Source organism: Sphaerodactylus townsendi, linkage group LG03, assembly GCF_021028975.2.
Source record: "Sphaerodactylus townsendi isolate TG3544 linkage group LG03, MPM_Stown_v2.3, whole genome shotgun sequence".
NCBI lineage: Eukaryota > Metazoa > Chordata > Lepidosauria > Squamata > Sphaerodactylidae > Sphaerodactylus > Sphaerodactylus townsendi.
Window position 1 is genome coordinate 158,364,425 of NC_059427.1, and position 71,921 is coordinate 158,436,345.

At 49.9% G+C, this 71,921-nt stretch overlaps 1 protein-coding gene across 1 annotated transcript; it reads right to left on the reverse strand.

The window, feature by feature from the left end:
• Positions 1-5,858: 5,858 nt before the first annotated feature.
• Positions 5,859-43,067, reverse strand: LOC125428172 (nuclear receptor subfamily 1 group D member 1-like). Its single transcript, XM_048487896.1, has 6 exons — positions 42,511-43,067; positions 14,692-14,982; positions 13,171-13,259; positions 11,608-11,752; positions 8,574-9,091; positions 5,859-6,281 (listed from the first exon to the last, which is right to left on the reverse strand). Exons 1-6 carry the CDS (start codon positions 42,524-42,526, stop codon positions 6,042-6,044), a joined length of 1,299 nt encoding a protein of 432 aa, XP_048343853.1. The 5' UTR covers positions 42,527-43,067; the 3' UTR covers positions 5,859-6,041.
• Between the last annotated feature and the right edge of the window lie 28,854 nt (positions 43,068-71,921).

The following is a 71,921-nucleotide window of genomic DNA, read 5'->3' on the forward strand; positions in this document are numbered from 1 at the left end:
CCCCCCCCCCCCCCACCCCCCCCCCCCCCCACCCCCCCCCCCCCCCACCCCCCCCCCCCCCCACCCCCCCCCCCCCCCACCCCCCCCCCCCCCCACCCCCCCCCCCCCCCACCCCCCCCCCCCCCCACCCCCCCCCCCCCCCACCCCCCCCCCCCCCCACCCCCCCCCCCCCCCACCCCCCCCCCCCCCCACCCCCCCCCCCCCCCACCCCCCCCCCCCCCCACCCCCCCCCCCCCCCACCCCCCCCCCCCCCCACCCCCCCCCCCCCCCACCCCCCCCCCCCCCCACCCCCCCCCCCCCCCACCCCCCCCCCCCCCCACCCCCCCCCCCCCCCACCCCCCCCCCCCCCCACCCCCCCCCCCCCCCACCCCCCCCCCCCCCCACCCCCCCCCCCCCCCACCCCCCCCCCCCCCCACCCCCCCCCCCCCCCACCCCCCCCCCCCCCCACCCCCCCCCCCCCCCACCCCCCCCCCCCCCCACCCCCCCCCCCCCCCACCCCCCCCCCCCCCCACCCCCCCCCCCCCCCACCCCCCCCCCCCCCCACCCCCCCCCCCCCCCACCCCCCCCCCCCCCCACCCCCCCCCCCCCCCACCCCCCCCCCCCCCCACCCCCCCCCCCCCCCACCCCCCCCCCCCCCCACCCCCCCCCCCCCCCACCCCCCCCCCCCCCCACCCCCCCCCCCCCCCACCCCCCCCCCCCCCCACCCCCCCCCCCCCCCACCCCCCCCCCCCCCCACCCCCCCCCCCCCCCACCCCCCCCCCCCCCCACCCCCCCCCCCCCCCACCCCCCCCCCCCCCCACCCCCCCCCCCCCCCACCCCCCCCCCCCCCCACCCCCCCCCCCCCCCACCCCCCCCCCCCCCCACCCCCCCCCCCCCCCACCCCCCCCCCCCCCCACCCCCCCCCCCCCCCACCCCCCCCCCCCCCCACCCCCCCCCCCCCCCACCCCCCCCCCCCCCCACCCCCCCCCCCCCCCACCCCCCCCCCCCCCCACCCCCCCCCCCCCCCACCCCCCCCCCCCCCCACCCCCCCCCCCCCCCACCCCCCCCCCCCCCCACCCCCCCCCCCCCCCACCCCCCCCCCCCCCCACCCCCCCCCCCCCCCACCCCCCCCCCCCCCCACCCCCCCCCCCCCCCACCCCCCCCCCCCCCCACCCCCCCCCCCCCCCACCCCCCCCCCCCCCCACCCCCCCCCCCCCCCACCCCCCCCCCCCCCCACCCCCCCCCCCCCCCACCCCCCCCCCCCCCCACCCCCCCCCCCCCCCACCCCCCCCCCCCCCCACCCCCCCCCCCCCCCACCCCCCCCCCCCCCCACCCCCCCCCCCCCCCACCCCCCCCCCCCCCCACCCCCCCCCCCCCCCACCCCCCCCCCCCCCCACCCCCCCCCCCCCCCACCCCCCCCCCCCCCCACCCCCCCCCCCCCCCACCCCCCCCCCCCCCCACCCCCCCCCCCCCCCACCCCCCCCCCCCCCCACCCCCCCCCCCCCCCACCCCCCCCCCCCCCCACCCCCCCCCCCCCCCACCCCCCCCCCCCCCCACCCCCCCCCCCCCCCACCCCCCCCCCCCCCCACCCCCCCCCCCCCCCACCCCCCCCCCCCCCCACCCCCCCCCCCCCCCACCCCCCCCCCCCCCCACCCCCCCCCCCCCCCACCCCCCCCCCCCCCCACCCCCCCCCCCCCCCACCCCCCCCCCCCCCCACCCCCCCCCCCCCCCACCCCCCCCCCCCCCCACCCCCCCCCCCCCCCACCCCCCCCCCCCCCCACCCCCCCCCCCCCCCACCCCCCCCCCCCCCCACCCCCCCCCCCCCCCACCCCCCCCCCCCCCCACCCCCCCCCCCCCCCACCCCCCCCCCCCCCCACCCCCCCCCCCCCCCACCCCCCCCCCCCCCCACCCCCCCCCCCCCCCACCCCCCCCCCCCCCCACCCCCCCCCCCCCCCACCCCCCCCCCCCCCCACCCCCCCCCCCCCCCACCCCCCCCCCCCCCCACCCCCCCCCCCCCCCACCCCCCCCCCCCCCCACCCCCCCCCCCCCCCACCCCCCCCCCCCCCCACCCCCCCCCCCCCCCACCCCCCCCCCCCCCCACCCCCCCCCCCCCCCACCCCCCCCCCCCCCCACCCCCCCCCCCCCCCACCCCCCCCCCCCCCCACCCCCCCCCCCCCCCACCCCCCCCCCCCCCCACCCCCCCCCCCCCCCACCCCCCCCCCCCCCCACCCCCCCCCCCCCCCACCCCCCCCCCCCCCCACCCCCCCCCCCCCCCACCCCCCCCCCCCCCCACCCCCCCCCCCCCCCACCCCCCCCCCCCCCCACCCCCCCCCCCCCCCACCCCCCCCCCCCCCCACCCCCCCCCCCCCCCACCCCCCCCCCCCCCCACCCCCCCCCCCCCCCACCCCCCCCCCCCCCCACCCCCCCCCCCCCCCACCCCCCCCCCCCCCCACCCCCCCCCCCCCCCACCCCCCCCCCCCCCCACCCCCCCCCCCCCCCACCCCCCCCCCCCCCCACCCCCCCCCCCCCCCACCCCCCCCCCCCCCCACCCCCCCCCCCCCCCACCCCCCCCCCCCCCCACCCCCCCCCCCCCCCACCCCCCCCCCCCCCCACCCCCCCCCCCCCCCACCCCCCCCCCCCCCCACCCCCCCCCCCCCCCACCCCCCCCCCCCCCCACCCCCCCCCCCCCCCACCCCCCCCCCCCCCCACCCCCCCCCCCCCCCACCCCCCCCCCCCCCCACCCCCCCCCCCCCCCACCCCCCCCCCCCCCCACCCCCCCCCCCCCCCACCCCCCCCCCCCCCCACCCCCCCCCCCCCCCACCCCCCCCCCCCCCCACCCCCCCCCCCCCCCACCCCCCCCCCCCCCCACCCCCCCCCCCCCCCACCCCCCCCCCCCCCCACCCCCCCCCCCCCCCACCCCCCCCCCCCCCCACCCCCCCCCCCCCCCACCCCCCCCCCCCCCCACCCCCCCCCCCCCCCACCCCCCCCCCCCCCCACCCCCCCCCCCCCCCACCCCCCCCCCCCCCCACCCCCCCCCCCCCCCACCCCCCCCCCCCCCCACCCCCCCCCCCCCCCACCCCCCCCCCCCCCCACCCCCCCCCCCCCCCACCCCCCCCCCCCCCCACCCCCCCCCCCCCCCACCCCCCCCCCCCCCCACCCCCCCCCCCCCCCACCCCCCCCCCCCCCCACCCCCCCCCCCCCCCACCCCCCCCCCCCCCCACCCCCCCCCCCCCCCACCCCCCCCCCCCCCCACCCCCCCCCCCCCCCACCCCCCCCCCCCCCCACCCCCCCCCCCCCCCACCCCCCCCCCCCCCCACCCCCCCCCCCCCCCACCCCCCCCCCCCCCCACCCCCCCCCCCCCCCACCCCCCCCCCCCCCCACCCCCCCCCCCCCCCACCCCCCCCCCCCCCCACCCCCCCCCCCCCCCACCCCCCCCCCCCCCCACCCCCCCCCCCCCCCACCCCCCCCCCCCCCCACCCCCCCCCCCCCCCACCCCCCCCCCCCCCCACCCCCCCCCCCCCCCACCCCCCCCCCCCCCCACCCCCCCCCCCCCCCACCCCCCCCCCCCCCCACCCCCCCCCCCCCCCACCCCCCCCCCCCCCCACCCCCCCCCCCCCCCACCCCCCCCCCCCCCCACCCCCCCCCCCCCCCACCCCCCCCCCCCCCCACCCCCCCCCCCCCCCACCCCCCCCCCCCCCCACCCCCCCCCCCCCCCACCCCCCCCCCCCCCCACCCCCCCCCCCCCCCACCCCCCCCCCCCCCCACCCCCCCCCCCCCCCACCCCCCCCCCCCCCCACCCCCCCCCCCCCCCACCCCCCCCCCCCCCCACCCCCCCCCCCCCCCACCCCCCCCCCCCCCCACCCCCCCCCCCCCCCACCCCCCCCCCCCCCCACCCCCCCCCCCCCCCACCCCCCCCCCCCCCCACCCCCCCCCCCCCCCACCCCCCCCCCCCCCCACCCCCCCCCCCCCCCACCCCCCCCCCCCCCCACCCCCCCCCCCCCCCACCCCCCCCCCCCCCCACCCCCCCCCCCCCCCACCCCCCCCCCCCCCCACCCCCCCCCCCCCCCACCCCCCCCCCCCCCCACCCCCCCCCCCCCCCACCCCCCCCCCCCCCCACCCCCCCCCCCCCCCACCCCCCCCCCCCCCCACCCCCCCCCCCCCCCACCCCCCCCCCCCCCCACCCCCCCCCCCCCCCACCCCCCCCCCCCCCCACCCCCCCCCCCCCCCACCCCCCCCCCCCCCCACCCCCCCCCCCCCCCACCCCCCCCCCCCCCCACCCCCCCCCCCCCCCACCCCCCCCCCCCCCCACCCCCCCCCCCCCCCACCCCCCCCCCCCCCCACCCCCCCCCCCCCCCACCCCCCCCCCCCCCCACCCCCCCCCCCCCCCACCCCCCCCCCCCCCCACCCCCCCCCCCCCCCACCCCCCCCCCCCCCCACCCCCCCCCCCCCCCACCCCCCCCCCCCCCCACCCCCCCCCCCCCCCACCCCCCCCCCCCCCCACCCCCCCCCCCCCCCACCCCCCCCCCCCCCCACCCCCCCCCCCCCCCACCCCCCCCCCCCCCCACCCCCCCCCCCCCCCACCCCCCCCCCCCCCCACCCCCCCCCCCCCCCACCCCCCCCCCCCCCCACCCCCCCCCCCCCCCACCCCCCCCCCCCCCCACCCCCCCCCCCCCCCACCCCCCCCCCCCCCCACCCCCCCCCCCCCCCACCCCCCCCCCCCCCCACCCCCCCCCCCCCCCACCCCCCCCCCCCCCCACCCCCCCCCCCCCCCACCCCCCCCCCCCCCCACCCCCCCCCCCCCCCACCCCCCCCCCCCCCCACCCCCCCCCCCCCCCACCCCCCCCCCCCCCCACCCCCCCCCCCCCCCACCCCCCCCCCCCCCCACCCCCCCCCCCCCCCACCCCCCCCCCCCCCCACCCCCCCCCCCCCCCACCCCCCCCCCCCCCCACCCCCCCCCCCCCCCACCCCCCCCCCCCCCCACCCCCCCCCCCCCCCACCCCCCCCCCCCCCCACCCCCCCCCCCCCCCACCCCCCCCCCCCCCCACCCCCCCCCCCCCCCACCCCCCCCCCCCCCCACCCCCCCCCCCCCCCACCCCCCCCCCCCCCCACCCCCCCCCCCCCCCACCCCCCCCCCCCCCCACCCCCCCCCCCCCCCACCATGATGGGAACTGTAGTCCATAACATCTGGAGGGCCGTGAGTTTGACACCTGTGCTCTAGATGGTCAATGCTTGAGTTTCATATTAGGGGGCAAGGACACTGGGGCTTCAGTGAAATTGGGAAGGTTTGGCTTGGCCTTTTTCTACGGCATCTTCATGCATGAAGCTGTATTTGTTCAACTTCCCACTGCTGTTGCAAATATAGTCTGTCTCAGAAAAAGATGTTAGTAGGCTTATATATTGCTTCACCACAGAATTCAACATGCCGGACCTTCTTGGTTGTAGAATGCTCTGCTTATCTAGCCCTGCTCCCCTATGTGTTTGAAAGTACTGGTGATAGTCGTTCAATTAACGATAAATGCTCTTGTATCAAAGTACCATGTTCAATAATACACAAAATAATGGCTTTGACAAAAGCAGTAAAAAGGAGTGCTAATTCTCATATTCATTCGGGTCTATATTCTAATGTGGAAGCAGACGGTCTTATCCACTACTGTACCTCAACTGACCAGACAAACATCTTTTTCTGAGACAGAGCAGAAAATCATGATTTGAGACAGGACTTGCCGATTCGTTGTGGGGAAGGTGCCACACTAGTGTTCTCCTGCCTGTAGGAAATGGTTGTACAGTCTGCAATGGCTTAGCAGGCCTATCCTTGACGTTAGTCTCACTCTAACACACATTTGAATTTAAGGGGGGGGGGGTGATGAAGTGTACAGTCATTATGAAGGAAACCTGGTTCTCCAGATCTATATCTTCAGCAATCCTTGTTGGGAACCCCAGCCCCTGCATATCCCCAAAGCTTGTCGTTCAGAAAACTTTAACATTTGACTACAGAAAAAAAAAAACAATATGCACATTAGCTTGATTTCTATAAGTTATGTTCCTTGCAGAAGTGGCATTATTCAGAATGAACTCCACCTTGTCATTAGCACATGCAGTGAGGATGACAGACTCACCTGGAAGGTGCCGGCTTTGAGCAGCATCACTTGGTCCTGCTGGCAGAGCGACTGGAAGCCTGGGATGCTCTTGGCAAACTCCACCACTTCCTTGACTGCTGGTGTGAAGCACTGTGAAAACTCCTCCCACACCTGCTGGCTGCTTTTACCATTGCTGCTGTACGGGATGGCGTTCAAAGGGCACGCCTGCACAAAACATGGAGATGAACAGGAGGGTTGAGTTCTGTGGGAGCATGAGCTAAATCTAGCCAGTGCAGTGGTTCAGAGCAATGGGCTATATGTGGAGAACTAGGTTTGAATCCCCGCTCCTCCTCATGAAACCTGCTGGTTGACCTTGGGCCAATCATAGTTCTCTCAGAACTCTCATTCTACACCAAGGCAGGCAATGGCAAACCACCTCTGAACTTCTCTTGCCTTGAAAACCCTACAAGATTGACTATGACCTGATGGCACATATAGATATAGAATTCCTTGTGTCAATGTTGTATTAGAGTATTAATTGATCATTGAGAATGTTTACAAACATTTAAACTATTTGCCTGACTATGTTCAACAAAAATGGACCTTAAATGCCTCTACTGTTGCTGAAAGACTTATATTACAATGCTGGAAAGATAAATGCCCATCTTCTGGGATCCAATGGATTGAAGACCTTATAGCCTTATCAACATTCGAATGTACAGCATATAGATGACAACTGAGCATGGACTTATTTTTAGATATTTGGAAATGTTTTAAAGAAGCTTATCTGTAGACTTCACACCATTGTTGTTATATTTTTATCTCTTTCTGTTTGGAGTAAAATTAATAAAAAATGTTAAAATCATCCAAATTAAACCTTGCAATTAAATTGCTTTGATTCAGGAGGGTCACTTCTATAAAAACAAAAAACAGAAGTTCCAAGCCATAAATGTCCTGGAAGTCACACCTTTTAACCTGGACATCAAGTTTAAGGGAACAGGCGATTTTTATCCAACATCTGAGAGGTAGACACTTTGCATATGCTCAGAGAAATGCTCCATTATTCCTTGTCAGGCATCTGGCAGACAGCCTGGCATTCAAACAAGTTCCCAGGTCCCAGTTCAAGTTAAACTCCATCATAACTGCAGGAAGGGCTCAATGTTTTGTATGTTTCTTGCATACAACCAGTTATAGTATGATTTCAGACTGACACTATCATTAATCTCATATTATTGAAGCTATGTAATTCAGTGCCCTGTTTATATCACAAGGCAGATTCTGTAGCACACGCTCAACAGTCTGGTTTAAAAGGTAGTTTCCTCTCCTCAGGGAACTGTAGGGGCAGGGGGAGATGGAGAGGGCAACTTAAAAACTCCCACCAAAGAATCCTCAGCAGCTTCCCCAATTCCCAGGATTCCTTGAGGGAAGCCATGACAGTTAAAGAGGTATAAAACCAGAGTAAACATCAGTTGCAGTACAAATGCCCAATTGGAGAGGGTTTCAATAGCAGCCTCCTGCTTAAATTCTCAGCTCCCATGTCTGTTCGTATTGATTAAATGTTTGTAGTTATTAAAATACTTGTCTATCCCGCCTTTCAGAATTAAATCTCTAAGGCAGCTCCGTTATGAACCGTGTGTGGCTCTCATAGAGGCTCCCAGTTTTTCAAGCACACGTTGGGGAGCATGAATCCGTTCTCCAAAGCTCCCGATTCTTTTCAAGCAGGTTTGAATCAGGTTCCATTTTTTCAGTGAGGAATCGACCACTGAATACTGTTTGTCATGGCTGCTGTACCTCCAAGCGACAGCAGGGGGAACTCAAAGCTTTGTGAACATTTCATAGGGAAGATCTGGATCAGAGATGGACCCAGAATGACATCTCAACAGGGGCTCTAATTTTTAAAATGAGACATGCTGTGGCTCAAGCTAGATATCACATCATGTCCCTTTTTAGGCTCCTTATCCTTCACCATCCACATCAATGAAAATTCTCCAGGTATTCATGAACATGGCAAGATGGAGATGGAGAAGAGGAGGAGGAGTTTGGATTTATACCCCACCTTTCTCTTCTGTAAGGAGACTCAAGGTAGCTTACAAACTCCTTTCCCTTCCTCTCCCCACAACAGACTCCTTGTGAGGTAGGTGGGGCTGAGAGAGGTCCAAAGAACTGTGACTAGCCCAAGATCACCCAGCAGGAATGTAGGAGTATGGAAACACATCTGATTCACCAGATAAGCCTTTGCCACTCAGGTGGAGGAGTGGGGAATCAAATCCAGTTCTCCAGATTAGAATCCACCTGCTCTTAACCACTACACCACGCTGGCGTAGAGAGTGTCACCTCCCAGTCAAGGCCCAAGAGGGGTCAGGGACGCTCTTTCTGAACATGGAGCCTCAATCCACTACCCTAGCTTATAGCCATGAAAACCTTTCTAAATCTGGTGGGGGAGGGAGTGGGGAGGGCCAAACTGTAAATTACTATCTCATGTCCCGTACTGACAAATTCCCCTCACTGAGTACTTACGATGCCTCTGCTGGTTGTCCCCCGCCAAGTGCAGCCCCTCTGGGCATTTGTTTCTGGATAGCCATAGTCAAAGGCTGGAAAACGCCCAGCATTGTGCAGATAGCCAGCCTGCTGGGCCTGGAAGATCTCGTTGCCAAAGTTGCGGGAACTATTCTCCACGTAGCTGGGCGATTCCTGAGGGCCGTAGTTGGACAAGCGCAAGCTAGACGACTCGTACTGCCCGTAGCCGTAGGAACCGTTCAGCTGCTGGTCATTATAGTTGCTCAAGGGGCAGGCCTCGACCCCTGGAGTTCCTCCGTGCTTGCAGAGGCGGTCTTGCCCGCTTACAAAGATATCGTGGTATGCTCTCGAGATGGCATTTATTGCTTCCTCCTCCTGTATGTTCGGGCTGGGCGGGGCATCCGCCTCTGGACTCAGGCTGACCTCCATGGGGGCCTCGTTCAAGCTGTTCATGTAGCTCTGCATCTCGTCAAGCAGACGTTGCTTCTCCCGCTTGGGAATGCGCCCAAAGCGAACGGCTGCAGAAGGAAACAAAACAGCATGGGAAATGTGAGTGGCGTGGGGAATGACTTTGGAGAGCAACTGGGGACAGCAAGCCTGCCTTTTCCCACACAACCAAGGACTACGGTGGGAGAAAAGGCACCATTTAAAATTTCCCCGTTCACTATTGCATTGGATTTGGTAAAATGAAAGGTACTGCGCAAGAACTGGCTCATTACTGATCCACAGGGTGATGCTGCATCATTTAGTGGGCAGACTATATTTACAGGGTGGTTTGCCATTGCCTTCCCCAGCTGTCTAAACTTTGCCCCCAGTGAGCTGGGTACTCATCTTACCAACCTGGGAAGGGTGGAAGGCTGAGTCAGCCTTGAACTGGCTACCTAAAACTGACAACAACAACAACAAGAGGGGAGGAGGAGGAGTTTGGATGTATATCTCCCCTTTCTCTCCTGTTAGGAGACTCAAAGGGGCTGACAATCTCCTTTCCCATTCTCTCCCCCCCCCCCCCACCAAGCTGAGAGATCTCCAAAGAACTGTGACTAGCTCAAGGTCACCCAGCTGGCATGTGTTGGGATGCACAAGCTCATCAGATAAGCCTCCACAGCTCAAGTGGCAGAATCAAGCCCAGTTCCCCAGATTAGAGTGCACCAGCTGTTAACCACTACACCACGCTGGCTCTCAAGGGCTGAACAATGGCCTTAGACTGAGGTTTGACTGCAGTGCAGCAGCCGCAGGGTTCCCAGTGGATCTGGCAGCCCTTTGAAAACCTGCTGGGGAGTGAGAAGAGCTGCATGAGCCGTCAGCATCATTTGTGATGATGGAAAGAACACGCCTTGGACTGGTGGTGGTCAGATCAGGTATGCTACTTGTAAGATCCACACCCTGGAATGTGCCATGCTGATGATTCTGCATCTTGGGGTTGGGGTTGGTTGCTTGTCCTGACCTAATTCTGCCCAGAAGAGAGAAGCAGGCGCTGGGAAAGCCAAAATTAGCAACCCACTTCTCAGGCTTCTGGGTAAATCTATCATGTACTCAGGACAGAAGCTGTGGCCATTAATCAGACTGCTGCCTGCTCTCCAATGCGAGTGGCTCCCCTCCCCGCCTTCTCTGTTGCTCTGGAAATCCTGGCTCAGAAGCATAAATCAGCCCAAGGTTCCCATTTATCAGCCAAGGATTTGCTGACATTCTGCCCTCTGAGAGAGCAGCTAGCCAAATGTTTCTGCCTTAAAGGGGTGGCTCGGGCTGCACTGATGGTAGCACACAACAACGCAACAGTCTGGTCTCTTCTCTTGCTCCCCTCACACCCATTCCCCAGTCAGAAAAGGGAGAAGCAACGAGGCTTGCCATTTTTTTTTCAAGGGCATTCTTCACAGCAGATGCGAGTAAAGCAGTTGCACTACCCCATGAAACAAAACAAAAAAACTCATGCAAGCATTGCTCAGTTAATTCCAATGTATTTGAAGGGGTCCACTGGAACCCCTGTGTGAATTTGTAACAGTGAGTTATCCATCCAAGGCATGGTTACAGGCAAGGAACAAAGCATCCCCGGCCACGTTGGTAGTAACAGCAAGTGGTATGGGAAAGGGTTGGAACGGTATACTAAATGCCCTCTTCCTGCATTGCTTGCTCTCTACTGTCCCCACCCCCAATCCTACCAGTTGCAACTGCTCATTTTGCAGAGGAAACCCTTCAGACTGCAAACCCAACCCCACCCCCCACCCCTTAAAACCCTTTAAAGGGCTTCTGGTTCCACAGACATCCCTTTCTTTTTCCAGCCATGCTACAATATTACAATGTTACAGCACATCTGTAATGCTACAGCATACCCTGTTTCCCCGAATATAAGACATCCCCTAAAAATAAGACATAGCATAGGTTTTGCTGAAGTGCGAAATATAAGGCATCCCCTGAAAATAAGACATAGCAAAGTTTTTGTTTGGACGCATGCCCGACGAACAGAACACAGAAAAATAAGACATCCCCTGAAAATAAGACATAGTGCATCTTTGGGAGCAAAAATTAATATAAGACACTGTCTTATATTCGGGGAAACACGGTAGCTTGATGGAGAATTTTTTTTAAAAGCCCTTTAAAGGACTGAAAATGAGAGGAGGCAGAATTTAGCTGTGCTTCCCCTCTACTGGGTCACTTCAGGGAGCATCCATCCAGATCCCCCACCTGCAACCATCTGACAAGGTGACTCCAGGTGGGGTTTTCAAGACAAGAGCATTCCGAGGTGGATGCCATTGCCTACCTTCCTGGTACAACCCTGGAATTCCTCCACAGCTACAACCCAAATCCTTGCCAGGGTCAACCCTGCTTAGCTTCCCTGTAGCTTCCCCTTTAGTTCTGAGACTTTATGGTTGATATTTTCTCTGGAGTAAAGAAGAAAACAAGGAAAATCTGACAAGGTGTATCCATATTGGGCATAATGTCATTCAAATGTTTCCTTTTACAGTGAGAACTTCCTGCTATCTGTGTGTGGGGTGGGGGTGGGGGTGTTTCTCCTATTCTTATAGCATTTATCACTCACCATCTCTTGACATGCCCACTGCCAAGCACTTCTTGAAACGGCAGTGCTGGCAGCGGTTGCGATTCATCCGCATGATCATGCAGTTTTCATTCTTGACACACATCTTGTAGTTGATGTTCTGCTGTATGCTCCGGCGGAAGAACCCCTGGTGAGCAGAAGCAGGAAGGGGTTGATTCAGCGGATGGCAGCCCAGGAAGCTGCAATAATATATTTTAATTTCTGTCTTTAAAACCTGCTGGAGCTTAAGCCCAGGGGAAAGCCACATCCTCCAGCCTGGAAGCCTGGCTCCCTTTCCAGACTAATGAGAGTCGAAACTGTGGATATTCAGTACAATTAAAAAGAAGAAGAGTCTGGATTTCTATCACCCCTTTCTCTCCTGTAAAGAGACTCAGAGGCTTACAATCTCCTCCCCCCCCCCACCCCACAACAAACACCCTGTGAGGTGGGTGGGGCTGAGAGAGCTCCAAAGAACTGTGACTAGCCCAAGGTCACACAGCTGGCATGTGTTGGAGTGCACAAGCTAATCTGGTTCCCCAGATAAGCCTCCACAGCTCCAGTGGCAGAGCAGGGAATCAAACCCAGTTCTCCAGATTAGAGCACACTTGCTCCTAACCACTGCACCACGCTGGCTCTTAACCCTCTCGGTGATAGAAATGAATTGATAATGAAAGTACCATTCTTATCTTTCCTGTCAATTCCCCCCACTGACCCCCTTCCCAAACATTTTCAAGGGGGCAGCATATGGTATAACATCCTGGTATTCAACACAACTAGGCGGAGGCCAAGAATCAAAACATTTCCACAAAGAGTTTTAGATATCAGCTGGTTGATGTGAAGTTCATACTTGACATCTTGATTTCTGACAAGTCAGACTCTTGGCATTGACAGCATTGTATTGGAAGGCCACTACTGTTGATTCTGACTGTAAGCAGCTCTCAGGTCTTTTCCACCATTTACAGCCAAATCCTTTATTGACTGGACAAGGGACCTTCTACGCACAAGGCAGATGCTATACGAGCCATAGCCCCGCCCATCAACAATCAAACTACAGTAATCTCCATGGAGATCCTTGGAAATATATATAAGAGTAAGGGCTAAATGCCTGTAAGATATTTAGTGGGATACATGCAGACCCCATTGTCTATTAATGGAAGGGGTGGGGGATAAGTCCCACTAATTCCTTCTTCCTGCCACAAACTCCCAATTTGCCTCTCACACTGTTCTTGAGGGTTTTCCACCACCCCAGAGCAACATTTTGGAGAGATCAGCACAGTACTGGGTGGGGGAGGGGGAATCAGGAATATTCTGATTCCCTGATAGAGGGGCTTTGGATGAGTGGAAAATTTAGTAAAGGGCCAACCCACAGTTCCTACAATGTCAACTTTGATATCTGTAAAAGGATCCTTTATAATCTTCACTGTTGGGAGTTTTATGGGGGAGGGGGGAGGTGAAAAATGTTTGTTTCACCAAGTACACAGGAAACTCCTTCAGAATATTTATTGATCTCCATTGCTCTTCTCCTTCCCACCACTATCCCTCTCTCTCTCTACCCCTCTTGCTTACCTTGCATCCTTCACAGGCATGGACACCATAATGGAAGCCGGAGGCAATGTCACCGCAGACCTTGCAAAGTAGCACCATCCCTCCAGTTTCTGTGAGGAGAGAGGAATTGTGGGTAATTCTCTACTCTAGACCTATGCAGCTACTCGCTGGGTCCAAAGTGAACTGAGACACTGCAACATCTCGGGAGCTTGGCTTCTCCTAGCTTGTCTGGTCAAGCAAAAGTCTTCTCTCTGTCTAAGAACCTTCATTACCAGCACATTAGCATCTCCATAAGAAGACAATGTAAAAAAATATCACCTACTCCTGGGTTAGATGAATGGCAAAGAAACCAAAATCCAGGTCCCATCACGGGGTGGTATTAGAAAGTGCCGTCAAGTTAGAGCTCAATTATGGTGACCCCGCAAGGTTTTCAAGAGCAGATTCAAAGCAGATTTGCCACTGCCTGCCTCCATGGCCTGACCCTGGTGTTCATTGGGTGCCTCCCACCAAATACTCACCAGGGCCGACCTGCTGCGTTTCTGAGATTTGGTGAGACTGGGCTAGCTCTGACTATGCAAATCAGGGCTCATGACAGCAGGATTTCCGTATTCTCTGGGAGATGGCTTCAGGCGCAACAAATCTCCTTTTCCCCCAACTTTAAAACAGGGAGTAATAACCCACTTGCTCTAACAATAAACTTAAGGAAACGTTTCTAGATGACCTGAGCTTTTGAGAAAAGGCGGCTCTGAGATCTTGGCCTTATTTTCAGTCACAGAGCAGAGCCATAGGGAATTTTCAATCATTAACTGAGCAAATTGGGGGGGGGGGGGGGGTTTGGCATGATGGGAAGCAGGAGCGGGGCAACTGCCTCCAGAAGAATAACAGTCCTTCAGAATCTTCATTAGTTTAATCCAGGGGTGGCATGGCCAGCAGGGACTGATGGGAATTGTAGTCCATGAACATCTGAAGCATCAGAGTTGGACCCCCATAGTTTAATCCATACAGCAGCTCTAGAAGATAGAACAGTGCCACTATGGCTTTATTGTGGACAGGAAATGAGGTCATCTTGGGTAAGGTCATCCTGTGATCTGAACACACATGAAGTTGCCTTAAACTGAATCAGATCATCAGGCAGTCTATCAAAGTCAGAACTGACTATTCAGAACAGCAGTGGCCCTCCAGAGTCTTAGGCTGACGTCTTCCATAACATCTGCTACCTGGTCCTTTTTAATTAGAGACATGGGGATTTGAACTTGGGGCCTTCTGCATGCCAGGCACTCTGAAGCCACTGAGCCGCTGGTCCCTCCCCTCGGGCAAGATCTGAAGCAGGGACTTCCTTGCTTGCAGCTCAAAGTTCTCCAGCGTGACCCCAACCAAACTCCTACACAACAGAGCCCAAGGTTTCTACTGCTTTCACTTTCAAAGCAATAGATGTGAGAATGTCGGTGTCCGTCTTTAGCCCTAACGAAGACATGCCTTGGCTTCTGTTCCCTCCCACCTCACCACCAAAACAACGAAGGTGACAGATTGCGAGTCACTTACTGGTAAAGGTGCCGGTAGCTCCGTTCTGTTTGGCAGCAGGCACTCTGCTCTGCGTTGGAGGTGACGGGCCTTTGTTGGAGTAGCGAACTGCCTCAGGGAACTGGAAGGCGACCTTGGGTGAGGAGGGGGAGCTGGCTGTTTGGGGCTTGATAGCCCCGATTTCGGTAAGGGTCAGCTCTTCCAAGGAGGAGGGCAGAGAGTGTTGGGGCGAAGGCACCAGATATCCACTGGGTGGGCTGCCTGGGGTTGGGCTGGAACCTCCAGTTGAGCCCACGTACAGGATTACGCCACCTGGCGGGGGGGGGGGGGGGAGCAAGGGTAAGAGGATGATTAGCATAGGAATCATGAATTCCACTAGAAACTCTGGACACAGTGTGTAACAGACTTCCCTCTGTGATACACCTCTGAAGATGCCAGCCACAGAGGCAGGCGAAACGTTAGGAATAAGGTCTACCAGACCACGGCCACACAGCCCGGAAAACCCACAACAGTCCACTAGAAACGTTTATTCAAATAAGAGTTTAAAAATAAGTGAGAACAGTGGATCATGTTGAAAAAAATGAGAACAACGGAAATGAGTGAGAAAAATCAGTCATCTTCTGGACAAAACAGACAAACATTGCTGCTCCTCTGGAATTATTACACCAGGCCCTGAAAGCTTGAAGACAAGGAATTGAGTCCAATCCCCGCCTAGTCCAACTTTCCATTGAAAAACACCAAGAAAGGAGATTTCGCACTCTCCCCAAGCAGCATCTGTCTGTCCCTTCCTGTCCTTTTACAAGGCAGCACCCGCCTCCTATTGCAAGCAGTGGTGAAAACATCCATGGATTTTAAATGAGGCTAAACTCTGCCTCTCAGACCAGCCTTCCTTGGTAGATAGGGCAAATAACGTCTCCCCCTTTTCCCAAAAGCCTCGTAAATATTTGTCTCAGTGGTTTGACCTGCCAAAAACTTCAGAAAGCAGAGGAGCAAATGGGAAAAATGGCCTCCGGCGGGGGCACTGTCATCCCAGATCTCCGACTACCCTTCTCAAAGCTCCCTTTTAGGGAGGCATCGATCCACGGCATTGGCTGGGGGCAGCTGCTGAAGGTGTGAAACCGCTGACCGACAGCACATGCAGTGCAGCTAAGGACAGAGCCAGGGAAAACAAACAGCAGAGAGCGTGGCCCAAGAGACACGTGCTGCGGGAAATGTAGGGCAAACGGATGGTATGCATACGCATGCACTGAGCCCAAGCAGCTATTTGAAATCCATCCCAGGAGGCGGAGCGCAAAGGACAGGCAGTGCCAAGACCCCACAAGACGATCCTGCATAAACCAAACTAGAAAACCCTTTGGCTCAACATGGGGCTTCTCAGGAGTGCATAGCAGGCATCCTTTAACAGAACTCTCCTGAATAGTGAGCCAGCATGGTGTTGTTGGTGGTCAGGGTGCTGAGGATCTGGAAGACCCAGGATCTGGAATTCACATTCTGCCATGAAAGTTCACTGGGTGGTCTTAGGCTAGTTATACTCTCTCAGCCTAACCTCCACCATAAGTTTGTTGGGAGGAAAAAATACAAGACAGGAGTACGGTGAAAGTTGCTTTGGACCCACTTGGGGGGAAAGGGCAAGGTATAAGGAAAGAAGAAGAAGAGTTTGGATTTAAACTACCCCTTTCTCTCCTGTAAGGGGAGTCAAAGGGGCTTACAATCTCCTTGCCCTTCCCCCCTCACAACAAACACCCTGTGAGGTGGGTGGGGCTGAGAGAGTTCTGAAAAGCTGTGTCTAGCCCAAGGTCACCCAGCTGGCATGTGTTAGGGTGCACAAGCTAATATGGGTCCCCAGATAAGCGTCCACAGCTCAAGTGGCAGAGCGGGGAATCAAACCTGGTTCTCCAGATTAGAGTGCACATGCTCTTAACCACTACACCACTGCTGCTCCTTCAAGCAAATGAACGACGCTCTTGAAACACCTAAGTTGTACAAGCAGAACTTTAATGAGTCAATATTCTGTTCAGGTTTTCACATTTTTTAGAGTGGGACTCATTCTAAGATTACTTCTTCAGACACATTTGCAAGGTAATGTCATGCTCCTTTTCCCCTTCCCAGAGCAACAACTGCACATCAGTGGGCAATGAACAACATGCACATATATGCAGATCATGGTCATTTCACGCATGATGCAGAGGCAACCCCAAATTTGCCATCAAGCATTCTTTCCCCAGTTCAGCCTGTTCTACTTCTGGATGGCTTTGCAATTCTTTACCTGTTAACAGTCTCAATCTGCTTTCAGGCTCTAACTTACATGTCTGAGAACCACCAACTTCGGGTTGTTGGATTTAGGTAAGGAAACCTGGGTTCAAATCCTTGTATAATCTTGGGCTTGTTACTGTATTTCAGAGAGCCTAAGCACGTGTGGGAGGGAAAGCGGCATAGGGTTACAATTCCCATCAGCCCCTGCCAGCATGGCCAATGGGAATTGTAGTCCATGAACATCTGGAAAGCCACAGGTTGCAGACCCCTGGTGTAGCCCGATCTTGACAGATCTCTGACGTTAAGCAGGGTCAGTACCCCTACCGAGTCACAGATGTGTTTCAGGGAACTACATGCTTTCCAAGCATGCAGGGGTCTCATTTAGATGTGGGACCATAGAACATGGGGGAGACATAGACCTTTCCCTTCCCTCATACTGTTTTCCTGATCTGAAGCATCCCTGAGGAGCCACCGCATCTCACGGCCCACCCCCAACTGGGGCTACAGTGGCTTCCCAGAGTATTTCAGGTTGTATAGAAACAACGCAAAGGAAGCAGGGTTTGAGGGAAACTGCATCGTAATGCACGTTGTCAAAGCAACAACAACCAGTGCAGAGCAAGGGATGGGCTGTATTAGAAAAGAATGGAACTGACCTGCTGGTTCCAATGATCTAATCAAAAACAGACTCCAGAGGTCATAGCCTGACCCGCACACACTGTCAACAAAATTCTACACAGTCAAAAAAAAATCCTGCCAATTCATCATGATTGATCCAAATTATTATCAGTTTAGGAATAACCTAACCTACTTTTACACACAAATGCAAAATGCCCAATTCCTGTGGTATTTTCATGGCCTGGGATACAGGAATGCCCGTGGATCCTGCCACACTGTACCATACGCTGTACACCCCAGTGTGCAGAAGAACAGCATGAGCTGAGCATTTGGTATGTACATTTATCACCCTGGTGGCCACACTCATATTGGTGAGAACACAGTCAATGAAACTTTGAGAAAGACGCTTTGTTTAGGACCATCTTATATGAATGAGAAATCCTATTAATATGTTCTCTGTTTGACATCCAGGCTGTCTGATCTCCCCTTATTATTCCACATTTTTATAGACATAAACCCATTTTAGCCTGGGAAGTATCAGGACTTGGAAGATGCATGCTGAGAAAGAACCCACATACCGTTCTTTCATTATCCTAACCATACCCCCCTTACAGGGGCATACCACCCAGGGTCAAATGGGGTCAAATGTCCCCGGGGTCAATATGGGGTCAAATGTCCCTGGGCTGTGGCCATTTAGTCACGTGGAGGGCAGAAAATCGCCCCCGCACCCCTCCTGTGATGGTGACTTTGAGATGACCTGGTGTTGGGGGAGAGCGGCTGCTCATATTGGGGGGGGGGGGGTGCGGAAAACTCAGGGAGGCTACATTTTCCGTAGTTACGCCTCTGCATCCTCACCATTTTTGGTACTGCTCCCCCCCATTCCCTTGCTACCTTCATTCCCTATTTCCCGCCCCCACCCCTCAAATCAGGGGTGTCCTCAGTGGTATAAAGAGACACAGACACTAGCAGGGCAAGCTAACCCCCTCTTTTTCCTGTGTGCCTGTCTGAACAGAACTCGCACACCACACACGTCAGCATGTGACCTATATCGGGAACAAGAGATGTACTTTCCGAGCAAACATCTCCGCAGTCTTGTTCTCGCCGTCTTTTGGTGACAGAATGAGTTTAATTCACCGCAAGGACCAATCATTGTCACTCAGAAAAAAAACCCTGGCTTCAAAAACATGTGCCAAAAATAAACTGCCTGTCTTATTTTGCCCCCCTTTCATAGGCTTTGTGATGCTTACGAAGCCAAGGATGGCTCATTTGAGCTGCAGACGCTTATGACCAAGTTTGGAACTTGGAAAGGATTTGTATCCAGGGAGAACCCGTTTCAAAGCCCTTTGCTCAGCAAGCCACCAGGCAGAACAGAAATGGTTCTTTGGCCTGCTCCAGTCACACAGGTTGGCCACTGGCCTAGATGAGGAATTCCCAGCGTTTTAGTATGGTGACCTGAAAATCCATTTCCAATCAGTATGGTAACCTACTTAAAAAAGCATGCACAAATCTTTTATTACAGTTGGGCCTGATTTATGGATTCCATCACGGGCCCTGCCTACTCCCTCCCTTTCTTTTAGCCTTAGATCGGGCGCCTGTTTTTAAAAAACTTCTGTTTTATAAAAACCTTGGTTGTCTTATTTTATAGTTCTTTGCTATTTGTAATTGCTGCATAGGTTTTAATGGGTTCAGTGTTTTATGCTGTTGATTTTATGCTGTTGATTGCTGTTCGGTAGAACAGCCGTATTGTGAGCCGCCTCGAGCCCTTCGGGGATGAGGCGGCCTATAAGTTCAATCAATCAATCAATAAATAAAATAAAATGGCAAAAGACAGGGATGTAGAAGAAGAGAAGGGTTTTGACTTATACCATAAGGAGTCTCAAAGCGTCGGCTTACAAACTCCTTCCCTTCTTCTTCCCACAACAAACACCTTGTGAGGCAGATGGGGCTGAGAGAGTTCTGAGAGGACTAGCCCAAGGTCACCCAGCAGGCTCCATGTGGAGGAGCAGGGAAACAAATCCACTTCACCAGATAAGAGTCCGCTGCTCACGTGAAGGAGTGGGGAATCAAATCCTGTTCTCCAGATTGGCATCCACTTCTCTTAACCATACACCATGCTGGTTCTGACAAGTTTCATTACCCACTTTGGGTTGGCGCCCACAGGTCCAAAACACTGGTCTAGATCAGCGGTTCTCAACCTGTGGGTCGCGACCCCTTTGGGGGTCAAACGACCCTTTCACAGGGGTCGCCTAAGACCTTCAGAAAACACATATTTCCAATGGTCTTAGGAACCGAGACACAAATAATTTTATGGTTGGGGGTCATCACAACATGAGGAACTGTATTAAAGGGTCACGGCATTAGGAAGGTTGAGAACCACTGGCCTAGATCTTAAACTTTTACGGCGTGGGCCTCCCCAGGTATAAAAAATAAATACCCGGTCCCTTCAAGCATATGACAGAAAAGTCAACTAGCACCATTAGCAGAGTTGGACAGTCCCCCAAGAGGTTGAAGGACGATCTACCTTTGTATATTTGTACATGTCATGGAATCAGAATCCCATGAGGGCATGCACACTGAGGCCTAGCATCCATTAATTCTTTCTCTATTTAATTCTCTATTTCTCTGCTTCTGACCCCTGTTGTTCACCCCCTTCCCTTGCGCTGAAAAAAATTCTAATTCCCCCTCACAGCCCACTGGGTCATGAACTGCTATATTCTCTGCAGTGAACCTTTCCCCAAACCACACAACGATGCATCTCACACATACCAAACATTTCTTCCCACAGGGCCTTCACCTGTGCAACTCTAAAACAAAGAAAAACCTCCATGAGTTGCAATGTACATTTCATTTCTCCCCTATATTAACAGCATTCATATGTGCCCCCCCCCCCAAAAAAAAACCCCATGAAAGAATTTCAATTGGGCCTTTTAGCATCTGGCACAAAGATGTTCTTAGTGAATGACGGGTGAGTTTCAAATCTGGCCTGAAAGGATGCAGATTCATCCCAGTTCAGCGCTTCCAGGGCGTTCGTCAAAACAAATTCTATTCCAGAGTGCCCTATCTAAGAATCCTCATTCAATGAAGTATCTATTAAGGCTTCTGCTAGGCCTTTCTCAAAAACACAGGATCAACAAGAAGGCATGATCATGAAGGCAGGTCACAACAGCCAGCTAAAGAACAGCTTGCCTATATACTTCAAAACTAATGACACCATTAGAGGGCCTGGAATACATGGGGAGCTCCTCTATCATTATCGAAGATCAATTAAGTACTATTCACTGGGCAGCATATAAAAAGACTTCAAGAAGTTTCTAGTACCGCACCCCTAGAAAGAGGCTGGAAAGAACAGCGTAAGAAAATTCTCTTTTGTGGGTGGTGGAAAGTGGCATCAAGTTGCAGCGAATCTTAGGGTGACCCTGGGTTTTCAAGAGACATTCAGAAGCAGTTTGGCATTGCCTGCCTCTGCCTCACAACTCTGATATTCCTTCGTCATTTCCCATCCACATGGCGTTCTGCCTGGCTTCTGACATCTGGCAGAATCAGACTAGCCTGGGCTATCCAGGTTAGCGTAATTCTCTTCCACAAAGAGGGAATATTGCAATTTAAGGGGGTATTTTTTTCCCCTGGACCTGATTCCTATATGCATTGGGAATGTTTCTCCATAAATTTCACCTCCCAAATCTTGTCCAGATCTTGGGGAAGGGGCTATGGCTGAAAAGTAGAACACACACTTCTCACAAGAAGATTGCTGGACCCACACTCCGCGTCTCCAGTTAGGTCTGTGCGAATACCATTCTCTCTCTGATTCTAAAGAACCACTGTCAGTCAGAATAGCCAGTACTGGGTCAGTGGGGCTGCTGGTTTGACTCAATATGAAGCAGCTCCATAGGTTTGCACACCCAGCCACTGCTGCTTAGCGAGCGAAGGAGTTCCCGTTCTGGTGATGTCGAATTTAGTGGCAAGCACACTGCAACTTCAACAGCTCTATCCCCTGCCCCCCAATCACATGTCTGTTCTGCTTTCTAGATAGAAAGCCCAAACCAGATTGCATTTTTAAAAAACCTGCATGCATATCCTGTGCCCTGAACTGGATGGCCAAGTCTAACCCGATCTTGTCAGATCTCAGAAGCAAAGCAGTGTTGACCCCAGTTGAGCAAGAGACCATCAAGGGTGATTATGCAGAGGCAGGCAATAGCAAACCGCCTCTGTTCAGCTCTGGCCTTGGAAACTCTAGGAGCAGTTTTCAAGGTCAGAGATGCATGGCTGCTCCTAGACTTTCAAGGCCAGAGCTGAACAGAACCGGTTTGCTATTGCCTGCCTCTGCATAATCACCCTTGATAGTCTCATGCTCAACTGGGGTCAACACTGTGCCAGACTAGTATCCAGGGGACCCAGGTTCAAATCCCATGGAACCTTGAAGGGTGACCTTGGGCCAGTCAAATGTTTTCGGGTTAACCTACTTCACAGGGTTGTTGTGAGGATAAAACGGGAGAGGGGGAAATGATGTAAACTGCTGTGGGCCCCTGTTGGGACAAAAGACAGGGGATAAACAAAGCACCTACATTAAATTCTGAGGGCAACTTGTACATTTGAGCACAAACTTGGTATCTACTTTCTTCGCACAAATTCCAGTGGCTGCTGCAGAGCAAATCTCTGGAGCCCATCTTCTAGTACTTTATTCACACATGGGATCGTTACAAAAGACTGTTTTAAAAAAAATTTAAAAAAACCAATCAGACAGCAGGAACATTCCCGTCGTTCTTTCATTCCCTTTAAACAGACATCATCTTCCTCCAAGAGTTTCAGCCCGCCGCCCCCCCCCCCCCCTTCTCAGTTCCTCCGCCTGTTCTCAGCGGGGCAGGCAGGCAGGGGCTTGTCCAGGGCCGAAGGACGCCCCGCTTCTTTGCCCCACTGTTTGCCGCGAATCTGTGCCAAGAGACACACAAGCGCCTGTTATTTTTAGCGCCTGCCAATCGCTAGGCAGAGCAGCAGAGAGCGAGCGAGCGAGGCTGGGGAGGCGGGCAGAGCTCCGGTTCCCAGCCGGGCTTCGCCTCCCCTGCGGAGCGGAGCCTCCAATCGGGTCAGCGCCTCACGTGTCAGCCTCTGGCGGCTGCGAAGCCGGCGTCAAGGAACAAGCAACGTGCTGGAGCCCCGCCAAGCGGCGGTGAGCAGACACCTGACTCGCCGCTCACATGGCCCGCGCGGCACAGATAATTTCACGGCTGCTGCTGCTGCAGCAAGCAAGCGCCGCGGCTCTTGCACGCGAATCGCTGGGGAGGCAGGGGCGCCCAGCGCGCGCTATTGCGCGCCCGCGGGGTGGCGCTGCTGGCTGCTTAGAGCCCTCTCGCCTGCTCGGTCTGCGCGCAGCTCCTCTGCGCTCCTTCTCCCCAAACCCCAAACCGCTGTCTTTAAGGCGTTTTAATAGGGTTAAGCGGGCTGGACTGTTATGTGGGACTCTTCAGATTCGAGGCCCCACTCATGCCATATAGGGGGACTTGGAACAGGTCTACTCACTTGGCTTAGCCTACCTCACAGGACTGTTGGGAGGAGAGGACGGTGGAAGCAGATTTGGGTCCTCGTTGAGGAGAACGACGGGGTACAAGGGAAGAAAACAAAATCAGTTTGCAAAATCTTTGCGACTCCGCCTTTTTCTCCCCAATGGGAACAAAAAGCGACTACTAATAGAGTTGGAAGAGACCACAAGGGCCATCAAGTCCAATCCTCTGCCATATAGTGTGTTCCTGCGTGACAGGAGGTTGGACTTGATGGCCCTTGTGGTCTCTTCCAACTCTATGATTCTACCATTCTACTTCTCCATGTCCTCACAACGACCCTGTGAGGTAGTTGACGATTAGAGTGGGTGAGTAACCCAAGGTCACCCAGGAAGTTTCTGTGGAAGCGTGGGGATTCAAACCTGTGTCTCAGATTGTGGTCAATTCTGTACACTCCATTGTATCAATGTAGTAAATAATAACAATAAAGGAGGCGGGAGAAAGAAAAGTTATCTCTGGCCATACTTATAAAGTATTTTTGTTCCCATCCTGTGAAGGATGCTTTCCTGATCAGTTCTGGAAAACTTAAAAACTTGTAGGTTTTTTGTGTTATTTTACTTGGTTCTAACAAAAAGTATTCATGACATGGCTTTTCATTTGTGATTTCATTAGGGACCAATGTGGCTACCTCCAGCTTCCTCCACTGAGGTAGTAACAGCAGCCCTCCTACACAGCACTGCCCCATAACTGGGGGTGAAGATGTGAAGAGGACCACAGAGCAGTAGAACGTGGCTTTCAGAAGCCTGGATCAGCATGAAAACACTAAGGGGAAAATGACAATTACTGCAGTTCCACTCATGTAGAAAAAGTCACACCCTCTAGCTATTCCATCTCACCTAACAAGTATGAGAAAGTTTGTGGTGGTTACTCAACAGAGGCACTTCCCACTTGGTCAAGAGCTGTGACATTAACTGTGGAACCCGCAATGGCAGATGGCAACTGGGAGGCCATGGATTCAAATGCCCACCTGGCCACCAAGCTCACCAGGTGACCTCTAGCCAGCCTTTCATTAACCTATATTTATATTGTTGTATGGGTAAATTGGAGGGAGACATATATTTACATCCTGTCATGCATGCCTTCCCATGTGATAAATACAAACATGTTCAAGGACTCTGGGCCATTCCACGCAGAAAGGGCAGCCCCCCCCCCCCCACACACACACAGTTAGACACTGAATGTACTCTAAATCTTTGCTCTTTGCTCAGTATCTATCTGCTCATCAACCAGCAGGAAAAAGACTTTAAAAGCTTACTTATTCTTCCTGTGCAGGCCCCAATATCCATCTTTATAGAGCATGTATTACGGGGAAACGTTTGTGTGTGTTAAGAAAACAAGAATCTTAGTTTCTGCAACATATCTGCACTATACATTTACATTCTCCTAGAGCTGGAAAGAGAATTCCGGAAGTCCATGGTCCGTTATCACTTCTAATCTCTAGAGCTACTAGAGCAGTGGTGGCGAACCTATGGCACGGGTGCCAGAGGTGGCACTTAGAGCCCTCTCTGTGGGCACGTGCACACAGAGTTTGTCATGTGGGCCCCCCCTGGAAAATCGACCCCCACACACCCATCTAGGCTGGCCTGGGCCACTGGCCATAACATGTAGGTAACCCTGTTAAGTGCTGTTAAACCCCACTGATTTTCATGGGAAGAACTAAAGTGCAGTCCTTTACCTGGGAGTAACCTTGGTTGCTGGCAATGAGGCTTGCTTTTAAACCTTCCTAGGGTCATGATCCACCCATTTGAAGCGTTGCACGGTTGCTTCAAAGCAAAGCCACCAACAACCACCAAGCTTACTCCCAAGTAACGCACGCCTCGGAGCCAACTGTTTTTTCTAAACTAAAACCTCAGTATTCAGGTTAAATTGCCATGTTGGCACTTTGCGAGAAATAAGTGGGTTTTGGGTTGCAGTTTGGGCACTCGGTCTCGAAAAGGTTCGCCATCATAGAGCGAAGTGGTTACTGTGCCAGACTAGTATCCAAGAGACCCAAGTTCAAATGCTATGGAACTTTAATGGGTGACCTTGGGCCAGTCACATGTTTTCGGGTTGACCTACTTCTCTGGGTTATTGTGAGGATAAAGTGGAAGAGGGGAAATGATGTAAACTGCTCGGGGTCCCTGTTGGGACAGAAGACAGGATAAATGAAGCACCTAAATTAAATTATGAGGGCAACTTGTACATTTGAGCACAAATTTGATATCTGTCCAAATTCCAGTGACTGCTGCAGAGCAAATATCTGGAGCACATCTTCTAAGGTAGGGGTGTCCAACTCTTGTGCTTCAGCCTACTGGCATGGCCAGGAGCTGATGGGAATTGTAGTCCATGAACATCTGAAGCACCAGACACCTCTATTCTAAGGCAACCTCTTCAGGCTCCAAGCCTTTCTTGCTTTGCTAAATGCTATAAGAACACTAGTGGTGAATGCCAAATTATGGTTGCTAAAGGGACATACACTGCGAAACAGTCCTTGTTTAGAATGGACTGGGTGTGGAGGGTCCTATCCTTGACAGGGCTCCAGAATCACTTAAAACCACTGCTGAGTAGGTGAAATGACTCACACAAGGTACACACGGCTGTTCTGTGGCAGAGGAATGGGAACTCACCACCTGGGGACCTGGTGGTGGAAAACGCTATCAAGTCACAGCTGACTTATGGTGACCCTGTAGGATTTTCAAGGCAAGAGACAAACACAGGTGTTTTGCCATTGCCTGCCTCTGTGTACCAACCTTGGTCTTTCTTGGTGGTCTCCCATCCAAGATCTAACACGGCTTAGCTCCCGGGATCTGATGAAATCAGAGTAGGTCACAGTCTTGAGGCCTTAACAATGATCATTTCATCTGAAGATGTCCCCTCCCAACACAGTGCAAGATTTTAAAATCAAAACGTTTGATTTTAAGGCAGGTGTCTGCAGCTGAATTGGCACATAATCTGCAGCAGCAGCAGCAGCAGCAGCTCCCCTCTGAATGCTGCATATCCCTCACCATGGCATTATTAGTGACTGCGTGGTACGCAGCCTCATCCGTCAACAGCTTCCATGCTGCTGACGCTGCAGTTGGTTCCTCTGCAGTTGGTTCCTCTGCAGTAGCAGTGTGTGTGTGTGAGAAGCGATCAGAGCCACACGGGCTATCCGTGAACCTCTCGAGCAAAACAGCGAATGGGTTTCAGCCATGTGCCACTTGACATGTCATGGCAGGAAAAGGAATTGCTGCAATGTGTGTTCCCCTGGTACTACAGAAATCAATCCAGGCCACCCTCCCACCCCATTGTGGAGACAGCTGCTGCAGTTGTTTCTACCTTGTGACCTCAATTCACCCGATAAAGGCCAATTCAGCAACTCTCGCACATGTTTACTGGGTGTTGCATTATCTCTGAAGCTCTTGGCAACCCAGGGCAGCCCTGGTATATTTCAGAATCTAGGCCAGGAATCTGCTGTCTCCTTACCCCCCCCCCCCCCCTTCTTTTTAAAGCAGCGAAACCTGATTTTCGTCCTGCTGCAAGATGCCAGCCAGCAGTAACCCTATTTTGGGCTTCCTTATCAGACTTGCTTTGAAGCCAGCCCTCGCATGAATTCTCTCCAGCTGGCTAGCTCCAACTGAAGTTTGCAGTTAAAGAGGAAAGGGGAAAAAAACTATTCAGCTGGTCGCTAATGGGGAAATTCTCAGTTGCACATTTAAAAGCTAACGTAGGTGATATTTTAGGTTCAGATGTGGACCAGGAGTCTCACAAAGAGGATCAAACATTGTGAACTGATTTATAGTCTAAATGGTTGAGTTTCTTGGGGAAGGTATAGGAGGAGAAGAATCAGTTCTATTCAACTTAAGTCAGCTTTGAAGACAAACAAAGCATCACCAAAACAGATTTGGTGGACCAGATGATTGGACTTCACTCCAGATGTCAAGTCAGCCATGAACTTTGGCCTGTGTTGCTATTTCTGAGCCTCAGTTACTGCCGTCTGTGAAATGGGACTTACTTGGTTTTTCCTCATGGTTATTCCAAGGGCAAATATTAAAGAATAAGGCATGCCGAGAGGCACCAGATAGATTAACCTTCTGACTGCTATAAGTTGAGGTTCTCTCTCTCTCTCTCTCTGCTTTCATTGTATCTTACTAAGAAAGCACATTCAATCTTTGGGTTAAGAAAGAAAGGAATCAACCCCTTTTGTCAAAAGTTTAAATCCATCTATTCTAATCCTCTAGTCCAGTGGTGGTGAACCTTTGGCACTCCAGATGTTATAGACTACAATTCCCATCAGCCCCTGCCAGCATGGCCAATTGGCCATACTGGAAGGGGCTGATGGGAATTGTAGTCCATAACATCTGGAGTGCCAAAGGTTCGCCACCACGGCTCTAGTCAAATGAGTTCCACATTATCTCAGAGAGCTGGCCAGAAAACTGGTTGCTGGGAACCCACAGCCCTAGGTGTGCGTGGTGGTGAGGAATGAGGGGAAGGGGGTCCATGAAATGTTTTCATTCTGACACTAACTAAGGAGATGCCTCTTGGTGCCGAACATAACGCTGCAAATCCAGCCTTGCTATTATTTCCCTATGACGAGATTTCTGTAAACCAATACAAGCAGTCCCCTGTTACACTGACAAGTGGTGCTTGCCAAAAAAACAAGCACCCTTGACCCCTCCTGGGGAGATATTAGTAACTGGACAGAAGCCACTTCACAAAGCACTTGTGTGGAGTCATTGACAGGGCCATTACAAACAGAGTGGAAGCAAGATGGGACCCGCCGTTTAACTGGGGCCAGCATTAAAGGGTTTCTCGGCTAGAGACGCCAACTCTGGGTTGGGAAATTCCTGAAGATTTGGGGGTGGATTTAGGGGATGGGAAGAAGCTCAGCAGGGCTGTCATTTTCTCCAGGCCCTGGAGTCCAGGGAAACAGATTTCTGTCATCTGGAGATCAGTTGTGATGACAGGAGAATCCTAGGCCGCATTTGGAGGCTGGCAAACCTAGTTTCTCTGCCGCAGAGAAACCCCCGGGGAATCAGCCCAGGCATGCAACTTGCACAAGCCAGCGAAGAAGATTAAACCTCAGGACAGAAAACATCCAGCAGGTCCAGTTTGCCATCTTTGGTACCGAGAGCAGTCGGTACCAAAACAGCAGACAAACCAGAAGCAGTCCCGTTTCTCTGCCCAGCCTCCTCTCCAAACAACCAGCCCAGCTGGAACCCAGATGCTGTCTTCCAGAAGGAGAGGTACTTGTTTAACAGGGAGAAGATGCTGATGCTTCCCTGCACAAATAAATGGTGGTGTGTAAATAAATAAGATTGCTCAGTATCTGAACACGAGCCTAGCTCAGGTCTTAGCCGAGCCTGCCAGGAGACACTAGCTACTCGTGCAGGCTTTAATCTGCCTGCACGTTCCTTCATCAGTGGAACGGGAGTGGGAGGTGCAGGCGAGGGAAGAGAGGCTCTGCTTTTTGGTTTTAAGTAGGTTAAACAAATCAGAGTGCATCTGCGGGTTTGCTGGAAGCGCAGGCAGCGGCGGCAACGCTCCCAGAATAGGCAAAAAGAGCAAGATACCACAAGCAGTCTCCAAGCTATTTGTTTGCTTCCCTGGGAGTTGAAGCAAAGACAGGGTGAAAACAGGGCCAGACAACGCTCATCTAGGTTTCCATTTCAAAATGTAGTGTATAAAGTCTGTGAGGTTTGGAGGATTTCAGAAGCGAGTTTCCCACACGGTTCAGTTGTGAAAAAAAAATTCCGTTTGTCGAGATATTTGTATTTTTAAGGCGAAGGTGGGGAAAGGGGGATAATTTAACCTGCTTTAAATTTGTGTCTGGTGAACCTGTCACCTGAGACACTGGGTGGAAATTTTACACCCTGTTCCTCATAGGTTGTCTGACAGACTCAGTTTGCGGTGGACCATCTAGGCAAGCGGTTCACCACATGAATTCTGAAACTGGGTTGACTTTTTCTGTTTCCGTTAACCTGGTTTCCAAACACGTCTTTAAAAAATGGGCCACACGAACCCGTTCTCTATTTTGCACGATTTGGAATGTGGGAGATTACAGTTAAGGTGCCAAATTAAACGTTACAGATTCTCGACAGGGGAGCATTATTGCTGAGGGGGAAACTGCACCAATGCATACAAATGCTTGTGAGAAAACCTTTCTTCTAGGTGACCAAGCTTTGGGAAAAGAAGGCGGTGGAGGTTTGCAGTACAGAAAATGACTTTCCCCATGTTTCTTACTACAACACTTCCCAAGCCGGATCCCTTCTAGGACAAGTTTATGTGTCTGGAAGGAATCCCACAGTGAGATAAAAGCAAGTGATGGGGCAGGGCGGGATGCAGCAGAAGATTAGCAGGTGGGTAAGGATCCAGGATGCCGTCTTCTCTCCTTCAAATTATCTCCTCCCTGGACCATTTGGCCTAGAACAGGGGTAGGGAACCTGCGGCTCTCAAGATGTTCAGGAACTACAATTCCCATCAGCCCCTGCCAACATGGCCAACTGTAGTCCATGAACATCTGGAGAGCCGCAGGTTGCAGACCCCTGCATTAAGGAAATCATGGTGGTGATAGAAAGTGCCACCAATGGTGACCCTGAAGGGTTTTTAAGGCAAGAGGTGTTCAGAGGAAGTTTGCCAGTGTTCTGAGAGAACTGTGACTGGCCCAAGGTCACCCAGCTGGCTTCATGCGGAGGAGTGGGGAATCAAATACAATTCTCCAGAGAGTCCACTGAATCATTACACCACGCTGGATCTCTAAGGTACATATTTCTCGGTCCGGTAGTTTGGCCTCAGCAATGACCTTGTCACTTGAATGAGCAGCTTTGGGCAAAACAGACATCTGTAAACTGTGGGGCACATTCCATAGATCTCAGGGTGTTTCTGATTCAGAAACGTTTAACTTTCTACACAGTATGTTTTGCACATTATCAAATATCCCTTGTTCCAAGAGGGAGAGTTCAGTCCAACACTGTTAAAAAGATCAACATGGTTCCCTCGTGTTCTTCCCCTCTCCCCCACCAGCGAAGCTATTTTTCTGATGCCATAATGCTGGTGGGTAACGAGAAAGGTAAAAGTATTTCCCTGGCTGCTCTTCTGATCAAAGCAGCTCAACAAAACAGCAGGCCCACACCCTGCCAAAACGAGCTTTTGCTCTTAGGCCAGCAAATTCTACTCGCTGCATTACATTTTGAGTTCGATCTCAGCCTCTCTGGCACCTGCAAAACAGCTTGCGACGCCTGCAGACAGCGAAGTAGGTCAAAGTCACCGCCGCAGGAGAAAGGGCAAAAATAGGTAGCACAGTGCTGGGTTGGAAACAGAAAGTTTTTTGGGGAGGGGGTATTTTTGCGGCAACAGCTCAGAACTCAACCACCGATGAAAAAACAACCCAGGCTCAAACTAGAAATTAGAAACCAACGCCAGCTTGTAAAAGAAAAAAAATTGCTCCCCCATGGCAAGCAAGTGCTGACTCCAGGCGACAAGGGAAAGATGGTTTTGTAACCTGGAAGAATTGGTTTATTTAATGATTCATCATATTCATATCTTAGCCTACCTCATTTCTTTTCTCCTTTCTGACTGTCAGTGTGTCACAATTGATGTATGTATCAGCAGGTAGGCTAGTACATTTTATTAGCTTATTTGCAAGGCTGAATTAAAGAATATTTTTAGCTCACACTTAACCTAGTTTAAAAAACATTTCCTCCCTCTCTACGGCAAGGGAATTGTAATTCTGCGACAAGAGCTAAAGCTTTACATGTTCATCGGCGCGCTCATCAAACGACATTGCCCAGTTTTCTCCAGGTCCTGCCGTGCAGGTTAAACTGGAATAAAACTACTGTAAGGTTTTTTTTGTAGATATGCCCACAGATTGTGCAAACATCCAGACCAAGACACCAATAAGATATCTGCTTTGCCCTCCTCTCAGCAGAAAAACAGGCAAACATGCTTCAAATAGCCCCACTTCATTTTACCCATCTCTAAGGTTTCTGCATAAGTTCGAGAACTACAGGGGAGTCAATTCACACTTCATGCAGGCCAGCACACAGGTGCACTGCTGGCCCGCTACATGCATCTCCCAGTGAATGCCACAATTTTGGATTTGGAGGGGCATATCTTCTTGCCCTCACATAGAGACAAGAGGCGAGGAGCAGCCACCAACTGCAGCGCCGTGACCCATTTCTACTGCCTGTTTACAACTCTGGCTATTCCTCCAAACTCTGCAGAGAATTGCAGCAGGAAACGGGGCAAGCAAGCGACAAATGTGCCGGATATGCAACAGCCTAACCAATTGGCCAAATCACGAGAGATCTTGATCTCAGACAAGAACGCTAATGTACTAATCTGCAAACAGCCCAAGCCTTTTGCCTCTTTTTCAAAATCGCAGAGGAAGATTGGAAGATTCCAACTCCAGCACTATCTCATAATAGGTGTGGCACTGAGCAGACCCAATCCTCCTTACCAAAGAGGTTGCGTAGCAATTGCCTTCAATGCTGCTGTACTGGTTGCACCCTCACTCTCCCAATTTAAGGACTGGAACTGGCAAAGGCCAGCTTTGGAGAAGGGAAAATGGAAGTGCCAGAGATTTTGCTCTGGGGCTTATGAGAAGCATCACTTTCATAGGAACCCAGAAGATGGGGAACAAACGTGCAAAGGGAACAGATAGAGATTCTTCCTATAGAATGGGGATTTGGCACAGAGATGATCAAGAAAGAAAATGGATGGACTCTATTTCCCAGCTTTTTCCTGAGAATCTTTTTCTCCCTGTTGTGAATTTACAGCTGGATTAGGCCAACTAGCTGCAACAGAGAGTAGGGATTCAATGCTAGCTGCAATTGTTAAGATTGCCTTAAAAAAATCTATATACACATTCTAATTCTGCAAGGGTAAAGAAAGCTACACTTCCTAAAATTCCCTCTGATATCCGACATGAACGAACCCACTATCATTCTAACCCTCACAGCAACACTTCTACATGCCGATTGCCAAAAGAAAAAGAGATGAAAGTTTCATGAGATCAAGGTCAATCAATGGTTCCGTTTGTAAATGTCCTCTAATTCAGCTTTTCCAACTTGTCGGTCCCAACCCGAAAGTTGGCTGCAAAGCCTGTCCCAGGCTTTCACAGTTGTATTGATTTGTACATGCTTTGGGTTTTTTTTAAGTGGGCCATCATACCAACTGATTTTTTTTTAAGTGGGTCATCATACCAACTAAATTTGGACTGGAGGGTCACCATACCAAAAAGGCTGGGAACTGCTGCTCCGGTTCACATAGAAGCCAAACTCATCAATCATAGGCTGCTCCAGGAAGCATTTCTTGCACCTGCGTTTGTGGCTTTGTTTGCACTGTTTCACCATCCTGCACTACCCGCCTCAAAAACAACATGTTATCATGGGCATTTTTTTTTGGCATCAAATCACAGTTGACGTATGGTGATCCTGCAGGGTTTCCAAAGTAAAAGATGTTCAGAGGTGATTGGTCATCACCTGCCTCCATGTCACAAACCTCATAATCCTGGGAGGTCCCCCATCCAAATACTAGCCAGGGCTGAGCCTGCTTAGGATGAATAAATGTCAGGGGGGGAGGGGTGAAAGAAGCTGAACAGAAGAAGAAGAACAAGGACAAGAAGAACAAGAGTAGTAGTAGTTTTGGATTTATATCCCACCTTTCTCTCCTGTAAGGAGACTCAAGGTGTCTTACAAGCTCCTTTCCCTTCCTCTCGTCACAACAGACGCCTTGTGAGGTGGGTGGGGCTGAGAGAGTTCCAAAGAACTGTGACTAGCCCAAGGTCACCCAGCTGGCATGTAGAAGTGCGGGAACATATCTGGTTCACCAGATAAGCCTCTGCCACTCTGTTGGAGAAGTGGGGGATCAAACCCGGTTCTCCAGATTAGAATCCACCTGCTCTTAACCACAACACCATGCTGGCTCTAGCCAATTTTCATTGCAAGACGAGCCCAATGGACAGAAGTCACTGACAGTTGCCATCTGGATGTGCAGGAGACTAGAATGTGCGGGCGGGGGGGCGGGGGGGCCACAGCAGCAGGCTGCTGGCTGGATGCCCAAAACAACACAGTCTACACGTCAGTTATCCAAACAGTCGTAAAAATGCAGAAACCGGCCTCTCCACTGTAGTATTCAAGAGGGTTCCTCCATGCCTTCCAGTGGAGTTCCATAGGCAAACAACTCTGTCCAAAATAAACAGGGAAGCCCTAACACACGGGCAGGAAGAGTTCTATGAAATATTGCAGAACCCATGATGCTGGCTCAGAGTGACAGGTGCTACCCACTGATTGGTGGAAAGGGAGGTAACTATGCTTTCTGAGCAGCCCCTTTCCGCGCATTTTTGCTCACTTTCCCCACACTACTATCACGAGAAAGGTGACTCCGCACATAACTGACCAGGGAGAAAAATCAAGAGCGCGGGGTAAAGGGAATGCAGGAAATGGATCAACAAAACAACAGTCCTCGTGTCCAAGAGTCTGCAGCAAGGACCTTTTCACTCAGACCAGAAATGTTTTAATTACCGGGCTACTGCACTCCACCTTCCTTCACAGAAAAGCTTAGAATCCGCCTGTTGATGGGAATCAATGAAATGAATTAAAGGGCAGTGTGATGGAACAGTACTGTAAAACTAGCAAAGTCACATATGACTGTGAAAAGCATCTTTGCCTTTTGATCTCCTGGAGGGAGGACAGGAAACTATGCAGAGGTGCTAGGATGAAACTTCAAAGGCCTAAGTTACCTCGTGGCCTGAACAGAGTTTTCCTGGGAAGGGGAAAACAAAGGTTTTTGAATTCCATCTTGAGACGTGGTCAGAGAAACATCTCTGGGCCATGGGTTCCCGGAATGGGGACAAAGAACCAAAAGGGACGTAACTACCTAAGCAATCCCTTAACCGCAATCATGTTTTATTTCTTTGATTTCTGTTTTTCAATAAAAATCGTTGAGACCTCAGCTGGTTGGAGTTATTGGAGAAAAGAACCCAGGTTTTAATGAAACAAGCATTGGCTCTCCCAGGCTTGCTTTCATGATAGGCAGTTTCACCCAGTATGCTTGGTTCCTGCTATGAGTTGTTTGGGAGCAAATCTGCTGGAAGCAACCCGGTGTGCTCTTGAGCTAGCCAGACTCTCTGCCTTAGCTGTAATTTTCCCCAAATGGGCTTTCTCTGTTATCTGTACGTCAATTTATGTTGTTTTTATGAAGACACTGAAAATCTTCATGGCTGTACCTCTCTGAAGGGAACAGGGAGTGCTCAGTTGGCTGGAATTGCTTGCCTGGTTTGGAAAGAGAAATCAAATCATTTAGGAAGCTGTGCTATATTTGTATGCCTGAATAACAACCAAGCCTCTTCTTAAGGGCAGTTTCAGCAGGCTCATACCTTAGTGTGGCAACATTTCACTACTCAATTGCCAAACTATATTATTCAGAGATCATTACATTGGACAGTAGCCAATGTAGATAGATCTTCTTGTATAACTCATATTTCCCATACATACCTTACGTGGTTAAGGTGTGTAATAATCTCTCTCTCTCTCTCTCTCTCTCTCTCTCTCTCTCTCTCTCTCTCTGTGTGTGTGTGTGTGTGTGTGTGTGTGTGTGTGAGAGAGAGAGAGAGAGAGAGAGAGAGAGAGAGAGAGAGAGAGAGAGAGAGAAGCACTATCAACTTGCAGCCAACTTATGATGACCCCTCACAGGGTCTGAACAGAGGTTTTTTTGGCATTGCCTATCTCTGCACAGGGACCCTGCACTTCACTGGGAGGGTTTCATCCAAGTGCTAACCAGAGCTGACCCTGCTTAGCTTCCAAGATCTCATGAGATCAGGCTAGCCTAGGCCAGGGAAAACTCTGACTAGGGAGATCTTATTGCTGCTGGATTATTCATATCACTGTTTCACTATGCATTTTTATCCCATTTTCCTCTGAGAAGTTCCAAGTGCTGAATTCAGTTTTCCTTCCCCTATTTTACCTTTTCTACAACCTTGTGAGGTAGGCTCAGTTCAGAAAATGTCAAGGTTGCCCAGCCAATTTCATAGGGGATTTGAACAGTGGTCTTCTATATATACTAAGATGGTTTTCATGAGCCAGTATGTCATATGAAGCTACTGGCTAGAATACTATATACAAAACCCAAAGAAAGGTTAATAGTAATTTGTGAAATCCCTGTTGAATTAAAAAAAAAACTTTTTCCTCTACCTTGGGAGTGAAATAATAGACAATATTTCAACACTAGTGTTACTTAAAATTGAACAGGACAATAAGGAATGGCCCAAAGTGTTCTGCCGGCTGTGTGGATTTGTCGCAGTGGTTGACTACTCTGGAATTATGCAATACTGAGGCCAGCAACTGGACTCCTATGAAGACCTTGCCTTGTGGACAACGACCAGTTTTGTGGTTTAAAAAATGGCCAAGTTCCTCGTAAGGATTTTAGGGAGAGGAGAAATTTCCACAGATTGCTCACATTTTCTGACATGTTTTTCTCTGTCACCTTACAGGAAAAGCAGCACGCAGATCTGAAACTGTCAGCCTCAGAGATCAACAAGTTGAGAGAAGGTGGCTTTACCCTCTGTCCCTGCGCTCACCCTTTCAAGTACACCTGACATGGCCTCACCCTGAGCCAAGCCAGGTTATCTGTCCAACAAGATTGTTACTGTCTGTTCTGACAAGCAGCGGTTCTCCAGGGCCTCTTAGTCTTTCACATCACCTCCTCCCGGCTCCTTGATCAACTGGAGATGCGAAGGACTGAACGAACGATCTTTTCACATGGAAGGCGGATGCTCCACCACTGAGTCTTGGCTCCACATCCAGTTTCGCTTGGCTTGACCTGTAGATCAATCGAGCTGCTAACTAGGGAACCAAGACTATCCTTTTTTGGCTCCCTGCCATTTTGTTGCGCCTCTCAATCCCAACGGTAAGGGAGAATCCCATTTTACATGGTTGTTTGTTGTCTATTTTCTTTCCCTAGCAGGAAGGTACTTTGTAGTTCAAAAAGAAAAAGAAGAAGAGTTTGGATTTCTATCCCCCCTTTCTCTCCTGCAGAAGACTCAAAGGGGCTTACAAACTCTTTGCCCTTCCCCCCTCACAACAAACACCCTGTGAGGTGGGTGGGACTGAGAGAGCTCCGAGAAGCTGTGACTAGCCCAAGGTCACCCAGCTGGCGTGTGTGGGAGTGTACAGGCTAATCTGAATTCCCCAGATAAGCCTCCACAGCTCAGGCGGCAGAGCTGGGAATCAAATCTGGTTCCTCCAGATTAGATAAACGAACTCTTAACCTCCTATGCCACTGCTGCTCCTAAAAAAGCTACTACAAACCGGGCCAATGGTGTAGTGGCATACGGACAAAAGTGTTCCTGCACATGGATGCCAGTAAGGGCTTCCATAATTTTATGGACTGAAACTCTCTGGTTTTTTTATTTAGTACATTGGTATCCCATCCTTCCTGTAAGGGCTAGGCTGTGGCTCACTGGTAGAACACATGCTTTGGATATGGAAAGGGCCAGGTTCAATCCCTCACATCACCAGTTAAGCATCAGGTCATGGATGTTGTGAAAGACCTTAGCCTGAGACCCTGGACAACCATTGCCCGTCTGAGTAGCCAATACAGAGCTTGATAGACCAATGGTCTGATTCGGTATAAGCCAGCGTCATGTGTTCGTGTGTGTGTTCGTGTGTGTGACTGGCCCAAAGTGACCCAGCAAGTTTTCATGAAAGTGGAGATTTGTACCCCAGCATCCTTAAGTCTAAGCCAGGGGTGGCGAACCTATGGCACTCCAGATGTTCATGGACTCCAATTCCCATCAGACCCTGCCAGCATGGCCAATATAAGAGTATAACAGCTACAGAACATGCTGGAACAAAAAGGTGACACATGCAGATGCAGGAAAAGGAGAAAACATCACCTGTCTGCATTCGGCATTACTGTCCAAGTACAGCCTTTGCTATTAAAAAAAGATTAGGATTGCTGCTTCTTACCCCAGGCATTGAATGTTGCTTTTTAAATATCTACCTGAAGGACAGGATAGGTGGAGATAGCAGTTTCTGCCACATGGTTTCTCCAGCGTCTTAATGGCTGCCCTTCTCCCTCAACAGCTGTGACAAGGCCTTCAACCCAATGGTTTTTTTGGGGGGGCACATAGGGAGGTTGCATCAGCCCTTACAGAATGATTTGGGGATGACGGGACGGGGTTTAAGGCTTTGTTGCTAGCGTACTTGCTAGAGAGAACATGTGCCCTGCCCCTCTGTGCAAGCCCAGCAGAGATGCAAAGAGGGGAACTTGTATGTGTTAAAAGGCTCTTTCCATTAGTGAAAGAAACCCCAAAAGATCATACACTCACAATAAAAATTAAGTGACAAAATGAACCAAAAATACCCATTTTGGTATCTGGGCCCCTTCTGAGCTATAAACTGTGAATGCTGAAAGTCACTAGTGACCACTGGTGACCTGAGTCTGCTATGCATGAACTAATTCCATCCCAACAAACATATGACAGCCAGTGTGACGTGGTGGTTAGAATGTCACACAATAACCTGGGAGGCCCAGGTTGGAATCCCCATTCTGCCATGGAAGCCGGGTGACCTGGGGCCAGTCATCTATGCCCAGGCTAACCTACCTCGCAGGGCTGTTGTGAATACAGAATGTAAGCGGGGAGAATGGTTTGAGCCACTTTGGGTCTCCAAGGGAGAAAATAGCAGGACGTAACGTAAAGAAATAAACCTTTTCCAGTTGCCGACTTGTGTAGAGAGCTTTCACTAAATCACCTCACGCTTGTTTTCTGCTGGAGATGCAAGTTCTCCATCTGCTGTGGAAAAGATCTAGTGAGTCTAAGCAGTACAGCGATATGATGTACATTTAATGCGAAAGATGTGGAAGAGGGGATTGAAGAAGGAGCATCTTTTCTTTCCCTGGAGCAACGCCGTGGCTTAGTAAGTTGCAACGCCAAAAAGCAGCAATGCGGCCACACCCCAAGCCAGCTGGGATGGAACAGAATTCAGGCAATACGCCCTGAACTCCTCGAAACCTGGATGAGATGAATCCAGCCGACTTGAAGGGTGGAATCTTAGCCTTACAAATGGAACCCACCTAAGACTATTTATTTGGCAAGCGGGATACTCCTGACCCACCCTACCAGAGTTCAAAACAGCCAACTTGGCTGCTGCGTGTGCGCACACATCCGAACAGCATCTGAATTAGAAACCACCTTCTTCTCCGAGCGTAACTGACTGGAAGAAACCAGAGAGGCACATGCAGCTGTTCGCGGTTGCAACGCGCAAGAAGAAGAATGCACAGTCAGGTTAGCGCCATGAGAGGAGAGGTCACGTGTGGCCGTCTTTGAGATCATCCAAGCGAGAGACCTTGCTGGATTGTCACTCCCTTCAGACAGCTTAGACAGATGGATGCTGGCACACGGGATCAGCAGAAGGCAGCAGCCAAAGTCTCGCAGGCTACCTTGAATGCCTTCGAGCGAGGATGAGCAACAGGTGACATGCAGGCGTCCAACCACCCCTCCCAGGCAAATTTTAATGCCCCCCCTCCCATTGACTGTACCCAATTTCACCCACAGTCAAGTTGTATGAAACAAGGGAAGCTTTAGTATCCTCTCTCTCGCTTTTTGATTCATATGCAGTGTTCCAGATATGCCCAAATCAACGTGCCCTAGAATTGCCAAGCCTTTAATGCTACATGGTGCAAACTTTATTGTGGAATCTGGTTGCTCAGGAGGAGGGTAATTTGCATGACAAAATATGCTCGCAGAGCCAACCTAGTTCTCCAAGATCTGAAGGGCTCCCATGGATCCAGAAAAGATCCAGCAAAAATGGAAGGGTTTTGTCTCCTGCCAGAGGATCAGAGAGTACAGCTCTGCCATGTATCCTGATAACTGAAAATGCCAAAGTCCCCAAGGGTATCATTGTGAGGCATTGCCCATGCATACCACTGTAGGCACTTAATATTAAATGCTCTGTATTGGCCATAAACGCGAGCAGGCTGTTAATGCAACTCTCCGAGCCCGGTATCAGAATGAAATGTCAATATGCTGCTATGTGTTACCACAGTAACCTCCTTGGGAGGATTTCACGAGGCCACCGGGATACCAGAACACAGCACACCTTCCAACACTGCACTGCCCTACTTGAGAAAGCCCAGCATTTCCTTCTCAAAACAAGAGGCTGACATCCTAGCAAGGTGAAGTTTCCAGCCTTACCTGGAGTGATGACACCGCATGGGCTTGCGCATCATTTCCAAACTCCCAAACACCAGCACCTTCTAAAACCAGTATCCCTTTACAAATGGCCCCCAAACAGTGATAAAGCACCACCCACCCTAATGCCAAAACGTTCCTTGAAACCAAATACATCCTGGCTATTTTTATATAAATACAACAAGTCACAGTTGTTTGTTCCTCTAATGCAGGGGTCTGCAACTTGCGGCTCTCCAGATGTTCATGGACTACAATTCCCATCAGCCCCTGCCACCATGGCCAATTGGCTGCCACCATTGGCCATGGTGGCAGGCAGAGGACCCGATAAGATGATTATAATCCATGAACATCTGAAGAAACACTAAATTGAATCCCTGCTCTAATGTGTTCAGGGTACCATCATGGGTTTATTCTTTAATTCACTTAGATGTTTTGTTTGTTTGTATTATTTACAGTCTGTCTTTCTCACAGGGACTCAAGGCAAGTTACACGGCGTGAGCCAATACAATCAACAGGATGGGACATGCAACAAACAAAGAAATTGGATTGTGGGTTGCTGAACCAACCAGAAATCTAAAAAACAGAATTGAAGCAAAGCATAAGTGTTAACATGACGCATGAAGTGATGCAGAATTCCATAGTCAGGTCCAACTAGACAGCAAACTATACACAGTAGGGTAGGCCACAGACCCTTCATGCCCCACTGTTTCCCCCAAAGGAAAGCCATTAAGACTAATGCCACCATTCTCCCTCTATTTTATCCCCACAACAACCCTGTGAAGTAGGTTAGGCTGAGTGTGTGCACCTGGGCTAACGTCATTCAGCAAGCTTCTATGGCAGAGTGGGAGTTCACACCTGGATCTCCCATACCCTAGTTCCGTGGTGGCGAACCTAAGGCACTTCAGATGTCCATGGACTACAATTCCCATCAGCCCCTGCCAGCACGGCCAATTGGCCATGGTGGCAGGGGCTGATGGGAATTGTAGTCCATGAACATCTGGAGTGCCATAGGTTCACCACCACTGCCCTAGTCTGACATTCTAATCACTATACCACACTGGCTGTTTCATGGCTGATTATTTCATAAGATCTTCATGAGAACCCTGTAAGGTAGGTTAGGCTGAGAGGCAGTGACTAATACAAGGCCACTGTGGGGCTTTCCCCACTTACCATTTGCTGCGCGCTACTCCCAGAAAGGAGGGCAGGGTCCAGCAGCGCTCCCCACTTGCAAGGGCGGCAACCATGCAGCCGCCCTGACGCTGCCGCTCTCCCGCCCCTTCAGCACGCGTCATTTTTGGCGCTGAAGAAACGGCACCTTCTGACTGCCCCGCAGTGGGAAACACAACCCCGCAGCAGAAATCACTCGTGCCGGGAGCGCGCTAGGAGTAGCGCGCCGCAAATGCTAAGTGGGGAAAGCCCCCCAGTTTCATGACAGAACAATATTAGAACCCAAGTCTCTGTGGAAGTTTCACAGTCAGTTCACTGCTCTATGCTAGCTTTTGTGGCCTTTAGTGAGTCTTGGGGGGAGGGTTGGGGGGATATAGGAAATGCTTCTTCTATACTGCATTCCAAAAGGCCCACCAGGGTAGCAGAGCCAAAGAATATTCTTTCACATTCCAGAGAATTGTTCCAGACAGCAGAAATCCAAATCAAAACGCCATAGATACTCTGCATTAATGAGACCTATTTGCATGCATTACCTGCATAAGTCAACCTTCTTATCATCATCAATAGCCAAAGAAATAATGATAATTTATTCACCAAGATAAGGCAACCCAAAAATATTCACCAAGAAAATGTGCAACTTGCATAACAGCAACCACAAGAATTTTGTAACTTACATAAATTATACAAATGGAACAAATTAGCACCCATCTGATTTTGCATAATTGGTTTTGCTTTTGCTTAACCAGACGACTGGGCAAAGGTACCGATGCCTCACCTCCTTAGCTTCTGGATTTCATCATACTATCAACCCCATATTCACTGCACTGAGGACTAGAAACGTATTTGCCACTCCCAGGTACTGAACTCCTGCACTGGTGTGCTGCAGCAGTTCAATAGGGTCAGTTCTAAGGATGACGAAGAAAAGCAAAATATGCAGAAATTCCCCCGCCCCCCGTTCTATCTTTGACATCTTCGGGATCTCAAGCTGCGAAAAAACCTCTAAAGAACCAGTGGTCTCATTTAGTGCAAGGAATACCCCCCAAGTATCAAAATATTGTTGCTGTTTTTTGTTTGGCTCCCAACCTCACCTTTCCTTGAAAGCAACTCTCCCCCTTCCAACAAATCCTGTTTCCATGCCGAATCGAAAATGCAACTTTGTCCTCAATAAATTGGATTCCATCTTCCCTCCAACAAACAGCATTCCTCAAAACCTCACGGGACCTGTTTACCCCACCTCATCTTCCCCTCCCGGAACTGTGCAGTACATTAAAAAGGTCTGCAGTATTTCCCCTCTTCGCTACGCCAAGGATTAAAAGAGAGAGGGGAAGAAACAAACTACAGTTCTCCAAAACCACAAATAAGATTTTTGCTATCTGTTTACTTGGATGTAGGCATCCAGGTTTGCCCAGGTGATTCCAAGCCTGATATTTGTCAAAACTAGTTGCGTGACCCTGTTCCATAATAAAAAGGTGAATGCATGCAATTCCCTCCCCAGCCACCCCTGCTTAGAAAAATCATGCCAGATGTTAGGAGCGAGATTTACAGCCTCCTTTTAACTATATCAGCATATGCCAATAATCTTATCAATGTATAGATTCCAGGTTGGCTGACTCCATTAAAAAAGAAACAGCCCAGCAGCAAATGAAACCAGATTCCTATTCTTTCTTTCTTCGCTTCACTACCACCCTATCACCAAAAGCTTCCTCCTAAACGCATTCATAATCCAAACAGTTCAGCTTCAGGGAACCCCCGATCATTTCCCAATAAAGCAAAGGTGGGTTTTTCCACCACCCCTTCCTTCCTGGAGAAAGGAAATGAATTAAAGGCCAGATTTATGCACGCCTTCCGGGGTCGGGATCTGGAGCAGAAACCTGGGATGAATCGGGGATTGAGCCAGACGGGAGAGAAAAACGCAAAAAGGGCGCGCACGCTGCCAAGAGATCCCCGAGATCCTTGCAAACTCGACCGGGCCCCCTTCCCGCATCTCACACCCAAACTTCCACCCCTCCACCCGCTTGCAAGTGATGGCTCTTAAGAGTAAGGTAGATGCTTCTTTTTGCAGAAACAGAGTTTGCAAAACAACCAGCCCGGCTGACGGCTTACCAGAATTGTTATCCATGGTTCTTCCGGCGGCCCTCTTCCGTGGTCACCTTCACCTGGTTGCAAAACCGAGGCGCCGCGCACCCGGAGTTTGGGTGACTCGACTTCCAAAGGCAGGCAGGCAGTCAAAACAATAACGCGAGCGAGATTTCTGCTGGCCACCAGAGACCGCTCAGGGAAACCTCTGCGGCTTTCCCTCCTGCTCCCCCTCGCAGAAGCGGTGTGTGCGCGCCTGCTTGCTTGCTTGCTTGCTTGGCCGCCGCGGTGCAAATGCTTCGGAGCTCCAGCAAAGCGGCGTTGGGCTGTCGGCTGGGAATCCCACGTGCGACTGCCCGCGCGAGCCCGGCTTGCTAAAAGCTGGCGATGCCCTGCCCCTGGTTGTAGGTATGTGCGTGCATATGTCTGTGTCTGCAGACGTGGGCGAGGGTTGCTGCCTTTTTTGCTTATTCCACTCAGGGCTCAGCCGCTCCTGTTTTCTAGCCAGGAGGGAGCGGGGGAGTTGGGATCTGGCGTGCCTTAGCGGCTGGCTCATGTGTAGCCTGCATGTGACAGAATCAAAGGCATGCCCCACTGACACACATTTCCAGGCAGCCGGAGAGATGACATCAGCTGCAGAGCCGCACATGGACGGGAGGCGGGGCCGGGGGGGAGCGAGGGAGGGGGGAGGCGGGCCCCAGCCTGGCTTCACACTGCAGCACAACGTGGGAGGGGGGAGAAAGCCCCCCCCCAACCCCAGCCCTGGCTGGCACAGTCCCATCTGGGACACGGGCAAGAGGCAAATCCCAAGCCTTTGACGACGCGGAGAAGGGGCCGAAGAAGGGAGCTCGGCCGAAAGCCGATTCGGAAGGGAAGCGGCCTTTGCTCAGCAGGAGGTGGCCTGCTTGTGACGCTCTGCCCATGCTCATAAGCACTCTGTATTCCCTCTGGTTTTTATGCTTGGCTAAGCCACCTTTTGACTGATGTTTTCAGTGTTGTTTTATTCTGTCAGTGTTGCTGTTGTTGCCGCCCTGAGCCCTGCAAAATGGGGAGGGCGGGGTATAAATGAAAGTACAAACGAATAAGGATGCGTGCCTTTGGCTGCACCATATCAGAAGCTACGCAGGTTGGATTGCTCCCTTGTCACTCTTGTAAATAGGAAATACCTAGAGATTTGCGGGGTGGAGTTTGGAGAGGAGAGAGACCTCGGCAGGGTTAATGTCATGAGTCCGCCCTCCAAAGCAGCCAGGGGAACTGATCTTGATTTAGTGGAAATTATAGTGGGAGGTCTCCAGGTATGACCTGGAGATTAGCAACCGTAAAGACAGTCTTTTAACAGCACAGAGTTAAATCAGTGAATTGTAGAACAATGAGTTGCTCAGTGTAGGATTTCATGTCCTGTTCACAAGGCAAAGTGAATGCACATACATCTTTCATGTATATCTGTATATCTGTATATCTGCTTGTGATAAAGAACTGTTTGTGATAAAGTACATGCAGAGGTGGGATCCAACCAGTTCTCACCACTTCTCTGGATTTAGTGGAAATTATAGTGGGAGGTCTCCAGGTATGACTTCTCTGGAAGTGGTTACTAATTTTTTTCTGAGTGCCGAGAAGGGGTTACTAAAGCAACCTCCCTGCCCAATAGGGACTGGAGGTGCGTGTGTGCGGCGGCGCCACTGTTTGAATCCCACTACCATCGGAACCTGTTATTAAATTTTTTGGATCCCACCACTAAGTATATGTGTATATCTGTGATAAAGAACCAAGGTGCATTCACTTACAAATTAAACCAAACACCAGTCCCTGGATATATGTGTGGTTTCAATCATCCCTTCAGATGTACATGCATGGAATATAATGTGGGAATTAATGCATTTGTGAAGAAAAACTGAGTGTGCAATATGTGCAGGAGCTGTGTTCTTCCCTGTACATTTATTCATAAGAAAAAGCCCACATGCATTGTATTGTCGAGGGCTTCCACGGCTGGAATCGCTGGGGTGTTGTGGAGTTTCCGGGCTGTATGGCCAGAAGAAAATGCTACTGGAACACAGCCATACAGCCCAGAAACCCCACAACACCCCTCATACATTCATTTTATGAACAAAACTGGGGACCAATATCAGGATAAATGTGGAGTTCCGCAATTCAACTGTGTGTTGTGTGAAGACTTCCTTCCTTTTTTCTGTTTTGAAACTCTCATCCTTCTTCAGCTGATGACCCCACACATTTTGGTATTCGGACAGCAGGCGAAAAGCTTCCACACCACGCCCTGCATCATTTTATAGAGCTCTATCACATCACCATTTTACCCAGTGTTTTTCTAAATTAAACAGTCCTAAGCATCATAGGGCGGTTGCTCTAGCCCTCTGAACATTTTGGGTACTCTCTTCTGCACCTTCTCAATTTCTGCAAATGTCCTTTTTTTTTAGGTGTGGTGACCAGAACTGTACACAGTATTCCAAGTGTGGTCTCATATTAGATTTGTTTAAGGGCAGTATAATAGCAGTAGTTTTATTCTCTATTCTCTATTCCAGCGTGTTGTCATGGTTAAGAATGGCAGACTCTAATCTGGAAAACCAGGTTTCATTCCTCACTCATCCACATGAGCAGCAGACTCTTATCTAGCGAACTGCATTTGTTTCCCCACTCTTACACATGAAGCCAGCTGGGTGATCTTGGGCTAGTCACAGTACTTCAGATCCCTCTCAGCCCCACCTACTTCACAAGGTGTCTTTTGTGGGGAGAGGAAGGGAAAGGAGTTTGTAAGCTGCCTTAAGATTCCTTACAGGAGAGAAAGGTGGGGTATAAATCCAAACTCTTCTTCTTCTTGTCTAATTATGGCCAGCAGGAATTTGTCTTCACTGCAGCTGCACACTGGGTTGACATTTTCATCGAGCCATCTACTACCATCCCAAGATTTCTTTCTTTTTTAAGGGTCTAATACTGGTTTCTTGGTCTGCTGCTGCTGGCACAGATCCCATTAGTGTATGAGCTAAGTTAGGATTTTTTGCCCCAATATGCATTACTTTACACTTGAATCTGATTTGCAATTTTAATGCCCATTCCTCCAGTTTGGAGAGGTCCTTCTGGAGCTCTTCATAATCCATTTTTGTTTCAGCCAACCAAAATAATTTGATGTCACCTGCAAACTTGGCCACCCCTTGTTAACCCTCAGCTCCAAGTCACCGATGAACAGGTTGAAAAGCACCAGGCCCAACACAAATCTCTGAGGGACCCCATCTCCTCTGTGAGAACTGACCATTGATTCCTACACTCTGCTTCCTATTTTTAGCCAGCACTCAAATCATAAGAGGACTTGTCCCATGATGATGAAGTTTGTTTAATAGTCTTTGTCAAAAGCCTTTTGGAAATCCGGATACACAATGTCCATTAGCTCATTCCTTTACACATGCTTATTGGAACTTTCCAAAAACTCTAAAAGGTTATTGAGACAGGAACTCACTTTGTAGACATCACGCCATGTTGATTTTTGTTCAGCGAGCCTTGCCCTTCTATATGCTTAATAATTCTATCTTTAATAATTCTTTCTATCAGTTTGCCTGGAACAGACATCAGCTAATTGGCCTATAATTTCCCGGGTCGCCCCATCCGCAGAACCCTTTTTATTAATGGGTGTTACATTGGCCATTCCCCAGTCCTCTGGTACAAAGGCTGATCTTAGGGACATGTTAGAAGTTCAGCGATTTCCCATCTCAGTTCTTGAAGAACTCTAAAATGAATATCGATTGGTTCTGGTGACTTGTTAATTTGCAGTTTGTCTAGACGCTCTAGAACAGGGGTAGGGAACCTGCGGCTCGAGAGCCGCATGCGGCTCTTCTGCCCTTGCACTGCGGCTCCATGAGCCGAGCCGCCAGCCCCATCCTTGCCCGCCCTGCAGACAGCAGGGCAGGTGCACCAACTGCCCACAGCCGGCTGGGCTGCGCCGCGGGTTTCCCCTCTCGCCCGCCCCGTTGAAGCGGGGCGGGTGCTTTCCCGGCGGCCGGCATGCCGAGCCGCCAGCTTCATCCTTGCCTGCCCTGCAGGCAGCAGGGCAGGCGCAGCAATTGCCCGTGGCCAGCTGGGCCACGCTGCGGGCTTCCCCTCTTGCCCACCCTGTTGGAGCGGGGCGGGTGCTTTCCCGGCGGCTGGCGAGGCCAAGCTGCTGGCCCCATCCTTGCCCGCCCTGCAGGCAGCAGGGTGGACACATCCATGCGCTTCTCAGAATGAGTGGAGTAAAAGGTAAAAAAACCCAATATATACAGTGTTATCTTTATTTTAAATGTCAAAAATTATTTGCGGCTCCAAGTGTTTCTTTTCCTGTGGAAAACGGGTCCAAATGGCTCTTTGAGTGTTAAAGGTTCCCTACCCCTGCTCTAGAACTTCTTGCCGTGTTACCACTGGACTGGAAACAGGTATTTCTTGGGCCCTGTGATTTTTTACAGGTATAACACCATCCACGTACGTTGTCTGGTTTCTTTCACTGCAGGAGTTATACAGTGGTTGTGTGTGTCTTAAGTGCTGTCAAGCCACTTCGAACTCCTTTATTTATAAATATTTATACCCTGCCTCGTACCAGTGTCTCCAATTAGCTTACAGGTTAACAACAAAACAAAAAAATCCACAATAGAAATTTCACAAATAAAATATAACAATTAAAACAACAATAAAAATAACTTTAAAGCAACCCCAAACTCTCCCACTCCCATCCCCGAGGCCAGCAGCTGTAGAGGGGGTTTCCAGAGGCTAGGCAAATGCCTGGGCAAAGAAGAAGGTCTTCATCACACATGTAAACCCATAAAGGGTAGGTGCATGGTGAGTCTCTAAGAGGAGACTATTCCAGAGCCTGGGGGCAATCACTGAGAAAGCCCTCCCACGTACCCAACCTCCTACACCTTGGTGGGAGGAAGTACCACTAGGAATGTCCCCCGCTGTGAACTCCGTGCCCGGGCAGGTACATATGGGCACAGGTGCTCCTTGGCAACCCTATGAATCAATGTTCTCCAAAACGTCCTATCATTAACAGCCTTGTTCAGATCTAAGGGCTGTGGCTTCCTTTATAGTGTCAATCCATCTCCTCTTTTTCCCCCTCTTTTCCTGCTTTCAACAAGCTTTCAACCTTTCCTAGCATTGTTGTCTTTTCCAGTGACTCTTGCTCTCTCCTTAGTAACTACATAGAGCAGTGGTTCTCAACCTTCCTAATGCCGCGACCCTTTAATACAGTTCCTCATGTTGTGGTGACCCCCCAACCCTAACATTTATCCATTTTACAGATGGAGAACACTGATGCAGAGAGTCTTAGGCGACCCCTGTGAAAAGGTCGTTCGACCTCCAAAGGGGTCCCGACCCCCAGGTTGAGAACCACTGAAATAGAGAGAGACAACTAATGTAATCCTGCTCCTGTCTGTGGGTATAACCAGGAGTAACTCTGTATAGGAATGTATTAGTAAATCAAATCTAGAATTGGCTGTTCTGGAAGAAACCAAGGGAGTTCAGTTTTTATCTTGCTCTTTCCCAAGAGTTTGGGGAGAATAACAGCTATTTAAAAGGGAAAAAAACAATAACAACCAGAACACCCAATTAAAATGTATTTATGCATTCTATGGAATTTTCAAATACCATTTTATTTGCTTAGCACTGGTATGTGCATGTTGGCTCATGCAGGAGAAATCTGAAATACCTCCACAGGGTATACTTTGATTTGAAAGGATGTCTATAAGAGAAAAGAAAACCACAGCCATGGTTGTTTTCTCCCTATTTGTGGAATCAAATTTTAGATTTTTTTCAAGCTGAATATAGATATGGTCGTGGATTGAACTAGGCGGTGCAGTGTTCAAATATCCATTCAGTCATTAATTGCACAAGATAATCTTTTTCAGCACAGCCTACTTCACAGGTTTGCTAAGTGGATAAAACGGAGGAAATTTTGTTAGCTACCACACTGCTTTCTAGAGAATAAAAAATGCAATGAACAAATGCTTAGTGTGGTTAAACTCGCTCTGAAAGAAATACTTCCATAAGAAATAAGAGCCCCAGTGTAGTGTAGTGGTTACCCTGTTATAGTAGGATGTGGGACCCCCAGCTCTGGATCTCCAGTCTGTTGTGGAACCATGGAGGGCGATCTTGGGCCCATCATAGACTTTCAGCTTAACCTACCTTACAGGGTTGTTGTGAGGATAAAATGTAGGAGAGGAGAATGATGTAAAGCCACTTCCTGTCCACAATGGGGAGAAATAAATAATTTTGGTCCCCTAACAATCCTTTCCGACTCTATATTCCCTCCAAGCCAGACTTTCTCATACTAACACCTCAATGCCAAAGTGATGGAGTAGCTAATAGTCGAAGAGGAGGAAGAGGAGAAGTTTGTATTTATACGCGCCTCCTTCTCTCCTGTAAAGGGGCTTACAAACGCCTTTCTCTTCCTCTGCCGACAACAGACACCTTGCGGTGCAGGTGGGACTGGGAGAGTTTTGAACCAAGTGTGTCTAGCTTAAAGTCGCCCAGCAGGCTTCGTGTGAAGGAGCAGGGAAACAAATCTTGTTCACTACATAAGAGTTAGCCACTCAGAGCAGCAGTGGCGTAGTGGTTAAGAGCAGGTGCACTCTAATCTGGAGGAACCGGGTTTGATTCCCAGCTCTGCCGCCTGAGCTGTGGAGGCTTATCTGGGGAATTCAGATAAGCCTGTACACTCCCACACACGCCAGCTGGGTGACCTTGGGCTAGTCACAGCTTTCCGGAGCTCTCTCAGCCTCACCTACCTCACAGGGTGTTTGTTGTGAGGGGAGATTGTAAGCCCCTTTGAGTCTCCTATAGGAGAGAAAGGGGGGATATAAATCAAACTCTTCTTCTCTTCTTCATGCAGAGGAGTGGGGAATCAAACCTGGTTCTCTAGATTAGAGTCAACCTGCTTTTAACCACAACATTGAGTTATGTAATATCAGACCATGATCTGGAAGGCCCAGGTTCAAATCTCCATTCTGACATGGAAACTTGCTGTGCTGGGTGTCCTTGGGCCAGTCACACACACTCCACTTACCTTACAATACTTGTTGAGAGGATAAGATGGAGAAGGGGTACATGCTATAATCCACTTGGGGTCCCCACTGCAGAGAAAACTGGGGCGCAAATGAATAAAGTTTTCGAAAGGAAGTTAAAAACATCAAGGAATCATTAACTTTCCAACAAATTTAGTTTCCAGTGGCTGGAACCGTTACAACTAAAAAATGTGTGATTTTGGAACTACGTACCACAGCCGAGCAAGATCCCGCTAAAAATGAAACTGGGACACAGCCATTAATAGGGAGCTACATTTTTGTTTTAACAAAATGAAAAACTGGGACAGCTTAATGTGCCGCTGACATACTGTCAAGACAAAAAAAAATTAAAGGGAGACAGAAGATAGCATGTGTGAACACCCCAGGTCAGCGGTGGGGTAGAACCTTTCTGATGAATTTATTTGAGATTCTCGTTCTTTGAAGCTGAAGAAAGAAAGGCCAGAATCACGTGCTGGGTCGCTGACTCATGGGAATGTCTGCTTGAGAGGGACATCTAGGACACAACAATTGCTGGCACTGCTGGAGGAAAAGCTTCCCTCCAGGGTCCAGGCGAAATACATAAAGGGCTCAGGCAGGCAGAGGGGGGAATGAAGAGGACCACACATGGCACTATGTAGGCCACTGGGGCAGAGAGGGTTCTACTTTGTTTTGAGGCGAGGCAGATTAAGAACAGCCAATTAGGGGATAGAGAGATGATTTGAAGGACACCATCCGCTTGGACGTTCTCCTGTGCCAGCCTACAAATGTGAACGGGAGTCACGCGGGAATGGGTAACTCACACTCTTGCTTGGTTTTGTTCTTTTAGGAGGGAAAGAGAACATTGTTGCATACGATCTTTGAAGTTACATCCCCGTTCGGAAGCTCATGCAAAACATGTAGGGGTTTTAGACCCCTACAGACAATTGCTTTTTTTTATATAGTTCTTGTTTTCATTTTGGGGTGTACACTGAAAGCGGATGAGCAGCTGACCTCCAACAGATGAGAAGGTCTCCAAACTGCAGATGCACTGAAACAAAAAGGCCTGCTTAATTGAATATGGTGTTGTGATGGAGCGTCTGACTAGGAGAAACCCAAGTTCAAATTCCCACTCAAACCACTAAGCAGGCAGTTCTAAATCATAGAATTAACAATACCTCTGAGCATGGGACAGAGTTTCTTACCAGATTAACCACAACCAATGCATCTCAAACCAGCAAGTGCATCTCCCAGATCAGAGGAACTTGATTCTAGGAAAGTGCCTGCTTATTTATTTTTAGAAATGCACATCCACCTTTGGTCTTGAAGGACATTGTTCTCCCCACTTTTGATGGAGTTAACCTACCTTACAGGGTTGTTGTGACCCTTGCTTACTCAGTTAAAAGCCTTGGGGTTATAATGAACACAGCTTTATTACTGGTGCAGCAAGTTAATGCAGCTGCCAAAAAAAAGCACACATTCTGCCAACTCTGCCTAGCCTGTAAGATGGCCGGTTACCTTGATACGAGTTACCTGACCACCTGGATCCACACTGCAGTGAGACTGAGATTACACTACTGTGATGTACTATACATTGCTGTCCCCTCAAAATCAACTCCAATTCCCACACATCCATAATGCCACACCCTAGCTATTGTTGGGGGCTAGACCGAGCATGCCTATTACTCCCATTCTGCAGAAACTTCATTGGCTGCCAATTTGTTACCAGGCTCAGTTTAAACTATTGGATATCACATAAAAAGCCCTCATGGCCTTGGTTGACCAACCTCTTATTTGCAGGACTTCCTCTCTCCCTATGTTCTACCTCAACAACTTGCTTATCAGCAGGGGCTTCTGTAGGGGCCAACCTGCAAATGAGCAAAATCAACAACTGCCCGTATACATGCTTTTTCCATCATGGCAAGGCCTGAGCAAGACTGTTAACGACAGGAAGTTTTGGAGGTCAGTAATTCACTGGGTCAACATAAATCAGAAGTTACATGACAGTACTTAGCACACACCCACACATGTAGTAATTTCTGATATGTAGTTTCTGTAGCATGGCCTGCCCCATCCAATGTGACGCCACCCTGCCTCCAAGACTTGCCAGAGGCTCAGGGAGCAAGAAAAAGCACCAACCACTCCCCTCCAGAAAACCCCATAGGGCTTATAGGATCCAAAGGACCCAAGGATGGCTTAAGTCCGAGGACTGGGGTGCCACGCTCCCAGCCAAAACCCTGGAAGGAGCTAACTAATGCCCGCTCTGCCCCTGGGGACGGCCCTGCCCTCACCCCCCCCCCCCCACACACACACTGGTGTTCTTCAAGTCCTTTCAGTCTCCCCTTTGGATGGGGCTCTTAATGTGGTATGTGAACACTTATTCTATGCTTCAGTTCTTTCTGGGGGTTCTAAAATCCTAATGCATTGGTTGACTTTACTGACTCACAGTGTGTAATCTGTTTGAGTCCCTGTGGGAAAGGTGGACTATAAATACTGTAAATGAATAAATATTAATGATCCTGTCCCCGATTTCTGCATTTTAATTAGCATGATCAGCCCTTATAAGAGATACTGTTTGCGGCTTTATGCTGCCCTAAACCAGCCCACAGTGTTGCTCTGGTGTAACAGAGGATACAATGATACTGGCCATCGCCACTAGGTGTGTAGCTATCCCACCTTGTACAGGGTGAGATAGTAAACCTCTGGCAGCAGATCTGGAGCTACCTTTAAAGGGCAGAGCAAGATTTGCCTTGATCAGAGAGCAATAAGTAAAGGAACTGCGACTGAAACAGAAAAACTGGCCCAATAAATACAAGCTATCATGCCAGGACAGCTTCCCACATCCATAACAAATATTTCCAAATTGTGCACCATCTGAATTAAAGAAGGAAAGCCATCTATGGCTCCCAACCATGGCCAAGAATCCTGCCTCCTGTATCTCTGTACCCCACTGCTTCCTTCTGGTCATCCTGGGAGCAGCAGTGGCGTAGTGGTTAAGAGCAGGCGCACTCTAATCTGGAGAACCTGGTTTGATTCCCCGCTATGCCACTTATGCTGTGGAGGCTTATCTGGGGAACTAGGTTAGCCTGTGCACTCCAACACACGCTAGTCACAGCTTTTTGGAGCTCTCTCAGCCCCACCCACCTCACAGGGTGTTTGTTGTGAGGGGGGAAGGGAAAGGTGTTTGTAAGTCACTTTGAGTCTCCTTACAGGAGAGAAAGGGGGGGGTATAAATCAAACTCCTCCTGCTGCTGCTGCTGCTTCTTCGCGGGGGGGCGGGGTGCAGCAGAAATTTTGTCCAGTCTTTGGTGCCCACACTGGAGTGCATTCTTTGGAGCATCATCTACCTGACCTTATGGTCATATTGTGTTTCAGTCTTCCTTTCCCCAGATTTAGAACATTCTTCCTCAAATTGTTTTTTCCTCAGATTTTTTGGGGTTCAAGCACTTTGTCACATCATCTGGATGTGAACGCACACATTTTCCAAGGTCGTAAGACATAAGAGCCCTGCTGGATCAGACCAAAGGCCAATTTAGTCTAGCATTCTGTTCACACAGTTGCAAACCAGCTACCTCTAGGAAGCCCATGAGCAGGATGCATTCATTCACTACCTTCGGTAGCCATGGATAGCCTCATCCTCCATGAATTTGCACCCTCTTTTAAAGCCTTTCAAGTTGGTGCCATGACTATATCCTGTGGCAGTGAATTCCACAAATTAACTGTGTGCTGTGTGAAGAAATGCTTCTGTTGGTCTCTCCTGAACCTTCCACCCTTCAATGCCAGTGGATAACCCCAGGGTTCTATATTATGCGAGAGTTTCCCTGTCGCTGTCTCCCAGCAGGCACAATGTCGTAAACCCCTACCAGGTCCCCTGGCCGCATCAGCACCATTTTCTTTCCATCAGCTCCTTGAGGTTGTCATTTTCCCACTGTGCCACTAGAGGGATTTTTTTAAGTGTGAAAGCCAATGTTGTGTAATGGTTAGAGTAGGGGTGGCCAACCTATGGTGCATACAATGATACTGGCCATCGCCACTAGGTGTGTAGCTATCCCACCTCGCACAGAAACACAAGGGTGGCCTTTCTCTCCAGCCAGAGTAATTCTCACTCTTATATAATCAATAGTGTAGGGAAATAAAAATGACACATTCTTTGAATTTTGATTCTGGACGGGAAAAGTATGTCTCAGGTGTTAGTAACTTGCGAAGCACATGGCTATAGGATGTTGGGCTGTCCCAGGGTCTCACCTATGGAATTTGATCTAAGGCCTCACTTGGCTAGCAACCCTACCAGATCTAGGGGTCAACCCCCACTCCCCAGCTTCTAGCAGTCTTCAACATCCTCCTGTTAGACAGCCTGCAGTTCCTCCAAGAAGGAATTGTTGCTACTTGGAAAAACCCAACCTGTAGCTTTGAAAAATCAGGTGAGGGGAGAAAGATTTGCTGTTTTCACAACAGAAACCCACCTGGAGCCAGCTGAGTCCCTGCTGAGCGTTTGCGGCAGTTCACAAAAATAGATGTTGCTGCGCACGTGGCAAAGAAATCGACAGCTCCCTCTCTTCTTCCCACCCTCTCCAGGTGACCCAGATTCCGCGTGGAGCAGTGACATTGTGCCACAATAAACTGAAAGCAAGTCAACCTCTTTTCAGGTATAAACAAAAAGGCCATGTGACGTTTGTTGCATGGCATGAAGGTCTGTTATTTGGGGGGGGGGGGGTTTACTTAAAATCAAAACCACAGCAAGTCTTCCTCACTTGTTCACCCAAATCCATGCTCAGAATAAATACACAAAGACTATTTTCACCTGATGCTAGAGCTTGTCGGGAGGTTGATTTCTGAGCAGAGACGTATCTAGGGAAAATGTACCCCAGTGCTAAATCTGAGTTTTCTGCGCCCCCCTCACCCCGCATGGGCAGCCACACTCCCCCACCATGACCAAACAATAGGTTTTTTGCACCAGGCCATCTCAAAGTCACCATCACATTATAGAACATGCCCCAAATGGGAGGGGTGTGGGGGGGAGGCAATTTTCCACCCCCATGTGACTAAATGGCCACAACCCAGGGACATTTGTCCCCCTGGGCAGTATGCCCCTATTTCTGAGTAAAGAGACACCAAACAATTCAAGATGTACAGTTAAGGTTGCCAACTCCAGCTTGAGAAAATCCTGGAGGTGGAGCCTGGGGGTAGGGAGTTTAGCAGTTGTGTGATGTCATATCTACCCTATAAAGCTGCCATTTCCTCTCTTTAGCTTGGAGATCCAATATAATTTCAGATCTCCAAGCCTAGCTGGAAGCTGGCAACCATATGTACAGGGACAAACCTAAACAAACTTACTAGAGGACAAATGCCACCAAAATTCATTTTGGTGGTTTGCAGTGTTGCAATGCAGCCCTACAGAAAAGAAGAGTTTGATTTATATCCTCCCTTTCTCTCCTGTAAGGAGACTCAAAGGAGCTTACAATCTCCTTTCCCTTCCCTCCTCACAACGAACACCCTGTGAGGTGGGTGGGGCTGAGAGATCTCCAAAGAACTGTGACTAGCCCAGGGTCACTCAGCTGGCATGTGTTGGAGTGCACAAGCTAATCTAGTTCACCAGATAAGCTTCCACAGCTCAAGTGGCAGAGTGGGAATCAAACCTGGTTCTCCAGATCAGAGTGCACCTGCTCTTAACCACTACCACACTGGCTCTAGAGTACAGTATGTTACTCTAATCTGTCCTTTGATTCAAACAGACTTCAAATGGAGTAATTTCACCCAGATCTTCACTGTTTGGCTGTTGTGGCAAAAATTAACAACATTATTCTGGTACCTTAAAAACTAACCAATTGTTATTCCAGTTTAAGATTTTCAGGGATTAGAGCCCAGTTTGTCAGATGCACACAGCGGCTCTGTGCTATTGCCAGCTAATGTTGGCTCAAAATAAAATTCAGAACTCCCAAACGCAATTCCAATGATGCAAAACAGTGGGAAAGCGTTTGAATTCTTCAGGACTTCTCTTTAGACTGCATGTTACAAAAAATAGGAAAAAGCTAAAGCTTCAAGACATGAATTAAAATCCTGGAGCAGTATGACTTGAGCTGTAGATGTTAGCTGAGGAGCTGGTGTGTTCTTCAGAACTCCAAAGGCTGCCCACCGGTGTCATTTGGCTGGTCCTATTAAAAGATGTTATGGGACATGGCTAGGTATTTTTATGTGAGAATTTTTTTTAATGCACAAAGCAGGAAGAGAAGGATAAATATACAATTATATATCATTAATTAGCACCAGAAATAGAGGCCTCCCAGGTTTAACTTCACTTTTGCTTTTTATCTTTGCAAATCATTGGCTATTTTAATAAAACCTGAGCTTCTTTGGCCATTTTAGGTACCCACTTAGTGGAAAGGGGACAGAAATGACTTTTTCTCCCTCTTCCAAAATACCAGAACTTGAGGGCATTCTACGGAGTTCACAAACAATAGATAAAGATCTGACAAAAGGAAATGCCTCTTTACTCAATGAATTATGAAAATGTAGAGTTCGCTGCCCAAGGATGTAGTTATGGCCGCAGGCATAGATGGCTTTAAAAGGGGACTGGATAGATTAATGTACAGATCTATCAGTAGTTACCAACCATGGGAACTAAAGGGAACCTTCACATTCAGAGGCAGTCAATCTTTGAATACCAGTGAATGGGTCAACCTCTATGCCCTCTTGTTAGCCTTCCAGTGCAACTGATTGATCACTGTATGAGACAGGATGATGGACTAGATCAGTGGTGGCGAACCTTTCCAGCATGGCCAATTGACCATGCTGGCAGGGGCTGATGGGAATTGTAGTCCATAACATCTGGAGTGCCAAAGGTTCGCCACCACGGGACTAGAGGGACCACTAAACCGGATTAGCGGCGCTCTTCCTATATTCTGAGCAAAGCTAATGAACTGGACAATCACTGCTAGTGGGAATGGTCTCTGTGCTTTCCTTGATTATATTTTAATTTTACATAACTATATCTCATGCTTTCTCCATGCCATGGTCCTTTTATCCTTCTTTTTAAAAGTAATCCCATGTGTAGATCTCCGCCTAGTGAGGATCCACTACATGCATTCGACAAGTAAACTCTAGTCCTCCAAAATTTATGCTGGAATATAATTTTGTTTGTGTTTAAAATGCCACTAGACTCCTATTTATTTTGAGTGAAATCAATGTGGTTTCCTTCCAATAGATATTGCAGCCCAGACATATCTTTTTTTCTGCTGCCATTTAACCTAAAACCTTAATGTGGCAGAATATACATGTTTTAAAAATGACTCTTGCTTGTTTTCTACTCTAAACATATCACGTTTACACAAAATTATACAAAATAAGTGTACATAAGACATTGTACAACCATTGTACAATACAGGACAACTAGTATTTGGATGGGAGACCACCAAGGAATACAAGGATTGTGACACAGAGGAAGACAATGGCAAACCACCTCTCCCTGGCAGCTAAAATGACTAAACTGAGGCTACTGTACTTTTATCACATTATGAGAAGCCAGGAATCACCAGAAAGGCAATAATGTTAGGAAAACGTGAAGGCACTAGAAAAAGAGGAAGACCCAACATGAGACTGACTTGATCAAGGAAGCCAGGGCCCTCAGCTTGCAAGACTTGAGCAAGACTGTTAACGTCAGGCCCTTTTGAAGGTCATTCATTCACAGGGTCATCATAAATCGCAAGCAACTTGATGACAGTTAACAAACACACATCTGTTTTAATGTTTATTTTATCCAAGTATTTTTATACTGCTGCTGAAGTCCTCAGGAAAGGGGCAGGTACGTAAATAGTTTAAATAAATGAACGAGCTGCATGTGGCAGGGTTCTCCTTCTCATTGTGAAGGATGCTCAAGAGAACTGCACTAGATGGACTGTCTCACAAAATATGAAAACTTATCTCAAACACCATATGCACCTCACTGGTGTGTTTCCTGACAACCGCTATGGTTTCCTTCTCCAAGGTAAAGGTCCAATCTTCCCCTTTGCCTGCTCAATTAGGAAGTGGTTGGGAAGATCCTTAGAACCTTTGCCTCTTTGCTCAGTTGTCTCCATCATAAGGGGAAGCTCAGCATGAAACCTAACACTTTGCAGAACCTCCCAATATTTTGGCATCAGCCCCGCTCTCCCCAGGGCAGCCATTTTGTTATGGAGCTCACTCCCAGAGTTCCTATAGGTTCCACAAGACTGAGGACTTTTGTTGTGCCAGTACTCAATTTTTGTTACTCTTTTGGGATGTTGGCCTTTGTGGCTAGAGCTGCAACAGACAAATGGACTGAGTCCAGGGCCCCTTCCGCACACGCAAAATAATGCGTTTTCAAACCACTTTCACAACTGTTTGCAAGTGGATTTTGCTATTCCACACAGCTTCAAAGATAACTGAAAGCAGTTTGAAAGTGCATTATTCTGCATGTGCAGAATGAGCCCAACAATTTGCAAGAGGAAAAACAACAACAGACTTAGCACAATTCCTGCCCGTGCGAGATCTTCTATGCAACACTCTTTTTTTGCTGCAAGTCACAGCTGACTTATGGCAACCTGTAACATTTTCAAGCTGTTTTGAGGTTCCTTAAAGTAGAAAAAACGGGGTGTAAAAACCAACTCTCCTTTTTCTAAACAAGCCAAATTCCTCCGTTTACCTGACTACCTTTCTAAAACACCGAGTGTCTCTAAGCATGTGAAGATTGGCCTTCACCACTGAGCTACCTCCAGGGCAAGAGCTTTGCCCTGAAACACCTTTTCAAGAGAAAGGCTGACCTTTGGAATGGCTAGGAAATAAGCAGTACTTTTCAGCACTCCCTAAAGTACCAGCAAGGAAGTACTACACATTTGACGATACTGTTACTGTATTTCCAACAATCCTCATGACACTCTATGGTTTCATATGAAAAAAGGTGCTCAAGTAACATACCACTGAGCGTCTCCTTTACTGCCCTTAAGTATCGTTCTTAGAGTGGGAGGCCAAATTTTGGCCTACCTTCTAAGGTGCAAGTCATAACGAGGGTAATAGTTTTCATTAAATGCCTCTCTCTTCCCTCTATCTTAGCTGAGGGCAGCCATGTTACTTGTTGCCACAAAAAAACCAGAAGTGCCATTGGATCCCGGCTTTTATTTTCACACCTTTTCCTGAAGTAGTGTTCAAATTCAAAGTATATGAGGAACAGCTTGTGGTGTTCTGGAGATCAAGCATAGGTAGGATTGCTAACCTCCAAGGGAGGCCCATGATAGCCCAGTATTAAAACTGATCTCCAGGAGCAGCAGTGGCGTAGGAGGTTAAGAGCTCGTGTATCTAATCTGGAGGAACCGGGTTTGATTCCCAGCTCTGCCGCCTGAGCTGTGGAGGCTTATCTGGGGAATTCAGATTAGCCTGTGCACTCCCACACACGCCAGCTGGGTGACCTTGAGCTAGTCACAGCTTCTCGGGGCTCTCTCAGCCCCACCTACCTCACAGGGTGTTTCTTGTGAGGGGGGAAGGGCAAGGAGATTGTAAGACCCTTTGAGTCTCCTGCAGGAGAGAAAGGGGGGATATAAATCCAAACTCTTCTTCTTCTTCCTCCAGAGTACACACTTCAGAAATCCATTCCCCTGGACGAAATGGCTGCCTTGGCGGATGGACATTGTACCCTGAGAAGGTCTCCTCTCTCCCCAAATCCAGAGGTGGGATCCAACCAGTTCTCACCACTTCTTTAGAAGTGGTTACTAATTTTTTCTGAGTGCCGAGAAGGGGTTACTAAAGCAACCTCCCTGCCCAATAAGGACTGGAGGTGCGTGTGTGCGGCGGCACCACTGTTTGAATCCCACTACCATCGGAACCTGTTATTAAAATTTTTGGATCCCACCACTGCCCAAATCCCACCTTTCCCAGGCTCCACCTCCCACCTCCAGGTATTTTCCCAACCCAGAGCAGGCCACCCTGGCTACACAAGCAGTGACCCCTTAACACAAAAACAAACCAGGTGTTCCCCCCCCCTCCCTTTCCCATTTCCTCTCGACCTCGAAGGGGGTAAAGGAGCGATTAAGCACAGAGCTTGAGCTGCCCTCAATCCTCTCCCCTGATCCAGCCCTGACCAAAGGCGGCCAGCGAGCGAGCGAGCGACCTCCCCGGCTCCGATTAGCGGCCGGCGACACGTGGGCCGGGCCGGGGAGTCCCATCTGCAGCTGCACCCGGGGAAGCTCAGGGAGAAAGGACGGCTGGGGCCAGGCCCCGCTCTCCAGCTGTTCTCCCAGCCTACTGGGACATACTGGGACAAGCCCCGGGCTGGCGATTGCACTAATTCCCCCGGGCGCTGCTGGCCCAGATCCGCCCGGGCGACGCAGGATTAGTGTGGCGAAGCCATGTGCCGGAAAGGAGGGGCGCAGCGTGACTTGCGCGCACATGGGCAGGGACAATGTGAGAGCCGGGAAGGAAGAGGAAAGGCGGTCCCTCTCTTTCTCCCGGGCCTTGGCACTGGATGCCGCGCCCTGCAAGGCAGGGAAGGCCACGATCCCTGCCCAGATGCACGCCCAGGGGGCTGACACGTGAGCAGAGAGAAGATGGGTCCGCCGCCGTGTTTGTCTTGGCGCAGAGCCTTTGGACAGCAGGGACGCAACAGGGTTGTTGTTTTTCCGAGCCTCTCCTCCATGGCTGCATTTCTGGGCTACACAAAGCACACCGGTTGGACTTCTGGTTGGCACGCCTCTGTGAATGGCTCGGAAGCTGGTCTCTCCATACTGGGCTGTTTGGCTTTCCCAGTTGCACAGGAGGCAGAAATATAACAGGTGTGGCTTTCCCAGCAATAAATAAATAAATCCTCTGCCGTTGCCAGCCACAGATGCAGAAGAAATGTCAGGAGAAAATGCTGTCAGGAGAAAATGCTGCTGGAACACGGCCATACAACCCGGAAATCCCACAACACCTTAATAAAGAAATAACTGGGGCGACTGCATTGTCACCTACAGTGCCCCTTCTACATTATAAGAGTAATTTCAAAAGACATATCAGTGGATGTTTTCATTCCAGTCTGAATTCATGTTGCTTTGTTAATTTCCTTGTCTAAACCTCTTTCCCCCCCCCCCCCCCCCCGCCCCCACAGAAGCCAAATTTGATGGTTTCTTGATTTGGGAAGACAGTTTCTTCACAATCCCTCCTTCCTCGTTTTTTGGAGAGATTCTGTGGCCATATTAAATAGTTTGTGTACTGTTGTAGTTGCACAGTTTCAAAATGATGGGTAAGGAAGGATTTTGAAGTTTCCAATTTCTGGAGAAGAAAAACCATAAGAACAGGAAAATACATGAACATAAGTTGGTGATGCAAACCAGCGTTCTGTTTCCTGCAGATGCTGCTGGATACACAGAGAGCAAAGTGGCAACTTTGATCTCTTTGTCTCCCAGCAGCTGGCATTTAGTGGTAGACTTCCTCTGTCTATGGAGGGAAGTGTCATGGATGGTGATGGACCTACCCTCTGTGGATCTGGCTGTTTTTAAAAAAGCCATCGAAAATTCTGACCTCCACCACCCCATTTTGTCATGGGGAAGAGCATACAATATATATTCCTAATTACAATAGTGCATAAATACTGGGAAAGTAGGGGATCAAGTGAAATGTAGATAAGCATGCAACTTGGAGAGCATTTACTAAAGAGTTAACTTGACCTGGATAGCCCAGGCTAGCCTGATCTTGTCAGACCTCAGAAACGAAGAAGAAGAAGAGTTTGGATTTATATCCCCCCTTTCTCTCCCCTCGCTAGCATTTGAATGGGAGACCTCCAAGGTCTTTATGCAGAGGCAGGCAACGGCAAACCATCTCTGTTATTCTCTTGCCTTGAAAACCCTACTGGGATGCCATAAGTCAGTTGCCACTTGATGGCATATTACACACACAAGCCTGGTGGAATTCAGCAAGGCTCACTTTCCGGTAGAAATTGTTTGTAGAGCTTTCAGTGCATATAAAAATGTAGCTCTGGTGGTTAATAAAAAGCAGTCTGAACCCATTTCCCTGATCAACAGCAGACCTATGTTGCCCAACTCAAATCCATACGCACAATCCAGATCACAACTATTCACAAGCCAAGAATTAAGTGGACCACATAACTGGGCTCAGAGTTAGAAGAAGAAGAAGAAGAAGAAGAGTCTGGATTTATACCCCATCTTTCTCTCCGGTAAGGAGACTCAAGGTGGCTTATGAGTTTCCTCTTCCCACAATTCTTTTTCTTCCTCTCCCCACAACAGACACCTTGTGAGGTAGGTGGGGCTGAGAGGTGGGGCTTTGCAAAGCGCCTCCTTTTTGCAGCTGGATGGAAGAACTCCCATCAAAATGTATAAACAACATGCCAGATCCACAGCACTGCCCCACTTTAGTTCTCTGAAATTTAACCGTGTTAAGAGACCTACTGGAATATTCCTAGCCCCTGTTTTTCAACAGCAGTCAACCAAACACTTCTAGGGAACCTGCGAGCCATGCTGGATATGCTGCCTCTGAACATAAAGTTTTTGTTTGGCTCCTATGACTAAGAGCCATTGATTGCCCTGTCTTCCTGAATTTAACTGATCCCCTTTAGTCACCCAACCACATGATGTGTGAAGAAGAGTTGGTTTTTATACCCCACTTTTCTCTACCTTTAATGAGTCTAGAAGAAGAAGAAGAGGAGGAGGAGGAGGACGAAGAGGAAGAAGAGGAGGAAGAAGAGGAGGAGGAGGAGGAGTTTGGATTTATATCCTCCCTTTTTCTCCTGTAAGGAGACTCAAAGCGGCTTACAAGCTCCTTCCCCCCCCCCCCCAACAAACATCCTAGGAGGTTGTTACTGCTGGAAAAATGGGGAAAAATATGTTTTCTAAGAATAAACCCCCTTGTACCATAATAAACCCCCATGGAGCCAGAAAACGAAGGATATATGTGCCAGTGACAAAAACCACTCATTGAAAACATTGTTCAAACAATATACATATACATATACATATACATATACATATAAAAGTTAATAAAAGCTAATAAAAGTTTAGGCCTTAAAGCCCCCTATGAAGCAAGACCAAGCCTTTGCCTGGAAGGATACAATTGTGTAAACCTTTAAAGAAGTAGGCTTAGAAATAAGGATATTACTTAAATAACTCCTTCCTTGTCTTTAATTTTTTTGATATATGTACCTTCAGATAAGTTGTAGATTCCTTGATATTGCACTGATATTGCCTTGCTTGCTACCCATTAGTGTATGTAGTGAAAATGTATTACTGGTGTTATCCCATCCCCCCCCCCCTAATATTTAAGCATGTTGTTATAAGATTAAGAGATTCTACAGAGTTACATTAAGTAATAGACAAGAAAAGCAATGAACTGGTATTAGAAATATTCCTTTTACTTTATTATATTTCCATAGGATTATAGTAGTTTTAGTTTAGGTAATATTAAGGTCTCCAGGAAGTAAGTTGGAAGATGCAAAATGAGCCAATACCCTTCAGCAATCAAGAAAACCCATCAACATACACAAAAGGCTTTTGTTCTTACAAGTGATAGAAGGAGCCAGCATCCTATTCTTCTTATTGGACTATTTGAATCTTCACTGAAGAGGATCTCAAGACCCATTGGACTGTTGAATTTTCCACTTCTAGGATCTCAAGATTCATTGGCTTATTTGAATCTTCCTTTGATAGAATCTCAACAACAACAAGAAGAAGAGTTTGGATTTATATCCCCCCTTTCTCTCCTGCAGGAGACTCAAAGGGGCTTACAATCTCCTTCCCCCCCTCACAACAAACACCCTGTGAGGTAGGTGGGGCTGAGAGAGCCCCGAGAAGCTGTGACTAGCCTTGGTCACCCAGCTGGCGTGTGTGTGAGTGTACAGGCTAATCTGAATTCCCCAGATAAGCCTCCACAGCTCAGGCGGCAGAGCTGGGAATCAAACCCGGTTTCTCCAGATTAGAATGCACCTGCTTTTAAACTCCTACGCCACTGCTCAAGGCGCAAGCCTCAGGGAAGTGAAGGTGCAGCCTTTTCTTATGGGACTTAATCCCATCCTCCTCTTTGTTTTAAATTGTTTCTGTATTATGTGAAAGGTTGTTTTGTACTATGGGGACTGCCCCCCCCCCTTTCCCTTCTGATTGGGTGAAAAACTGTATAAAAAGGGCTGCATTTCGCTCTGTGGGGGCATTCTGGCCTGGAAAGAGCTTGAAATCGCAATAAAGAACCTCTACTCTAAAGGCAGCCTGCCTCTGCATTTGCTCATTGCTGCCAAAGCTGAAATCACTCTGAAATTACTATTGCTCATTGCCACCAGAGCTGAAATCACTTGGGATCACCCCTGAAATCACTTTAAGTTACTGGGAGTGACGGTAACAAGGTGGGTGGGGCTGAGAGAGTCCCGAAGAACTGTGACTAGCCCAAGGTCACCCAGCAGGAATGTAGGAGTGCAGAAACACATCTGGTTCACCAGATAAGCCTCTGCTACTCAGGTTCTCCAGATTAAAATCCACCTGCTCTTAACCACTACACCACACGGTCTTGACCCTGCTAATCTCTCCAAGCCTGCAACTACCCACTTCTACTGCTGCACTCTACTGCACTATACTGCTCAGTTGCACCACCTTTCCCGCAGCTGACGGCATTCCATTTGAAGTGTCTGGGAATTAAAAGGGCCATTGCTTGCTGCAGCCTCAGTTGCCAGCCTCCACGGACTTTTACAGCTGCAACCCCATGGTTCCCCTGATTGCCTGTGCCCTCCCAATGTGGGATACAAGGGTGAGGGGTCCACTTATGAACTGGCCCGGGACTTAGGGCGTGGGACTGACTTCCAAAACCTGTCATCTGCTCTGAGGGTCCCTGTTGATAGGGACACAACTATTGTGGATTCAGATAGGATCATAGTACGTTTTTCTTTATTATGCATTGGATTTATTTGAAGTTGCCAATCAGTATTTAACCACTTCATTGATTTATTAAGTGTTTAGATGCAATATAAAGTAATTGTTGATTGTTTTGATGGTCAGTGAAAGCAGCATCTGACTTAATTTCAGTCGGCTTATTTGTTTTTCCTGCCAAAGAATCTGCATGGGATCACTTTCCCACTGCTATCTTTACCCTCTTTCCTATCCCTGCTAGAGTCATCTTGTAAAAGCTCATAGCCAGTTCATCCCTTGGACAACCTCAGTGATTGATTAGTGGTTCAGTATGTGGCATAGTGGTTAAGAGCAGGTGCACTCTATTCTGGAGAACCAGGTTTGATTCCCCGCTCTGGCACTTGAGCTGTGGAGGCTTATCTAGTGAACCAGATTAGCCTGTCGACTCCAACACACACCAGCTGGGTGACCTTGGGCTAGTCACAGCTCTACGGAGTTCTCTCAGCCCCACTCACCTCACAGGGTGTTTGTTGTGAGGGGGGAAGGGTAAGGAGTTTGTAAGCCCCTTTGAGTCTCCTATAGAAGAGAAAGGGGGGTATAAATCCAAACTGTGCTTCTTCATTGGGGTGCGAGGGGAATGTAAGCAGTTCTGCTGAGGGATTCTCCGAGGCCACAGTGGTCAAAGACTGGCACAAGAGCAAGGCACTGCTCCCCACAAAATAGATGCCTGTCAGAGAGTTTTGGATTCCATCTTGTGTGTCAAGCCTGAGCAGGAAGGTGGTTAGCAGCTGAACTTTTCCCTTGACCCAAAGGCATGCCTGGCTGGACAATGAGGTTTGCTAAACCCCAGTGTGTCACCCTAAGGTGATTCAATCAGCACTCCAAGCAGACCATTACTTATCCTGTCTGCACCCATCCCAGAAATCAATTAGTAGTCAGGAGAATAGCTCAGGTATTCTCTTGGTCTTGACAACTCATCAACCCCCTCCTATCTTTTTGTTGTGACCCCAGAAAAGCAATCAACTCTTTGTCTCTGGCTTTATTGCCAGCTTATTTTATACTGCCCCAGGACCTGTTTTGGGGTTATAAATATTGCTCCTTTGGCCAATCATAGAGTGTACGTCTTGAATCTGTGCATGGACTCCTACCTGTGGGTGGGCTCTTTCCTTTGCTCCTCTTGGAAATGCTGGTCCTTTTTCTCTTCAACACCGATTCCCTTGGACATCTCTTCAAGACTGGCAACTATCACCCTTCCCTGAAACCCTGGCCAACTTTCTCCCTTGTCTCCTACTCAGCTGTGTATGCTTGTGTGTGTGTGTTCATTGCTTAAAATATATTTCTTGTTTTACCATTTTTATTATTTAACGAAGCCAATTTTAATTATGCAGCTGCCTGCTCATTTGAGAGTTTTCACCAGACTATCCATGTATACATAGGTTATTGAACCCAGTTACCCACTCTCTCCAGCTAATTCCTCAACCAGTGTGGAGACTGCCTACTTGGGGTAACACAGAAGCGTCCAACTCTGGCGCTTCAGATGTCCATGGACTACAATTCCCATCAGCCCCTGCTGGCATGGCCAATTGCCCATGGTGGTAGGGGCTGATGGGAATTGTAGTCCATGGACATCTGAAGCGCCAGAGTTGCACACCCCTGGGGTAACACATTCACCACAAGCAACTCTGACACTGTGTGTAAACTTACAGTGAGTTTCAATTTATCCAACCCATTACCAACTTTAGTTACTGGAGAATGAGATTGTTACACCTTGTTCAGATGGAAAGGAGAAATATCAGCATCTACTCTAGGCCTCCAATAACCCAGAGAGATTTAGATATTTATAAGCTTGATTTTCTTCCTTAGGACCCAAGGTGGCTAGCAATAGATGAATACACAAAGACACTATCAGCCCCATCCAAGGGACCAGCGCCGCGGCTTCCATAGAGGCTTCCTGGCAGGCTTGAAAAACAAAAAAAGCTTCTCTGTTGCCAAGAAGCCCCTATTGGGCTTAATAGACTTAGGTCGATTCCCCACTGAGGATTAGATGCGTGCTCGTCACACAAAATATCCAGGTTTCCAGCAGAACTCCCCACTTCACCAGCGCTGAACACGCTTTAATTCCCTTTCTGGCGCTCACCCCAGCACGTATTATTTTAGAACCTGCAAGAAAGTAGACCTTTAAAAAAAACGTGTGGGCAATCTGGAGCGGTGGGGAAGTTGTGGGGGTGAATCCGGATTTGTTTTTCCTGTCGCTAGTAGTGACGTGGAGTCTCCCATCCAATGAGAACGCAGTGGGCTGTGCGTGATGCGTGCACAGCCTTTTTTTTTATTTTGCAGACCAGAGAGCCATGTGGATACGAAGCAACATGGGGCCGGTTTTGACTGATTGACTGAGTAGAAGGCAATACAAAGCAGTGCTACACGTCATATCCATGTGGATCCGACTACATGGAGGCATGCGGAAACAGGGCTTCGCTTTAATCGTCCGTTCCTTCGTTTCCACATAGGGTCGTTCTGCACATGCTCACAGAGACGTGGATCCGGAAGTTTGAAAAAAAAATTCCCGCCCCAACACAACGCAACCGCCAATCAGGATAGCCCCTGAGTGGATTGCCTGTTCAATCCACCTCAGTGGGGAATCCTTCGTTGCTGCTGCGTTTCTGGGAACAAGGATCGTTTGTGGGGCAGAAGCTGCAGTGGGGACGCTGAAACCATGCTGAAAAGGTCCCGGTTTTTCCCAGTTTGTATCTACGTTTATTTTTTCGGTGGGGAATCGACCTTACACTACCTTTTCGGTGGCATACATCTGAAGTTGCAGTCACTGACATAACAGGGCTAATGGTCAGGAGGAAGCCGACTAATGTCAGCTCCTCTCCCAGCCCACCACCACTATGCCAGTGGAAGCAACAGGGGCACTGGCACCGCATCTGGGTCTGCATCCCAGTGCTGAGGAGGATGGCAGCGATGGCTGCACACCAGTGGAATCACCCCTCCACCAGGGCAAGTGCCCCAGGATGGACAAATCCACCCATGTCATGCCACAACCAGATTTGTATGGGACTCTATATCCTTGGGGACAATTGGAAGATTCTTAAGTGTTCTTGTGGGGAGCAATCTTCCAGCACTCACTGCTAGAATCCAGTCTGGTAGGATTTCTTTTGTCGACGCAGAAGGACGCTATTATTGGTAGTTGCAAAAGCTATTGAGATCTGGTAGTTTCCATAGGATTATATACTGTCTCCATCTTAACAGATTTCCTAAGTCTTACATCCTGGTGGACAGATTGAAATAGCTCCAGTTTATTAATATCATACAGAAGTACTTAGGATTATTTGGTTACTGTTTGCTCAGTTACCTTGGCTTGAACTAAAGTATTTGATACTGACCTGTAATTTCTCAAAGCTCAAGGATCAACTAAGATCCTCTTGAATGTGGATATTGCCCCTTCCTCTTTCTAGCTAGATACCACTAAATCTTTCATCAGTAAGGCATTAGTAATGTTCAGTAAGTCGCTGATTTTCCCCAGCTTTTCTAAACTAACTACAAAGGGCAGGGGTCACACAAGTACATGGCACACACAGAACCTGAGACAGTGTCTACAGTTTTGAGAATTAACTATAGAAACATCATCAGTAAAATCTGATAAGAAGAACCTTTTCATCATTGATGGCATAAAGGTTAGAGTGGAGAGGGCCAATTTTACCTGCAAATAACATAATGGAATTGCTAAAGTGGCCCAATAAGGGTTCAAAGCCATCCAGTACAGGAGAACCAGATTACAAAACCCTTTAGCCATCTGCAAATGTTCTTCTGGATATGAGTATGTTGACATGAAAGTAACAGAGAAGTCAGATTATTGTTATGGAACAGGCTTCAGATATCAGTATTTTTCAAACCAGACCAGAGTAATAAAATTAGACATGGCAGATTTAGAAGAAGAATTATACAATTGCTTATGGACAAAAAAATCAATGTGGGGAAATATGATACAAAATGGAAGGCATGTAATCAGTGATGGCTTGTTTAAAATTTGACAAGCTACGCAAAAAAGAATCAGCCCAATATCTCCAATGTCACTGATTGAGGCTTAAAACGACAAGAATGTGATGAAAAACACTGACTTTGGAACATATGGAGATATCATATACATTCAAAGAGAGGTGGGCAGCCCAATGCGGGGGGGGGGGGGGGGGGCTGGCAGATTTACCCTCTCTGGGGAATTTACACTGGTGGAGGGGCAAATCTATGCCAATACTCCCATGCGTTGGCATGGTGGGGGGTTCCAGGGTGTTCCGTGGGCGAGGCCGACCTTATCCTCCAGAGTTTGCTCGACCCCATGCACCAGCGGAATCCCTGGCAGAGATACGCCATGATTGTCATGACATATCTCTATTCCAGCCTATGAGGGTTTTGGTGAGTTTGGGGGGGGGGGTTACCTTTCTGGGCTTCCCGCATTGCAGGAAAGCTATGGAGTGGGTACAGCATGCCAAAGCAGCACCGTCCCTTCTCGACTGACAACTCTGGATTTAGCTGTAAGTCTTGGCAAAAAAAAAAAAAGGATAAAAGCAAACAAAAATACAAATGTTTTCAACTGGTTTCAGGACTAAGAAAGGAAATTAATACAGAAAGAGATATAATGGGGGACTGTCAGAATTTGAAAAGGGGATGATCACCCTGCAAAAATAACATTCATTAGGATGAATTTATCAGCTATTATACCAATATATGGAAACAGCTATTATACCAATATATGGAAACAGAACAAAAGAAAACATGTATGGTCAGATGGATGCAAAACTGGAATAATCTTTTTAACAATGGGAAACCTTATGGATGAAAGGTCTAAAACAGGGGTAGGGAACCTGAGGCGCGTACCGAGAGCCGCGATGTCGCATCTTGCCCCTTGCACTGGCCGGCGTCCACGCAGGCGAAGCCGCCCGGCTTCATCGCTTTGCCTGCCCTGCAGGTGGTAGAGAGCGAGCTGCACCAATTCGCTCCGCTAGCGGCCGTCGGCTGGGCAGTGCCACGGGCTTCCCCTCTCGCCCACCCCATTTGAGCGGGGCGACTGCTTTCCCAGCGGCCGGCAAGGCCAAGCCGCTGGCCCCATCCTTGCCCACCCTGCAGGCAGCAGGGCGGGCGCATCCATGCGGTTCTCAGAATGAGTGGAGTAAAAGGTAAAAAAACCCAATATATACAGTGTTATCTTTATTTTAAATGTAAAAAATTATTTGCGGCTCCAAGTGTTTTCTTTTCCCGTGGAAAACGGGTCCAAATGGCTCTTTGAGTGTTAAAGGTTCCCTACCCCTGGTCTAAATGTATTGTCAGGCAAACATCAAAAGAAAATTGATACAAGATGTTCTATCAGTGATACATCATTCCAAATGATACCAAGAAGATGGACAAGAATTACAAAGGGAAATGTGGAAATGCAAAAAGTGGATGGCTGTTTTTATCAAATGTGGTGGACGTGTAGAAAAGTTTTTAAAATTCTGGAAAAAATCATGCAGAAATTCAAAAAAGTTTAAAAATTAAATTTGTTTCATACTAAGACTATGTTATTAAACATACTGCCAAAAATGTTCCAAAAATCTCTGAAGAACTGTTTCAATATTTGACAACGGCAGTTAGAATTGCGCTTGTAACAAAATAGAAGGCAGAACAATGTCCAGGCCAAGTTAAATTGGGAAAAGAAACTAGTGGAATATGCAACAAAGCCCAAATTAACCAACTCTGTGAACAAGCAGCTAATTAAATAGTTTCAAGATAAATGGAAAGAATGAAAAGTAAAGGATATTACTGAAATAACTTTTATATATTACAGATTAGATTGAAAAGGGGTGTAAAGGGAAATAGAAAAATAATTACATTATGAGAAATGATAATATAATACAACTTTTATTTTGTGGAAAAAAGAAAGTTATAATAGAAATAATTTATTGGTTGGAATATTTTGGAACATTAGAATTTATATCAAGAGTAGCAATCACTGGTATTTTTTTAAAAATTACATTATATTATGTGTACAAGTTAGTTTTACCTCTTAGTCTCTAGAACAAACTGTAACTATGACTTGATCCTGGTTTCTTTTTGATGACGCTGTTAGTGTTCTGTTAATTTCTACCTATAAATTCTTTAAAAGTATTTTTCAGACTTTTGGAAACCTGACCCATTTCTAAACTTTCAAATATCACATGCAAAGAACTCTACACTACTTTCCTACTCCCCAGCATAAAACATAGGAATCTTACTTCAGTTAATACTGAATGAATTTGTATCTGTCATATTTAGTATTTGTAAATAGAGATCAAGGAATATGCTAAATTTCATGGTCACTTTACACATTACACAGGGCAACGCTTGGTAAATCCCAGGTGCCAGGTCACCATGGTGCCTATAAATTTCATTGCAGCACCTAGTAATTATTTATAATTAGTAGATAAATAACATAAAAGTGTAACTATTAATTAACAATTCATACAGGACAACACAGTTTATTATATCATTTTAAAGAACTGTTTGTATAAGTATATTATGTATACTACATACGTTGGTTATATATGTGTAAATAAAGAAAAACTATGTATATAACACATGAGGGGTGTCATTTTGTACTTTTGTCCCGATTCAAAATGTTTAGCTCTAGCCTTGCCTGGATGCTGGCATCCCTACTCCCAAAGCCGCTGAGAAGTGCACATGATAGAGGAGGGAAAGAAAGAGTACATGGGAGCCCTTGTGGGAGGCAAATTCCCTAATGGGGAAGGGAATAGTAGGGATTGTAAGAAGACATCGGACTGAGTTGAAGGAAAATTCCATAATGGGGAAGGAAACAGTAAGAAGACATTGGACTGGACATCACACTGGCCCCCACCGTGGGCCTGGCAGCTGCATTTTCCTGCTATTCTACATAAGAAGCATGTGATCTACATAAGAAGCATGTGATCGCTACAGAGGATCTTTTAACCGCACGGGGTGGGATTTATTACAAGGAAGAATGACCTCAGAAATCCAGAATATGCCATTAAGACCAACTGCTGCCTACTCACCCAACCTGGACCACCATCACCTCCCTAACCCCAGCCACAATCTTCCTCCATTCACCTTCCCTTAGCAAAGCATGCCGGGACCTGAGGAGGCCATTTTGTGGGCTGGGAGATTATCCCTTGGAGACAGTAGTGGCTTACCGTGGCTTCGGCCGACTCGTTGCCGTACTCTGGTCCCACAGGGCCTGTGACGTTGAAGCGTGGAGGAGCAAGGCATCCCCGGAGCTTCGGGCCACTTACTTGGTGCTGAGGCGGGTCCCTGGCCTCCGACAGGCCGCGCAAGAAGGGCCGCAAAAACGGGGCAGAGGGTGGCAAGCTGGGCAAGGGGGAGGCAGAGGGCAGCAGCCAAAACCCCCCACGGGGGGTCGAGAATAGCAGCAGGGAACCGGGAGCCGGCAACCGCTGGAGCAACAGCCTGTGCGGAAACAGGCTGAGGAGGGGCAGTAACAACAGGGAGGGCGGCAGCAAGACGGACAGCATGGAGATGGGTGGCAAGCCGGGCAGGGGGGCCGAAAGCAGCCAGGGCAGCACATGGGGCAGGGAGGTGGGCAGCAGCCAATGCTGCA

Bases quoted from the DNA above. Each gene is read 5' to 3' on its own strand.
- LOC125428172 (XM_048487896.1), bottom strand. The intron at 9,092-11,607 runs GTGAGTGATAAA...TTCCTTCTGCAG, and splicing joins AGTGGGCATGTCAAGAGATG to CCGTTCGCTTTGGGCGCATT. The intron at 6,282-8,573 runs GTAAGTACTCAG...TGTTTTGTGCAG, and splicing joins GGACAACCAGCAGAGGCATC to GCGTGCCCTTTGAACGCCAT.